At 31.3% G+C, this 52093-nt stretch overlaps 2 protein-coding genes and 1 long non-coding RNA gene across 3 annotated transcripts; 1 reads left to right on the top strand and 2 right to left on the bottom strand.

Annotated features, from left to right (window-relative positions):
• Nucleotides 1-207: 207 nt before the first annotated feature.
• LOC110691420 (polygalacturonase inhibitor 1-like) lies at nt 208-1401 on the top strand. The gene has a single exon (XM_021868343.1). It carries the CDS (start codon nt 270-272, stop codon nt 1212-1214), a length of 945 nt encoding a protein of 314 aa, XP_021724035.1. The 5' UTR covers nt 208-269; the 3' UTR covers nt 1215-1401.
• A 10044-nt stretch (nt 1402-11445) lies between these two features.
• On the bottom strand, nt 11446-14035 carry LOC110691419. Its single transcript, XM_021868342.1, has 2 exons — nt 13886-14035; nt 11446-12585 (listed from the first exon to the last, which is right to left on the bottom strand). Exon 2 carries the CDS (start codon nt 12577-12579, stop codon nt 11581-11583), a length of 999 nt encoding a protein of 332 aa, XP_021724034.1. The 5' UTR covers nt 12580-12585; nt 13886-14035; the 3' UTR covers nt 11446-11580.
• Nucleotides 14036-25303: 11268 nt separating this feature from the next.
• LOC110691418 lies at nt 25304-26961 on the bottom strand. Its single transcript, XR_002505294.1, has 4 exons — nt 26803-26961; nt 26079-26293; nt 25927-25997; nt 25304-25818 (listed from the first exon to the last, which is right to left on the bottom strand). It is a non-coding gene; the product is annotated as an uncharacterized LOC110691418 (long non-coding RNA).
• Nucleotides 26962-52093: the final 25132 nt, after the last annotated feature.

Raw genomic sequence — 52093 nt, 5'->3', positions numbered from 1 at the left:
GACATTGAGCCCACTTTGAATGAGACATTATGACTCACTCGCCCGCCTTTGGTCCACTTGATCATGCTTCATTTATCCACTTGCAATGCTTTAATTATAGTTAAACACTATATGCTACCTAATCCTACGTCATTATATAGATTAAAGTTTAATTTAATGTTGTTTCAAATCTTTATGTTGTCTATCTATATATAGAAACTCTCTTTCATTTATGTTTCTCATCATAAACACAAACTTTCTTTTTTAATCCTATAACCAATTAAAACACCATGCAAGCTCCTACACTAAAATGTTCTCTCTTCTTCTTTTGTTACACTTTCTTGCTTTTCCTCTCATCCCTAAACCTAGCTTCCTCGGCCATTGTATGTAACCCAAGTGACAAAAAAGCTCTCCTTGATATCAAATACCATTTCCACAATGTCTCTGCTTTCAAAACTTGGGATCCTAAAACAGATTGTTGTAACGAATGGTCAGGTGTCTTAGGCTGTGATAAACATGGCCATGTTACAACACTCGATTTCACTTCTTACAACCTTACCGGCCCAATCCCCTCATCGCTTGGTCAATTACGTAAGCTTAAGACCGCTATTCTCCATACAAACAATCTCTCCGGTCATATTCCATCCTTTTTGGGATTTATGAGAAACTTAGAGTTCCTTTACCTCTATGATAATAAACTTACCGGTCCAATCCCGTCTTCACTCTCTCAACTCCCCAAAATCTCTGCAATTAGTCTAGGCTTAAACCAACTCACAGGCTCCATCCCTGAGTCCTTTGGCTCATTCAAAAGCCCTTTAATAACCTCCTTATCCCTCTATTCCAACAAATTATCTGGATCGATCCCAAGATCAGTTGGAAAGGCTAACATTCAATTGTTAGATCTCAACGACAACAAGTTTACGGGTGATGCATCATTTCTATTTTCAAAAGACAACACATCTTTGTTCAATATAGATATAAGTAACAATCTCTTTCACTTTGATTTTTCAAATGTTGACCTTCCTCAAAGTTTGGAGTATCTAAACATAAGCCATAACAAAATCTATGGTTCATTGCCTAAACGATTAGGGCAGTTGCCTTTGAAAAAGATTGACGTGAGTTTCAACCAGCTTTGTGGGAAGATACCAACTGGTAGGAGATTAAAGCAATTTAGCCCCGTATTCTTTTCCCATAACAAGTGCTTGTGCGGTCCACCATTAGCACCTTGCCATTAGTAAACTTTATATGTATATTGCACTAGCTTATTTACATTCAGTAATTTAAATAAGGAGACCGAGGAGGTGTACGTGAATTGAGAGTTGTACACTTGTACGTAACATGTTGTTGCATCTACTTCCTCGGTCACAAATGTATAAGTATTTTTTTTTTAAAAGTTGTCTGTAGTCGATTACAATGCTAGAATTTTTATTGTGCTTTTTTTTTTATCTATTTATTTTTATTTATAACATTGGTATTTTTATTTTATTTTTGCTAAGATAAAAATTCTAGTGTAGTCGTCGACTACGGACGACTACAATAAGAGATTAAATCTAAACCGTTGATATTTATTTATCTAATCTTAACCATCCAATCTAACACCTATGCTACACAGTCATCAAGGTTTTGTTTGGTTATTAGATAATTCTTTTTACATGATCGAAATTCTTTTTTACAATAATCGAAATAAATAGAAATTTTTAAATATATCATCTTCAACCATAAATCATCATTCACATTAAAATTAAACTTGATGTTCAACCTATGGCATCTACATCCTTGTACATTCTCATCTTCAACCATGTTGACTCGAATGAACAATACAAGAGGGGGGTGAATTGTATTGTGGAGGAACTAGGGTAATTTTCGCAGAATTCTTAAAGAAACTTAAACAAAAACTTTAAAGTGCAAGAGAGATTTTACGTGGAAAACTTCTTGGCCCTAATCAAGAAGAAAAACCACGACCACAAGGGATTTTAAACTCAACTCTTAATAATAATAGGGCAAACAGCCTATTACAAATTAAGACTCTAAACTCAAGTTCCTCAACGAACTTAAGTTCCCCCTCAACTGATCCCTCAATTAGTTGAGCTCTCGAATCTCTCTCTTTCTCCTTGCTTCACTCAAAGCAATTAAACACTCTAGAGTTTACCCAAACTCTACCCCAATACAACTCAAGATAAAACTTCTAAGATGCTAAGTACAAAGACACTCAAGGACTTAAGTGGATTTTTGACTCTTTTAGAAAAGCTAAGAATTGTAATGCTCGAGTGTATCTTTTCAACTGAAAAACCAAGGCTATTTATAGAAGAGTTTGGCAGTTAAAACATAGTCGCCTTGATCACCACTTAACCACGACTTCCTTAAACTAAGGAAGTGCAATTCGTGGATACTTGGGCAGCAAGCTGAGCATATTACAAGGAAGTGGTTTACTGTTCCAGTTTTTTCTCAACTTCCTTGACCAAGTAAAACAGTCGTTTTATAAAGAATATTTTTCAAATTAAATTTTCCAAAATAGTAGGATAGAATTAAAACAGAAAATCTTTTTAACTAACAAGATATTTTAACTGAAAAAGATATTTTTCAAAATAGAATAAGTTAAAATATGGAAGGATAAAATCTTTATTAAATAAAATTAAATCCACTTAAATTCTATCAATTTGCCATGTACTTAACATATATACAAGAAGCCTAAAATAAACATTAAAGATACATTAGACTCCTTGACACACTGTGAAGCTTCGACTCTGGAGCTTCAGTTCCTCACTCAAGGAACTTGGCTTCTGATTGTCTTCTATGCTCATCGTTGCATATAAAACCTATCCATACATCAAAGCTAATAGACAAAAGTTAAAGCTCCTATGGGTTTGCTTAGGTTCCTTGAGTCATCATCAAAACTTAAGATCAACAAACAAAAAATTTATTTCGATAAATTTGTGAATCTAACTGCAGTATAGAATCATTTGAATTGTTCAATTCAATTGTAGAAATAATTATTTTATTATTCAATTATATTAATGATATTAGAATCATGGGTATTATATTCACTCTTTTAACTTTATGCATATTCTTTTGACTAAGCATGTACGAAGAATAATGTTTTATGAATTTATTTTTATTTATTAACTTAGTTATATGTTTTATTTTCGCCATTATTATATGTTGAAACTCTCAAATGTAAACAATATGCCATTGTTGAAAGTTGAAGCTCTCAAAGGTAATAAAATTAAATTGTGATGGTGATGGCATGATTTTAGGTAAATATTAAAATAGATTTATTTGTTTAATTTAAAAAACTGAAATTAGATACGTGACAAATTTACCTAAAACTTATTTTAGGTAAAATATTAAAATAGATTTTTTTTACAATTTTAATTAAAATTAAATAAAAATGAATTTTTCTAAGACAAAAAAACTGAAATTAAAAAGAAGCGGTATATTTTTTTTTTTTTGAAGAATAAAAAAGAAGCAATTTCTCAAAATAGAAGAAATAAAAAAGAAGCTGTATTTATGGGAGGAAATATATAAAAATAATTAAATATCTTATCTTAACCTAAATTTAATTGGATTACTTTCAAAAAAATCTTTTACCGAAATTAAATTAGGTCAATAAATCTCCTCCATTTAGTCCATTATAGTGATAACATTTCCTTAAAAAAATTGATAACAATACTCTTATTATTTATCCAAATACAAAAAAATTTACTACTTTATCACGAATTATTAAATATTGTGTGAATAAGGGAAGATTAATTGTAATTGTATAAAGTATTAACTTTTTTTTTAATTAGGTATTAAGTATTAAATTTTTTTTTTCAAAAAAAGTATTAATTTTTTAAAAATTAAACAGAACAACGAACAAAAGAATTGAATAACTAAAAAAACTACCTTTTCTTCAAAAAAAAAAATCTACCTTTAGAGAAAAAAACATACCTTTACGGTTTACACTAATCAAATTAAAAAAAAATCTGACAAAAAAAAAGTCTAAATTTATCACAACACACTCCCCCTTATTTTAAGGAGAACCTACGTTCATCCCATTTTCTTTTTTTTTTTTATTTTTTTATTTTTATTTTATTTTTTTTTGTGTGTGTGTGTGAAAGATTCAATGTAATTTACTTTGACAATAAATAACTTGCATTTATTAAGAGGATGTTAATTACTCCGTATTAGAAAAATTCTAACAAGTTATAACTCAATATTTAAGAAACTCTAAAATACATGAGTGGTTCTACTTTTCCGTTTCTTCTATAAAAAAAATAAATAAATAAAAAGTATTTCTAAATTTCAAATATTAAGAAAAATTTTGACCCTTAATCTAGATAGATAATTATAATTAAAGAATCAAGTATATTTTCCCATTGATGAACAATCATAAGGTTTAAATTTAAAATGCTTGATTTAAGGGTATTATAATCCTTTACATATAATTGATATACTCCGTAATATTCATGTAAATGTATCCTTTAAATGTATCCTTTACATTTCTATTTGGGACATCCTAAACCACTTTTGAGAATAGCAAAAGTGGTACAGATTGAGAATTAGGGTATGTTCTGTTCACCTTATTTTCACTTATTTCAAGTGTAATAAGTTCAGATAAGTTCAGTTAAGTTCAGATAAGTTCTAATCAGGTTTAATCAGTTCTGATAAGGGTTACCCAAGTACAAATTACAACTAAAATAAGTTTTAATCAAATCTAATAAGTTCAGATTAGTTCAAATAAGTTAAAATAAGTTCAGATAAGTGAAATTAGGTGAATAGAACGCACCCTTAGTAAGGGCCTGATCATTTACTTAATTTCAGTTTAGTTCAGTTTAGCTTTAATCAGTTCAGTTCAGTTCAGTTCAGTTCCTAATATCCTTCTCTCATAAAATATTCATTTCAGCTCAGTTCAATTCAGGCTTAGCTCAGTTCAGTAAATGTGAACTGGCCCTAACTTAATATAGAGCACCCAATCATTGGTTGACAATAAATCAAGAATCCAGATTTATATAAAAAAAATCATATTTTTTTGGCATAATTATCATAATTTATTTATTTGGGATTATATATATATAGAGACGACCAAAGTTATTTTACGTATAGTTTTTTTTTAATCTTAAATTGTATAAAATTAGGAATTCATGACAAAAACACACGTAAATAAGTGTAATTAATTTTATATTTTTATGATTTCTTAAATTTATACGATTTTCTAGTGTATTTTTAATGCTTATATGTACTCCTAAGGGTTATGTATAGCATTTTTCATTTATCTTTTACTTGGTAGGAATATTGTTTTTCAGCACCCTTATTGGCTTAATGGAATAAAGAATACCATATCATATGCAATAGGTTGAAACACGTCGATTTAACTATTAACTTTTTTTATTTATTAAGTTTGAAATGAATATTCACCTTTATCTTAGTAAATGGCAAGTGTTTAAAAATTGAGTCTATTATCAATATTATTTTGTGTACCCTAACACATTGAGAATACCTAACCAGTAATTGGTACAAACATACATATTAAGTTCTACGATGATTTGATGAACAATTTAGTGTATTTGGTATTCAAAATGATCGAGAAATGTCACTTCAACATAAATTGTATGACAATTATTTGTATCAATAATTACTTCAAAAAAAAATTTAGGGAATTCCCAATTAAATATTAGGTAGTCCTAATTATAGGACATTCGTTCCCAACAATATACTTCTAAAAAAATTTAGTGAATTTCCAATTAAATATTAGGTAGACCTAAATAAAACGTTATGTGACTTATGTCAAACAAATTAAAGGTGATATACATTATATAAAATGAATTAAGGAATTCCCAATAAAATATTAGGTAGTCCTAAATAAATATATATAGTACTATAATTATGCCAACAATGTAAATAAAAAGAGAGAAGATGTTTAATTTATTGATATCATTTTATTTACTTATCCAAATATTTTTAATTTATTATCAAGAGATGGATTAATATTAGGAAAAGTTGAAGATAATGTTTCAATCTAGATAAGTTAAAATCATTAAGTATTACAGTACATGTAAGTAAATAATATAGTACTCTATATTCGTCTATTGCATATTCTCTCTTTAATCCTTACTCCATTAGGGGATTAATCTGATTTTTCACTTATCTGAACTTATCTTACTTAACTTATCTTAATTAAAATGGACTTAGGGCCTGTTCACATTTACTGAACTGGGCTGAATTGACCTGAACTGGTTGGAGCTGAACTGAACTAAACTAAATTGAACTGATTGGAGCTGAATTGAAATGAACTGAGCTAAAATGTAATTCTATGAGAGAAGGAAATTCGGAGCTGAACTGAACTGAACTGAACTGATTAGAGCTGAATTGAACTGAAGTAAATATGAACAGACCCTTATTTGAAAATATTAAAACTTATTTTAGCTGTAATATGAAGCTGGATAACCCTTTACAGAACTTATTTTTCCAAAATTGAACTTATGCAAACTAATTAGACCAAATAAGTGAAAATAAGGTGAACAAAACAGGCCATTATCTAAAAATATTAAGATATAAAATATATATACTCTTATTTATCTAAAAAAACACGAAACATATATAATTATTAACTATATGTTTAAAGGAATAACATAATGATTTATATATAGCATTGATGTGTTGTATATTGATTTTAATCAAACCCTAGTCACTAATGAATATTTTAATGGATATATAGAAAATGTATGTATAAAAAAATTTTAATTGAACAGTATTTCAAAATAACTCTTTATACATATATTTGTATAATTTTTTTTTTATAGGAAATTCTATATGGTATCCCTCAACTTTTAAAAATTCTATATATATATATATATATATATATATATATATATATATATATATATATTGTGCTCTTTAAAAATTCTATATGATGGTATGGCAAATTTTCATTCCTTAAAGTGACACCCTACTTTTTAATTTTATTACTAACCCGTCATTAAACACCCTAATTATTGACCCTAATATGCATGTGATTTTACCACCCAGCTTCGAAAATATATACATGCACATATATATACAATTAATGAATTCGAAAATATATACATGCACATATATAGATTAATCAACAAATTTGTTGTTGATGTGGTGATTGAGACTATACTTGTTAGGGAAGATTGCACATTCGATCCCCCGCAATAACAATTGGGAGGAGATTGGAACCTAACCACCCAGAACTAATCCCTAAATCCGGATTAGCCCAAAAAGGGTATGTGAATCGAGTGGAACACGAAAAAAAGAAAAATCAGCCCAACGAATTATTTCTCATTTTAAAATGAACAAATATGTACATTAGTACTTGATGTTTCACTTTTATTAATTTTATATAATTATTATTTAACATGCTCAAATAACACCAACAAATAATTATAGAAAGTACTAAGATATGAACAAATAATAACTATTGCATTGAAACACCAACAAATAATAGAAAGTAAAAGATATGAACAAATAATAAACTTGTAAAAAATATTCATTGCTTTTCTTCAAAAAAAAAATATACTTGTGTTAAATATTAAGAAGAAATAATGGGAGAGATCAGAGAAAATTTTTGTGTGTATTCTTATTCCATCTAATACGGGATATTTATACATATATATTATCTAGGGTTCCATCATCGGATAAGATCAAATACCCAACTCTAGAATATTCTAGATAATACATGGGATAATAGTCATCCACATTTAATATTTCATAACACTCCCCCTTGGATGACTATAAAACGATAACTAAAATTTACTAAAAAAACTCGTACAAATAATTTATAATGCACATAAGATGCTGCCTCGTTAAAAACCTTATCAGGAAAACCCAGTGGGAAAAACCATGATTAAGGAAAAAAGAGTGCAGCGCGCATTAACTCCCCCTCATGACTACATCACTTGAGATCTTTAAGACGACGCAATCCAATGCCGTAAGCTAACTTTTTGAATGTGGCGGTTGGGAGCGCCTTAGTAAACAAATCTGCCAAGTTTTCACTCGAGCGAATCTTAAGAACTTTTATATCACCATTCTTCTGTAGATCATGAGTGTAGAAGAATTTTGGTAAAATGTGCTTTGTTCGATCACCTTTGATATACCCTTCCTTAAGCTGGGCGATGCATGCTGTATTATCCTCATATAAAGTCGTTGGAACTTCTTTCTCGGAGTTTATGCCACAATCTGTCTGTATATGTTGAATTACAGATCTTAACCATACACATTCACGACTAGCCTCATGGATTGCCAAAATTTCTGCATGGTTAGAAGAAGTAGCTGCAATTGTTTGTTTCATAGAACGCCAAGAAATAGAAGTACCTCCACACATAAACACATATCCAGTTTGTGATCTAGCATTATGAGGATCAGACATATACCCTGCATCTGCAAAACCAATCAAACCTTCTTTGGATAGGTTAGAGAAAAACAAACCCATATCTTTCGTACCTTGAAGGTAACGAAGTACATGCTTAACCCCATTCCAATGCCTTCGGGTGGGGCATGAGCTAAATCTTGCTAACAAATTTACTGAAAATGATATGTCGGGCCGTGTATGACTAGCAAGATACATTAATGCCCCTATTGCACTTAAATATGGTACTTCAGGACCAAGAATTTCTTCATCATTCTCCCGAGGTCGGAAGGGATCTTTTTCTACATCAAGTGCTCTAACAACCATGGGGCTACTCAGTGGATGTGCTGTATCCATAGAAAATCTTCTAAGGACCTTTTCTATGTATGTTGACTGGTGCACAAGGATTTCATTCTTTAGGTGTTCAATTTGTAGCCCTAGGCAAAAATTAGTTTTTCCAAGATCTTTCATTTCAAATTCTTTCTTTAAGCACTCCATTGTTATTGAAATCTCTTCAGGAGTTCCAATAATATTTAAATCATCAACATATACTGCAATTATGACATATCCTGATACAAATCTCTTTATAAAAATGCATGGGCATATAGGGTCATTCTTATACCCTTCTTTCAACAAGTACTCACTTAGTCGATTATACCACATGCGCCCTGATTGTTTCAATCCATATAGAGATCTATTCAATTTTATTGAGTACTGTTCTCGAGAACTTCCATTTGCTGCTTCTGGAAGTTTAAATCCTTCTGGGAGTTTCATGTATATGTCATTATCTAGTGGGCCATATAGGTAAGCTGTGACTACATCCATCAAGCGTAAATCAAGTCCTTCTCTTATTGGCAGACTGATTAGAAATCTAAAAGTAGTTGCATCCACCACGGGAGAGTATGTCTCCTCATAATCAATACCGGGTCTTTGTGAGAATCCTTGTGCAACTAATCGGGCCTTGTATCTTACAATATCACCATTTTCATTTCTTTTTCGTACAAAGACCCATTTATATCCCACTGGTATTACACCTTCAGGTGTACGGACTACAGGTCCAAATACTACTCTTTTTTCAAGAGATTTCAATTCAGTTTCAATTGCTTCTTTCCATTTTTTCCAATCACTTCTTTGTCTACATTCATCAATGGACTTTGGCTCATGATCCTCTTCATCATTCATGACATCTAATGCTACATTGCATGCAAAAACATCATCGACGTCGATTTGGTTTCGGTTCCATATAACTCCAGACATGATTGAATTTGTTGAAATTTCTTCATTATCAGGTACCTGAATATCTTTTTTCATCATGTCTAGGGTCTCTTCTGGAGATCCTTCAAAATTAATAGCTTCCTCGGTTTGGCCATTGTCAATAGTTGCTCCTTTTTTCTTCCGAGGGTTTTTATCTTTGGAACCGATGGGTCTACCACGCTTCAGGCGTGCTTTAGAATTATTTGCAATTTGGGCTTGTCCTTCTGGGACATCAATTTTAATCGGAGCATTTTCAGCTGGTATATGTGACTTGGTCACTTTCTTTGGGTCAGCAAATGAGTCTGGCAATTGATTTGCTAAGTTTTGTAAATGAATTATCTTTTGGACTTCCAATTCACATTGTTTAGTACGAGGATCAAGGTGAGATAATGATAATTCATTCCAACTGATTTCCTTTTGCAGCTGTTTATTTTCTCCCCCTAATGTTGGAAAGACTGATTCATCAAAACGGCAATCTGCAAAACGAGCCGTAAATAAATCTCCTGTCGTTGGCTCTAGGTACTTAATTATCGATGGAGATTCATATCCAACATATATCCCTAGTCTTCTTTGAGGGCCCATTTTAGTGCGTTGTGGTGGAGCAATTGGAACATATACTGCACATCCAAATATTCTCAAATGGGATACATTTGGTTCCTGACCAAAAACCAATTGTGATGGGGAGAATTTATGATGACTTGTCGGCCTGATGCGAATTAGTGCTGCTGCATGTAATATAGCATGCCCCCAAGCAGAGGTTGGAAGCTTAGATTTCATAAGTAATGGTCTAGCAATCAATTGTAAACGTTTAATTAACGATTCCGCAAGACCATTTTGTGTGTGAACATGTGCTACAGGATGTTCAACACTAATCCCGATTGACATGCAATATTCATCAAAGGCCTGGGATGTGATTTCACCAGCGTTATCAAGACGAATAGCTTTAATAGGAAAGTCTGAAAAATGTGCTCGTAATCTGATCAACTGAGCAAGTAGTCTCGCAAATGCCAGGTTGCGAGTTGATAACAATGATAAGTGTGACCATCTAGTTGATGCATCTATTAAAACCATGAAATATCTAAATGGCCCACATGGGGGATGAATTGGTCCACATATATCCCCTTGTATACGTTCTAGAAAAGTAATTGATTCGGAATTTATTTTAGCTGGTGATGGCCGGAGTATTAACTTGCCTATTGAGCAAGCAGCACATGAAAAATTATTATGAAGAATCTGCTGGCTCTTCAATGAGTGTCCACATGAATTTTCGATTATTTTTCGCATCATTATTGAACCGGGATGGCCTAACCGGTCATGCCAAACTTTGAAGTCATCAGTAAACTTCTGGTTTACTATAGCATGTGATTCAATTGTATCGATTTTTGTATAGTACAAACCAGTGGAGAATGTAGGTAATTTCTCCATAATAAGTTTATTGCCTTGAGTTATACTTGTGATTTGAAGGAATTCATTATTTCCTTCACTAATTGTCTCAATATGATATCCATTTTTTCGAATATCTTTAAAACTTAGTAAATTTCTTTGAGACTTAGGGGAGTATAATGCATCAATAATTTCCAATTTTGTTCCCCCCGGCAATAATACATTTTCTCTTCCGGAGCCTTCTATAATTCTTGTACTACCTGATATAGTACTCACACTAATCTCTTTCATCACCAATTGTGAAAAATATTTCTTATCTTTAAGTATGGTGTGAGTGGTAGCACTATCAACTAGACATAAATCTTCACCATTGGTTGATGATTGAGCTCCAAAGGGATACATTTTCTAATAGAATTACAGAAACTAAAATAAGATTCACTAAATCAAATAACTTAAATTAAATAATGAAATATGCGAAACATAAAATGTCCAAAAACATAAAATTGTCCAAAAACAAATATTCCATAAAGCATAAAGTCATAGTACTACAATAAAATTCTATAATAAATGCAAGCTAATTAACAGAGTTTATTCGCCAATGGGACATAATTTATTCAATTATTTTCTTCAGGATTAGGAAAGAAATCAGCCGCTTCCAGGTGAGTTGTATCACCGTAATCAAAATCACCTTCGCCATCCTCATACACCAAATTTGTCTCCACTTTCTTTCCTTTCTGTTTGATTGATTGTTGATAAAGGTCTACTAGATGTTTTGGTGTGCGACACACACGAGACCAATGACCTTTTCCTCCACAACGGTAGCATATATTTTCATTTTTAACCTTCTCATTCTTATTTCCATTTTTATTGTCCCACTTCTGGTGAGAGTATGAGTTCCTAAAATGACCACCTCGACCACGATCATGTCCACGTCCGCGGCCGTGACCACGACCTCGACCACGACTGCTGGCGTGATCTCTAGCCTTTTGCTCTTTTCCAGTATGGGATGTCGCATTCGCTTCAAGAAATGGAGTAGAGCCAGTTGGGCGTGATCCATGATTTTTCATTAATAGTTCATTATTTTGCTCAGCCACAAGGAGACAAGATATCAATTCAGAATATTTTGTAAAACCCTTTTCACGGTATTGTGTCTGCAGGACAACATTGTTTGCATGAAAAGTAGAGTATGTTTTTTCTAACATTTCTGCATCCGTGATTTTCTCTCCACATAATTTCAATTGTGATGTAATTTTAAACATGGCTGAGTTATATTCACTCACAGACTTAAAGTCTTGTAATCTTAAATGTAACCAGTCATAACGAGCTTTTGGTAATAGCACAGTTTTCTGGTGGTCATACCTTTCCTTTAGATTACTCCAAAAGACTTGTGGATCTTTAACAGTCAAGTACTCAGTCTTAAGGTCTTCATGAAGGTGATGGCGAAGGAATATCATAGCTTTAGCCTTATCTTGGCTTGTTGCAGTATTGTTTTCTTTAATAGTATCACCAAGTCCCTTTGCATCTAAGTGTATTTCAGCATCTAACACCCAAGACAGATAGTTGTTTCCAGTAATATCAAGAGCAACAAATTCGAGTTTTGCAAGGTTTGACATGATTCACTGATATATAAAATAATATAATAAATTAGGAACTAAGATGATATAATAAATACTCACAATTCTACCATCAATTTTCATATATCACATTTTTCAATAAGTTTAACCATCCTTTCAGTTTTGAAACGCACAGTAAGATTATAAGCACTTTAGTAGGAAGGATAAGCAGCTTGCACTCATTTTTTTTTTTACTCGTTACATTCAGTATAATTGAATAAAAGCTAGTACCCCATATAATGATGTGCAATACACTAATACATAATTTTAATTGCTTTACTAAAGGCAATATGTTACATCACAGTAATTATGCAGAATGTAATGTTGCGGTGTGTACTTCCTGTGTGCGAGTATGTGTGTGTTGCGTGTATGTATCTTCCTAGTTTGAGGTGACAAATCACTTTTATTGTAAAAGAAAATAATTAACAGAGAAGTTTAAGATAATAGAGCATTGACATTAATGATCAATTATTGAACAACAACAGCTTTTATGCCACCAAATCTTAGTTCGCTCTAAACTATTAGATCCTGTTCAATGTATGTTAGAGTATATCTAAACAATCATAGTCCAATTTTTCACTTCTAAGGGTCAACATAAGACCTTGCACTGCTCATTCAAAACATATACAGAAAATAGAATTCCTTTCCAAAATGATATGAGAAATATATTTTTTGACAGAAATATATATTATTATTATTATTATTATTATTATTATTTATTTATTTATTTATTTATTTTTTTTTTTTTTTTTTTATACTTCGTACATCTCAATCTAATTAGTAGGGAATACTTGATGATAAATTATCATCTAAATTAAATGGCGGGTTGATTGAAAATGCAGAAGGTACTGAGGTTGATTATGCGTCTTCTAAGGTACTCACTCTTATTATGCTAAGTATGCTCGCGAAAATTTCGTCAAATACAGCTAGTATGCTTAAATTTAACAAATACCCATTTTTATCCTTTCAATCCAATCAAAGATAATCTTCTACTACATTACACCAAATTCTCAGAAAAAAAAACCACAAATTTAACAACACTTAAATTCACACCCAGATTAAATTCATCAATTTCAATTTCACAAATTATAGCAAAACTACTAATTTCAAGGATTTGGTCAAACACCCATAAATTAAGATCTTGATTTCTAGCTATCAAAGTATCTAATTCGACTTAAACAATCAATATGAACTCAATACATCATAATTTATTATCAAGAATTCAAGATATAAATCTATAAACTAATTAACGAAACAGATAGTATGTAAATATAAGAAATTAAGAGGTAAAAATTCAGTAATTCACCTATAAAGTCACGGAATATGGACGAGTGGATGACGGAGCAGTGGAGCACCGAGCACAGGAGGCCGGAGGCGACGACTGTGGGACAGCCAACAGCAAGAACAGGAGCCGGAGCGGTGAACGTCAATGGCAACAGCTTACGGGATGATATGAATGCAGTGATTTAATTATCACTATTACCTTTTCTTTTACTTTTTATAATATTCTGTAGCAATGGTGCTGATAACGTGTTAAATATTAAGAAGAAATAATGGGAGAGATTAGAGAAAATTTTTGTGTGTATTCTTATTCCATCTAATACGGGATATTTATACATATATATTACCTAGGGTTCCATCATCGGATAAGATATCTATATGCAATTCAACTAAGTGAGTAAGTGGTGATGAGTGTTTTACCACATATATGATGATTAATTATTTTTCCATCTCCGTTAATTTATATTACCTTATGTACCAGTACCAATTTTAATTTACCTTATGTGTCAGTACCAACTATAGATTTATTTGCAAAGCTGGTCGGATTAATAATTTTCATGGTTTTGATTGACTTTGAGACTAATCCTAGTTTTATCTTGAATAAGTTTGGTTACTTCATATTGTTTACTCCGTATTTAGTTTAATGTAAGGTATAGTAAATAAATTATGTCATTATAATAAATCTATATTATAATTGTTTGTTGATTTTATTTCGTTTGCTGATTTTAGAATTGTAACCGTATCTTATACCATGAAGGAAATTGATTTATATTGTGAGTGTTATATTGCTAATCAGAGAATATATGTACAAATTACAAGCTAGAAGTTAGGCTACAAAAATTAGCTAACTAAAAGATAATGTTGACAGCTATCATTAACTCACTAAAATAGCTAAACGTTTGCTAACACTAAAGAAAGGAAATATATACTAGCTAAATTAGATATATACAAATAATTATAGAATATATGATAAACATATTCTAACACTATCAAACTTGATTAGCATTATCCTTAGATTATCAATTAGTCATGATAATTTATTATAAATATATCTCTCTAAGTGATTTCCAAATTAAGTCCTCATTTATAGTATTTATTTCCCATGACAACTTTATATCTTATACCCCGTATGATAAATGGCATGCGTTTGGTATACTGGTATATTAAGTTCACTACTAAAGAGAATCACACTAGTTTTGATTTGTTATGGAGAATATATATTGGGTTATTAGTCTACCTAGTTGTTAAAAGAGCTTAACTTTGATTAAATTAAGTGACTTTAATGAGTATGGATTAAACTTTGTGGACTAAATTTTCATAAAATGCAACAAAGTCTTTAAAGATGATCAATATTGTTTGTACTTTATGAATGGGATTACTTGTATGTGGTAACGAAATAATCTCATTGACCATATGAATATTTGCTTAAAGATATTTGAAGTCATGATCAAGAACTAAAATTCATGAGTATGATTTGGCTCTTTGATAATATATAGCATTGTTTTTAACTACCTTTATGATTGAGATTGCTAATATTTGCATGATGTCATATACTTAATTGACTATATGGATATTTTCTAGTTGACCTCAAATTATGTTAATTATAATCCATCTTGTTTTTTTTATTCCTTTATTTTGTTAATTAGATGGAAAAAGAGTTGATTGATAAATTATAGTTAGTGATGATAATAATGACTATTACATGAGATCCGACATATAATTTCTATGAATTGAAATGGTCAACTTTCAAACTAATACTCATTCGCATCCCCATTTTTGGGACCTGAAGTTTCACATTTTGTTCTTTTAATACTGACATGCTTACAATGCTGAATATTGATTGATGTATAATTGAATTCAATTATATATGATCTCATATGTCTACAAAAAGTTGGTTTATAAGAATCATGAGTAAATTGAACATGAAATACTCAAAAATATGGACTTGAAGTTCCTTAAATTTATGAAGGGTTAAAACATCCAAAAGTTAATATTAAGATACATATATGACTTAGAAATTTCTATTATTTTCTAAGGTACGTTGCTAATATACAATTCATAATACTAATGTGATCCTATAAACACAATGTCATGAGAATGATTATATAAAAGATTTTGAATAGTATTCTAGATTTCGAACTTTGGGTGAGAATTGATGATTTAATTTATAGATTACTAGATTTACTCCATCCCAGAAGTGAATGAGAATTTATAGGATTAAAAAGATAACAAACTTGTTTGTATGATATGTTATTGATTATAATTCATTTAAAAAGTTCATAAGAATATCAATTTGAACAAGAAATAGTGTTATGATGAGTTCAAAAAAATTAATCATGACATTGTGAGCAACTTACTTAAGATTATTTATTATGCCCATACTTATACGAGATTAATATAATTGGGCAAGAGTTACGAGTAAAAGTTTATAAGAATGATTTTATTATGCTTGATACATGCATTGCTAAAAGAATTTATGCCTTAAAAGGTGGAAGAGATTTAAAGGTTGTTGGATTCATTTCATGCCCCATATGGAAGGATTAGGGGGAGATTGTATTTATTCCCTTATTTTATGTAATCCTTGGACATAAATAATAAAACATATTGATGGTTAGTTTGTTACATACATTAACTTAAATATCAATGATTTATTTAATAGAAGTGGCCACATGTTAATTAAATATTTTGAAACGATACCATCCTGTAGATGGATAAAAATAAATATCATTGATCATATATACTAGTTGTAAATGCTACAATCAAATTGATGTCCCAAAAGGACAACATTAATTGCTAATGAACCTATAGCACGCCTGAAGCGTGATAGATCAATAGGTTCTAAAGATAATTCAGTATCGTCGAAAAGGAAAGGAACCACTATTGACAATGACAAATTTGAGAAAGTGATAAATCCCATTACATTTCTAGAAGAAATCACTTTTAGTAAAATTCAAATGTTCCATGATTATATAAAAGACTCCATAAGAGTATGAAATGTCCAACAAGATTAACATGTATCAAGATAATAGTCAAAACTCTAGCAGAGTATGAGTAATTACTGGATAATATATTAATTGATTGTCTTGCCAATTGTATAAAGAAACACATGTTGGTGTTCTAATATCACATCACATTCATGGCCATGCATATAGTAAGTTTAATAAAGTGATCACTAGTGTTGAAAACTGACCAGAGTTCAAATTTAGAGAAGTGATTGGATGTGATAATTAAATTAGGCCATCCGGGTTTAATAATAATTACCCATAATGGAAACCTGAAGTTTCAATTGATAATGTGCTGACGCTTTCTCAATGTTAAATATATAAAATGAATTGAATGGCAAGACGTAACATTGAGATTGAGTTATATTTGAATTGTGAGTTATTATAATTTGTATTGATGAAAATTTCAAGATTTAATATATTTTGATTTTTTATAAAGGAGTAATGGCTGATAAAGGAGTTATGGCTGACCAGAAGTTCACCAAAATAACTTTTATATTATTGTCAAGTATTAGGTGACCAGAAGCTCACCACCTAGTAGAATAACAAACAAGTGATTTACGCTTGGGGCTATTATATGTCAGCACATCAGAAAGAGGAGAAGAAGGAAAAAACATAAAACTGCACAACACATGTCTCCCCATTGACATTGATCTCCAGAAGAGAACATATTATGGAAATTGTAATAATAAATACACATGCAATGTAAAGTTAATGAAGAAATGATTCTTCATTGAAATTCTTCTCCAGAAGAGATAAATGTTGTTTAATACAAATCTTCTGAGAGATAAATTTTGATTGTGATCCTCGCATGAAATGAATTTTAATGCAAATTTATATACTAAGTTGGTATAGAATTAGATGCCCCTCTAAATGAGATATTTTACCAATTTATGGGGAGAAGAATCAGCAAAAGTTGGAAAATCGAAAAGAATTTGATGATCCCTATAATGGTAGTTTGAAAAGTTGTATGCCAACTTTTGTCTATATATTATCAAGATATGTTGCAAATTTATGATTTTATTTGTATTCAGTTATGACTTATGTTGCATAGCATTGAAGATACATTTTGGTCATATTATGTGTATACATTGAGATAAAATCTTGCCAATTATACTTGAATCACTACACCTGAAGTGTGGGTTGTATGATCGGTTCCAAAATAAAGATATGATATGTGGCAAGATAGTGCAGTTAACACTTTTAATATTATAATAGTATATAAATACCATAGTGTATGAAATACCCCAAAAGTGGTATAGATATCTGAATTATTACAATAGATGGCCTATGATGTAAGAATATTTATGATGGTATCAATGAGAAATGTATTCAGATATCATTGTCAAAATAGCATGCAAATTAAAATTGTACCTTGAGGAATTATATGATGATACCGGTATATGATGGAACCGATAAATAATGCATATGCATGATAGAATGGACTAGTAAATAAGGGATCTTAAAAATATGTTCAATTTTGTCGACATGAAACTAAAATAATAAATCAAAAATTTATCATGGACTAGTAGTCCAATTAGAAAATGGATTTCTGAAATCCAAACTGTACAGTGTTTGTATTTTTGAGTCTTTCATTTATGTGCATGTTTGAGTTTTAAATTTATGAACTCATTGTATGTATAGGATGTAGTTTGATGCATTACTCATTATATATATATTTTGTTTAATGTTTTATCATGAATTCTACATCTCATATTGCATGCATTTGTTCTATACAATAATTGTGTTATATGTGAATGTTTATGGTATGACGAGTTTATAATTATGATGAAGGCTTACAAGAAGAAATTTATACTCTGATGGGCTTATAATTGTGATGATAGTTTATATGATGACGATCTAATAGCATGTTATGAATCATGCATGAAAAGTTCCCGCAGAACTTATATACAACGTATTCAAATATCTAGCCCTTCAAATTCTATATTCTGAAAAATGACAATGTTGATATTGTTATCAAACTCATGGAGAGTATTGGTGACTAAGTTATTGAAATATCAACCTGAAGTTTAACCAAGTGAGAGTTAATCGATTTTTATATTCATTGGAAAACTCCCGTATGCAAAATGTCTAAAGAAGAATAGTAATGAGCTATATTGCAGTAAGGATAATCTTCTTATGGTCCAGAAGAACCATGAGTAAAGTATATAATAATACTTATGTTATATTATTACTAAATCATATAAGCTTAGATAATGATATCAAGATATCACGGGTTGCCATAAATTATGATCAATATTTGATTATCAATAGCTACTTTTACGACCTCCAGAAGTAGGCATAATTTCGATGGTAAGGCAACTTGAAACAAAAATGTCATATAAGATAGCGGTAAACGCCACATAAGTATTGTTCTCACAAGTATGGATAAATGAAGATGCTTTACAGTGAAGATTCAAGTTTGATCAGGGAGGATCAACTATCAAGGAATGTTATTCAGCTACAAGTGTGAAGTTACTAAGGCATTGGATTCATTACATTGGAAGATCTCAAGTTATGTATTCATCAGGGGGAGAAAATACGCGCTGCACTCTTTTTCCCTTGACCATGGTTTTGTCCCAAATTGGGTTTTCCTGGTAAGGTTTTTAATGAGGCAGCATCTCGAGCGTATTACGAAGAATGATGTACTCTCTTTTCTTCACTAAGTTTTTATCCCACGGGGTTTTTCGTAGTAAGGTTTTAATGAGGCGCAATCTTCGATAATGGACATCCAAGGGGGAGTGTTTTGTAAAAAAAAAATACCATGATTTAAGGAAATAACTGTTTTGTTTGGTTGTTTTTTTTTTTGTTTTTTTTTGGGCACGTTTCAAATCTTTCAATTATTTTTTTTTTGTTTTATTTTTAGTTTTTTTTAGGGGGTAAATAATAGTATTTTGATTATCTTTTTTTGGCCAATTGATTTTTTTCTAACTTGAGATGATTTTTGACAAGTATATTGAGATAATTTTTTTGACACCTCGTACTATTTGAGTAATTAAGGATATATTTAAAAAAAAGATGATTAAGGATAAATATTGTTTAAAATATCACCATGATTTAAGGAAATTGCTAGAATAAACATAAAAAAATCATATGTTTTAATGTAATTAAGATATTTTTTAACACAATTATAATTCTGTTTTTTTAAAGCAAATCAATTTTTTTTTTTTTTACTTGAGATATTTAGAGCTCGTCAATTAACAACTAATTTGATTGTAATGACTTTAAATGCATGCATGTGTAATTGTTAAATAATCTCTTAAAATTTTAAATGTAGCTAGAAAAAATAATATCAAAACGTATATAGAATTCCAAATTAATTATAAAATTATTACTTATTATTAGTTTTATATGTTTGTAAAATTTGAGGGATCGATGTAAGTTCATGTTGATTTCAAGTAAAGTTGATAAAAAAAGGATTAAGTTAATATATATTTTTGTCATATATTTCTTCCCCAAATAATGATCTCTATATCAAACAAAAAGGCAAAATACATAATAATGAAATATGAGGGATTATTTTTATTCAAAAGCAAGAAAAAAAAAGAAAATAAAAGATGAGGGAATATTCAATATTTTCCTTCAATATTAAAAAACACCAAGTCAGCCTATATACAAGCTACGAGAATTTCATAAGGAGTAACAGTATACATACAATAAGGAAACAAATTATTATGATTTGCCTACAAGGCATACACAATAAAATCTATACAAAAAAAAAAAAAATTTATCACGTAAGTCTTTAAATTTTTATTTATTTATTATTTTTTTTTCAACATAAACTAACTCCCAAGTTCATCAATGGTATTGTAGCTTCAACATTCAATAATGGTGTATTACTCAAAAATCATATGGCTAATATAATAAATATTAAACACAAAATCATATGACTAATAACAGTTAAACACGAATTCATATGACTAATAAAAATTAAACAAGAGATCGTAAGATAAAACGTGATTTTTTTAAACCTAGTTATGTATACATATGATTAAATTGATTTCAGTTTCATTCTATCAAAAAAAAAATGATTTCAATCTCATTAACTAATTTAAGTTTACACATAAATATAATGATTATACATTAATAATATTGTTATATACTTTAGTTTAAGGATGCGATTTGAAAAAAAGCTAAAGGTCGAAGGTGGGGTGCGCCATTAGAGAAGGTTGAAACTATGAATATGAGTATGAAGCTATCAAAGTGATTTTGAAAGAAATCATACAAGAATGATTCAGTTAAAATTAAAATAAACATTGAATACAAGTATATATATATAAAAAAAAAGTACACTTAAAAAAATTAACCCTCTAAAAGTAAGAAAACAAACAAGACTTTGCTGACTGGTCGCTGAATGGTCGATGACTTGTCAGCATTTTAATGATGTGTAAATTAGATTTTTTAATTTTTTAAAAACATAATATTTAAAGGTTAAGATTCAGAAACAAAGAATATGAACGGTTCAGATTTAATCTCTTATTATAGTCGTTCGTAGTCATCCATAGTCGATGACTACACTAGAAGCTTCGTTCCTTAGAACTTCAACCATTAATAAATTTATTTGCCAATGAGTAAAAGGTTAATAGTTGGTTTCAAAAAAAAAACAAGTAAAAGGTTAATAGTTAAAATAAAAATTAAGATGAATGATAGTTTTCCACATTACTATATTTTTTTAACATAAAGCATAAAGATATTTGTTTGTATGCAATAGATCTAGAGTGATACATAAAGGTACAATTATACCCTTATTTCACCGGGAAAAAAAAAAAGTATATCAAAGACAGTCTATATCATATATAAAACCGGCCTATGAGGTATTGTTCTGTGGACAAATTGAGCCACTAGATGTGTAGCCAAGTTGACTTGTTATCTTTTGTTAAATTAAAAAGACCGGTTAGTAAAAAACCTAATATCTTTGATATTTTTTTAATATGTTTTCCGCTCTAAATCAATTACTTTTTCCAACAAAACCGGTCTCTTAAATACTTCTTTCTTAACACACAAATGTATTCAGCTACTTATTTATAGACCTTATGGTATTAAGGCTTTGATTGATTGCCGAAGGCTAGGTGAATATATCGTACACACAAAGACTAATACAATATTGAAATGATCATAATTAACTTAAATTTTAGTTGATGATGTTCCAAGGTGTTATGTATATGTGTTGGAATTGTAGATTTCTTTGAAATTGTTTGTAAGTGTCATATAATTAATGAAATCATTTTTTCTTTCTATAAAAAAAAAAAGTTAATATAGCAAGAAAATGGATTTGATGCCACACATCATGCTTATCATATAAGCCTTGATACTGTTCTTTCTTTTACACTGGCTTGCTTTGATGGAAAGTGGGTTGTTTTGGACCAAGTCACTTTTTGACACCTCTAGCTCTGTACTTGTGTAGTTATGAAAAAAATAGGAAGGGAATCATAGAAATCTACTTATCTTATCTAGCCAAAAAAAAAAAAAAAAAAAAAAATTATAACAATAATAATATCAAAGAGGATTAGTCAATTTAATGTAAGAAATTAATCTTATTAGATCCTTCTTCCAAAGACAATCTTATTTGATCTTGCATTAATCATATTAGATTTTTGCTGATGTGTAGGAGCAGAATTGGATGTAGGAAAAAAAAAAAAAAAAAAACCTCTGGAGTATTATATAAATAGGTCAAAAGATGATTGACAATAGAACACATAACATCTTTAAATAAAACAAAGTAATTGATAAGTATATATATATTAAAATTCTTTTTTCAAAAGCACTAAGTTCAATCAAATGGCTGGAAAGATATCATTTGTGTCTCTCATACTACTGATACTAGTTATCTTAAACTTTGGTAAGAGTTATAAATACGAAATATTATTATCTTTTACATTATCATTTTGGTTTGAAATCCACATTTTTAAAAATTGATACATTAAGTGAGTATTATTTATGTTTGAGAATAAACAGTTTATCTTTAATTAAAATAGTGATAATATAATTAAATTAGGAAAATAATTTTTACTATGTAACATTTAGATGTTACAAATTAGTTAGTTAATTATATAATTAAATCAATTTTATGGTGTACTATTTTTTTTTTAAAATTTTTAATTTATAAATACAGGTACTAGTGTTACGAGCTCAAGGTTAGATGAAGCGATGGTTCCAAATGCAGTTCCTAGTGGTGTGAGCTCAAGGTTGGATGAAGCAATGGTTCCAAATGAAGCGATGGTTCCAAATGCAGGTACTAGTGTTGTGAGACAAAGGTTAGATGAAGCGATGGTTCCAAATCCAATGGACATTGGAGTAGAAGGAGTAGGCCCCCGTTGCAATATTCACATAGTTGGTTGTACAACCGAATTATGTAAGGCACAATGTCCACCATTGGCCGAGAATTCTTATTGCATTTACAACATTTGTTGTTGTGCTGCATAAATTAACATATGTATGTTAAAATAATAATATAAAAACTTTGAATGAATTAAAGTTTAATAATGAATGTAATAAACTTTTGTTCTATTGTTATATATGGTATAAACATATGAATATATAATTATACTCTTCCAATTTATTAGATTTATTCATATTATTTTCATATTATGCGAGCAAATTTTGCAATCTTTGGCACAACAATTTTGCAATTTCATCACAAACTTCTCAATAATAATAAAATTTCTAATGATCTAGGGGCCACCATACCATCAAAGGCTAATATATTCATTTTGTTTAAATTGAATTGGTTTGATTATATAATTAAGATTTTAAAACACATTAAACTCGTCAAAAGTTGTTATTTATTTTACGATTTGGTTTTCTTTATTTCTCGTATGTTCTCTTGTACCATTATACGTCAACTAAAATAAAATAAAAAAAATACTTACACATACACTAATGTATAGCCCCTTAAATTACTTATCTTTTGATTTTATGTTTGGAATTGGAATGCAATGGTCTAGTATACCAAAATTATCAATGTAAAGATTCAAACTTTAACTCCAACCCTTATATCTATGTCTTAATTTAGATTTTATTTTGGACTTTTAATTTTTTTCTCTTCGCTTATTTAATTTGATATAAATTTATTACATTTTCATCTGTTTTAGCTTGGTCTTGGTTTGATCTAAATTTTTATAATTTGGTATAATTTCATATGAATCTTTATAATATGATCTAATCTGATTTGATTTGATTTTATCTAGTAAGATCTATTTGATATATTTTTTGATTTGGTCTAATTTGATCAAAAATTTCTAATATGATTTGAATTTTTCTAATTTGTTCAGTCTAGCTTATTGATTTAACATACATGGCTTTAACAACAATATAATAAGTAACAAGAATAAGATGATTTGAACAAATAAATCCTAATTGTAGACTTTATGATGGCTTGGCCTAAGAAGGGTTTAGCAATTGTTTAAGGATGATTTAGATCACACTAATCTATTAGCATTCATTTGATATATTATATCTTTATAATTAGCGTAAAAATAATGACAAAGTTGGGTTAAATAATAAAATTAGACAAAAATTAATCGGATTTAAAAAAAAAAACCCTTTTAATATTTTACCCTTCCTACCCACACTATATTATGCACTTTCTTTTACTTTTTTTTTTTATCAATATACTAGTATTGAGTTGATAAAAATGAGTTACATATATATAATAATATAACAATGTAAAATCAAACAAATGCATGTAAGTCAAATAATAACACAAACAAGTGCCATTTTTTGAGGTAGTAATTGACAAATTATTCTATAATATAAATGCATTGGTAGTTATCTTGTTGGGCCACTTGTTATTGTTCTTTGATCGGTCCACATGATTGGGATGTTTTTATCCTAATTAAACAGTTTTGTATTGAATTATATTGTTTCACGTTTTTTTTTTTCTTACAACACTTCATTGTCAATACATTATTTTAATCACTAGTATCTCTAATTATAGTATGTAAAAATTATAAAAATTTATATTATGAAATGATAAATCATGGCAAATCTAACAAAAATCTCACATGACTAACGCATAAGTAGTCAAAGTGTATGAATAATAATGCATAAGTCAATTCAAAGAGTTGTAAGTTAAAAGAGGAGTGGGTATTTTTATCTTTGTCATCTTCATTATTTGAGTTAAGCACACAATTAGGTACTCAATTCTTTAAAATTTCACCTTTTAGGTACTCAATTCTTTTTATTTTGCTTTTGGGTACTGAGTTAAGAATTCAAGCCAAAAAAATTAAATCAGCCAAAGAGTTGAGTACCTTGGGTTAAAGAATTTAGTACCCTTGGTTAAGTATGTGGGCCCCACTCGATTAAAAAATTAATATTTATATAAAAAAAAATGTATTAAATTAGACTAAGAAACTAACCGTTGGTTTCATCCAAAACAGCAAGAAATTAGGCATGAACCTCGCAGAAAATTCATCAAAAACAGCAAGAAAATTCATCAAAAATTTTTTTAGTGTAAACCTGCAGGCATTCGATTAAAAGAAACAGATGGGCAGTCCTCCATCCACAGCTGCTCCTCAATCAAATTGAGGGAAAGTTTTGCTTAGAATATCATTCACAGCTACCTTATTACAAGTTCTAGACTGAAAAGAAAAGCAACAAACATCAAACAAACTAGTCATGCTTAGAACATCAAACAGACAGCAGCAAGTTGATTAGATGAAGGCAATCCGAAGAGGCCTTCAATCTCCTAAGCCCAGCATCATACGCATATTTGAGGCCAAAAAACATGGCATGAGCTTCTGCATTACAAGCACCAATTGAACCAGAAAAAGACTTGCTCCCAGCCATAAGTTCATCAACAACAGCAGCTTAACCAGCAACAAAACAGGTTCATTGAGCATGTTATTTAGGCATAAATTTTGCAATGTTTTGCCAGATTTTGTAGAAAAAAAAAATAAAAATAAAAAAACCAGAAACAGAAGGGTTGCTGCTCTGCCTTGATGCTAGTACTTCAACTCTACCACAAAACCAGAGACAAATTTGTGAGAATTACAAGTGCATATCAAAGCCTTGTTATATTTTTTTCTAATTTTTGTTGTTACTAGCTTGAGTGTGTGGGGTGTACCTTCATAGTCTTGTAATGGTTTCAGTTGTAGTAGTTGCTTCAGAATTAGGCTTCCTTTTGTTTCCAGTTTGCTATAGCATTGAAAATGTAATGAGAAATTGAAATTGAATGAAAAAAAAATAGAAATTTAACTATAATTGAGCTTTACATACCCATGACTGTCTCTGAAATCCATTTGGGTAGGTGTATACACCAATACCTCTTTCATGCATAGGCACATAAGCTTGAGACTCTTGTGTTGGGACATGTTGCCTTGGTGTTGAGGAACTTCCTCCCTGACTTTGACTTTGAGACTCTTGTGTTGGGACATGCTACCTTGGTGCTCCAGTTTGTGTGCTCCAGTGATTAGAGTCTCTATGTCTCATATCTTGGACAAATAGGACAAATCACAAACAGAATTATGGCAAGAAGTCTCCAAAACACGACATTTTGTCACCATGACCAACATTTATTAGCATTTATCAAAGCACAAATCATCACAACATGACGAATCGTAAATTGTAAGAGCACAAATCATCACAACATGACGAATTATAAGAGTACAAATCATCACAACATTTCGAATAAATCAAATTGACAGGAAAAAAATCACATTACGACGATCAAAATATCAACCTCATTTTACGTATGTACTGGAATTACACCAGATCGAAGCAGTTAATTATACGATCAAACATAATTTCAGAGCATGCATTTCAACAATGGATATTACGAAACGTCAAAATCAAACAATCACAATAATTCCTCGATCATCAATTTGTTAAAAAAAAACCCCAAAATTCGAAAACCCTAGGTCGCGAATTACATCATCAAATGGGCAAAAAATCCAAAATTTATATCAAATTCACAACATAAATGATGATAAATTGAGCTTACCTAAAAAAAATGGCGGTTTTGGTGCCGTTTTCACCAGATTCGAGCACAAAGAAAGCTTATGGTGTCGTTGTTCTTCGAGAATGAAGTGCGCAGCAAAGTTCCAGAAAAGGGAAAAAAATAACTCGCAAAAAGGGGAATAAAGAAATAGAAAGGGAAAAACATGGGTTGACCCGCGAATTTTTAAATCAGGTGGGGCCCACATACTTAACCAAGGGTACTAAATTCTTTAACCCAAGGTACTCAATTCTTTGGTTGATTTAATTTTTTTGACTTAAATTCTTAACTCAGTACCCAAAAGCAAAGTAAAACGAATTGAGTACCTAAAAGGTGAAATTTTAAAGAATTGAATACCTAATTGTGTGCTTAACTCTCATTATTTAAGATTTGAGAAAGTGTGACCATCACGATTTAATAATTTAAATTAAACTAGTATAGAGAGAAAAATTTTGAGTAATGTTCTGAGTAATGTTTTATAAACTTTGTATAGAGAGAAAAATTTTGACGCAATGATCTTATAAGTAATGGATTGTTTAATGTTTTAAACAAACACCATAAAAAAAATATGGGAACAAATGGAAAAGTAGCTTATATTAAAATAATTTTTATAATAACCTAGGATATGAGTGTTTATAATATTTGTTTATTATTAATACAAAGGAAAAATTACTTTAAATAAACTAACCTTTGCTCTATTCTCCTAAAATAAACCAACCTTTAGATTATTTCACAATAATTAAACCTTTATACCCTACTTCCCAAATGAACCAAACAACCCCAACCCCCGAAACAAACCCTGATCTTCACAAAATCATCCCTCTCCCTACCCAATACGCAACACCACACCATCGAAATAACCCCTCATCCATAAAAAATCAGCCCCCCACCCAAAACCTTTAGCGACCTACGCACTTGGCCTGTTAAAATGGAGAAAATTCCTCCAACAAAATCAACAACTCCGGAGAAATCGATTACTTTTTCTTCTTCAAATCTTCTAAAATAATAATTAAAAAAAAATCTTTCCTTTCCTTTGACTTTCGTTTCCTCTTCTTCTTCTCTCCCTAAGTCTTCACTTGCTTTCTCTTGGTTTTTTTGTGTGTGTTTTGTCCTCTTTTCCTATTCTCTATTTCTCTCTCTCGCTCTCCTGTCCTTATGGATATGTTTGTGGTGGTGACGTGTGTGTATTGGTGGTGGTGGCGTGTGTGCATTGGTGGTGGTGGCTCGAGGTTTGTGGTGCCCGTCAAAAAGAGGTTTGTGATGGCTAGAGTTGTTGTTGTTGGGTACGTTAAAGGGAGGTGAAGAGGTAATGGAGGAAGGCCATGGAAGCTAGGAAAGGAGAGAGAAATAAGGATGGTGGTGGCTATGGGGTGGTGAATCTGGAGATGGGGGAAGAGAGAGAAAGAAGAAAGAAGCTAAGGGTGGTTTTTTTTTTTTTTTTATATAGTAATTTTAATTTTTTTTTAAGTAGGAAATGTTTACTTTTACTACAAAAAAGAATAAAAAATAATTTTTAACCATCAAAACTTCTGAAACTTTTACTTTACCACCAAAAAAAAATAAAAATCTAAAACTTGTTTTTACCTACCTAACGTCAAGAAAACCGTTAAATCTAACGGTTTAAAAAAAATTTCTCCGAATTTTGTGCAAAAAAAAGTTCATCATAGGTTTAAATTAAGGGGGGCATTTTTGCTCTATGAGTCCAATTTGAGGTTCCAGAATTGACAAAAAATGATCGAAATGCCTCGTTTTGCATAGGCCCAAAATCCCCCCAAAACCCCTAAAGACCATGTGTTTGACACGAAAATCAAAGAAAAATTTCATTATGTTTTTTACGACAGATTGTAATAAACATTTTTTTAAAGGGAAATTCTCAATGGTAGCTATATACAATTGCGGATTCTCAATGGTAGCCGAATTTTTTCAATAATCTCCTAAATAGCATTAATATTCTAATTAGTCTCTAATATAGCTATATGTAAGTAAATCTGACCAAATTAAACTAAAATCATTAACCATAGTTAAATAAAGTTGTAATTTACTAAGTTACCCCCTTTTAATCGAGTAAATGCAAACCCAATTACCCTCACTAATCATTTAGTGAAGATGTTCGAAACTCTTCTACATTGAATTGCAAGGGACCTCAACTGATTGAAAATTAAAACCATTAATTAAAATCTACCAAAGGTGCATGCTAAATTGTAACATTGGCAAAGTGATTCATCCCTACTTTACCCTGATTTTTCAGTTTTTTTCCCCAAATTTAATGGATTAAAAGCTTTCTTTCCCTGTTTTTTATTCAATTAATATCATGATTTATTGTGCAAAATTTTCTCTTTAGAATGTAAATCAAAATGAAATAGGATGTAATCTTAATTTCAACATTGGCTTATATGATATGTCCTGTTCTTCAATTTTTAACTTATGAATTGAGTGTCCGTGTATCCTTAATTATAGCTATCAACGGAGGTTTATAATTTCACTTTAAATAATAGGTGTATATGGAGCTCCGGAAACTTTGTAATCATTCATTGCTTAGCTACCCATTTTTTTAATGACTTTTCAAAAGATTTTCTTGTGAAGTTATGTGGGAAATTATAGATCTTGGACAGAATTTTCAATAAACTTCACATAGCCCAATATATTAGGAGGAAAATTGTGTTTACAGTTTAGGAGGGAAATTTAGCTAACTATGGTTATTGATTTTAGGTTAATTTGGTCAGATTTAGGTAAATATAGCTATAATAGAGAAAAATATGAATACTAAGGCTATTTAGGAGATTATTGAAAAAATTTGGCTACCATTGAGAATCCACAATTGTATATGGCTACCATTGAGAATTTCCCAATTTTTTATTTGGTGGTAAAATAAAAGTTTTAGAAGTTTTGGTAGTAAAAAACAATCTCTTGATGTTTTTTTTTTTTTTTTTTTTTTTTTTTTTTTTTTTTTTGTGGTAAAAGTCAAAAACACCTAAAAAGTAAATTAAAAAACACTACTACATTTTTTTACCTATTGCAACCCCCAAATTCGTTGCATTAGGCATCAAAATCCGTGGCATTAGGCCTAACGCAACGGCCATGTACCGTGGCATCTGCTGGCGTTGCAATAGGTCTAATGCAACGACATATGACACCTAATGCCACGGCATCAATGATCCGTTGCGTTAGATCAATACCTGATACAACGGTTACATTATTGCCGTGGAATTAGGTATTAGCTAATGCCACGGTTTCCTATACCTAATGCCACGGTAACCTATACCTAATGCCACAGTTTCCTATACATAATGCCACGTTGCATATTCCCTAATGCCACGGTTCCTAATACCTAATGCCCCACAATGCATATACCTAATGCCAATAATAATAATGATAATAAAAAAAAATAATAAGCAAAATTTTCAATAAAAAAAATTAGAATTTTATTAATATAAATTAAAATTACATTGTTATCTATAAGGAAAATTACAAAATTAAATTATCACTAGTTAAACTAATTAAGAAAAAAAATTAAAAGTTAAAATTAAATCATTTTGTCCCCCAAACAATATTTTCAGCAATTCTTTGAACCACATTATCATTTCTTGTCCTGCTTCTCAAATTTCTCAAGTAAAGAAATTCTGGAAGCATCTTCCACCTGTAGCACTGTTTACACCATATCCAATGGATCTAAATCCCCTGATAAACAAAATACACAAACTTCATCACATTATATCTCAGACCAAATTACAGCAGATACATATATATATAGCAAAAACTACTCACATTATTCCTCCTTTGTTGATATTACTCAGATTTCCCAAAATTTGTTTCATTAGTTTTAGGATTTTGCAGAGTTTAGCAAATTACTCACAAGACAAGAATGGCATATACAAGCATAACATAAATTAATTATCAGGTTCAGAACAAAATAAAATGCAAAACTCTGCTTACATAAATAAAATTATTTGGACAAATGAACGTGAAAACTGTTATACTCTGAAAACGGCTAATCTGCAAGCATTTTAATCCTAGAAAGCAAAAACAGAAAATCATTTGTTGTAATTTACAGTTATATATATCATCCATTAAAGTTGTAATTCACAAGAAAAATACCTCAATCATAGGCATGTATGTCAGGTGTGAGCTTGTTTAATGTCAAAGTTAAGCAACTCTAGCTTAAAAAATACCTAAGATTGTCAGGCTACAGAAAATGGTCTCACTAAGGCTACTAGAACACTAATCATTTAGCTTAACTTAAAGCAAGTTTTAAATGGATATTATTTCAAAGAAACCCAATTTAAAAAACTTTCCGTATTATCAACAAGATGAAGTAATAGTGGAACAACAGACGTAGTTAGAGGAAGGTATACCAATCAATATTTTCTGAGAGGACTCATATATATCTGACTTTCAACAACCTCAAACATCAAACTTTCACAATCAGCTACATGAACACTTACTAAATTGGGACACTAAAGAAGTAACCTCTCTGAACCTTAAAATTGTTAACATTAACAACTTTTATTAAAACCATCCATTGTAAATATAATATTTCAAATTAATAACCTGGATGCAAATTTTATACAAGAGGTAAGATTCAGGTCATTAAGCTCTAGACAAATAGACAAATAAGTATAGGGCTGAAATTTTAATTATTCACTAAATCAGAAAAGAATCTAGGTGTGAAAAGTAAGAGAAATTAGTCAATGTAAAGTAGAGGTACTCACATCTAAGCCAGAACAACCCCACAAGCAAAGTTTCTTCTGCTTGATAATAAGCTTCAGGATATATTTGATGCAGCTTAGCTTGCTACTTTTCTGTGGACACTTATCACTGCTTTTATCTACAGAAGCATCATCCATGTCAGGATCATAAATAAACATACCACAGTCCATTAACTCCAGAAGAGGTAACTGAGATTGAATACCATTTGTTCATATGCAGAAAGATGCATACATTCAGAATCAAATAAAGGAAATGTAATTGAAAGCAACGAAAAAATATCAAGGCAGCACGATTAAATCTAGGCAAGGAATATAAATTTACTTGAAGTAATATTTGGACAAGTAATGAGTTCATATTAATCAACATTAGCTGATCCTCCTGACATTCACTCCACGGATGAGCCCCCAGATAATGCCCCTCAAAAAGAACATGCCAACAAATAAGACATAGCAATAAAAAAATAAACAACTTTGCAATAAATCTATAAACATACGAGAATTAAAGCTCACTCTTTTTGCTTCAAAGTGTGGTCTAGGACTTCATTGGGACGCCTACGTAATCAACTATAATATCAAATCCATGATACATAAGTCATCCCCTGAGCAGAAGAATAATAGTATATGAGGGAATTAAAGATATTTGAAACATAAGAGGATAATTGTTATATCTTGACATATCAGCTATGCAATATCAAAATGAGCCAAACTGGCAACCATCTAAGCACTTACAAACATCGAGAAACCTTGTATGAGCCTTTTACAAATATTAGTGTAATTATTGGTAAGAAATTTTGTCAATATTGTAGAATAATATAATTGGGTAATGAATTGAACAAGAAAATCTAAACTGGGTTAGCTATAAAAGATTATGGCTGAGGTATTTTGGATACTATTGTATACTTCATATGTTATTGGGGCTGATTGTTTAATTTCAATAATAAGATTAATAACCAGTGCCTTTTAATAAAATAAATGATTATCTAAAATAGTAAAAAAAAAAAATATTGCATAACTCACAAATACTGCTTAATCTCTAAAAATCTAGAATTTGTTGTTTATTATTTAAGAACAGTTTCATTCGGCAGTACAATTTTATTTCAAGATAACCATATAATGAGTTATGAAATATGGAGGGCTGCCAGTTTATCTCTTTGATTGACAAAGTTTGTCAATCTATTTTGCCATCTCAGCAACTGAGCTTACACAGCAACTGAGTCAGATTACTAAGTAGACATGTAGGCAAGCGAAATTGCACACCTAGGCAAGTGACATTTTAACATCGGCATCACGGAAGGTAAACGTTGTTAATGTCTCCGTTTGTGCAAGTTGATATATTTTGAATCTTTGAACTTTACAACAGCGAATTTAATTTGGCAGCAGGTGGTCTAAGTTATTAATGTATAGTCCATGCTCATAATTTCGTTAGCAGCAAGGTTGAAGGTACAAGGCTTCAATTCCGAATGTAATTCTAGAGGTGTAGAGAAGATTTTGTGTCACCATTCTCATCAAATAACGAGTTGTGTATCAGGTTAGTGATTCCTGGAAATTAGACGTTGTTTATAATACCCATGTTCATTTATGCAAATTGTAGTTATTTTGCTTATTTGTATCTTAATTTGATATTATTTTAATTTATACGTTGCTTATAATACCTATGTTAAATTATACAAATTTTGTAAAAGCGTGTATCTTAATTTATGCCAATTTGTACTTATTTTTTAAAAGCGTAGGATTAAGTTAGTTTTATGAAGTTAAATATTGTTTTAGTTGTAATAATCGTTAATAAAATTTTGTTGGGTTGATATTATATTTAGTCGTTGTAGTACATGCATACTTATTTTAGATTATTGGATCAATTATTTGAGTAATATAATGTGTTTCAATCTTATATTTGAAGTAAAAGTAGTTGTAAATATTGTTTAATTCATTTATTTTATATTTTAAATGGATGTTTATCGAATTATTAACCTGATTTTATTTACGAGTAGGTGTTATTTTTAGGAATTAAAAATTTTTGTTTGATGTGAAGTATAATCTTGGTGCACTGTTGGTAGAAAATAGCTTAACTTAATCGTGTATTATTTGATTTGGAAATGTTTAGCCGTGCTTGTGCTATTTACTGGTCAATGTTGTATGATAGCAAAATAAGAATTGATTGTGTTTATAGTAAATGGTAATAGAGCGCATGTAATGACACAAATGGTTAAATTAATTTTACTCATCTGATGCAGGTGTTATTTTTAGTACAAATAATTGTTCGAAAATTAAGGACGGTTGTTATGGATGAAGAATTTGAAGGTGATTATGGTACCGATGATGATACTGAGGTTTCTAGAATATTAATCGATGATGATAATGAGCTTTCTGGAATATTAATCGAGGACAAAGACTCAGATGTTGAGTGTTTGAACACACCCAAGGGGTCTGATAACCAACACCATGGTTCACAATACCTAACTCCAAACAAAACAATCGAGACAACAGAAACAATGGTTGATAGTAATCGCGTGAGTGTAATATCTTATGTCGAACCTCCTAAGGTTGGGATGGTTTTTAAAAGTTGGCAAGATGTTGAGGCTTATTACAAAGCATATGCATTCCAATAGGGTTTTGTAGTCACAAGGGTACAAGGTGTGTATTCTAAAGGTGAGGTTAGGGATCGGATTGCCACTACTTGGCGTTGTGAGTGTTGGGGAAGACCAGACATGAGGGCTAGGAGGGAAGCAAGGAAGAGGGCTAAGGCTATGGGTATTTCTGGTTGTGGAGGGATAGTTGACGGTGTTGTGTGTGTAGATGAGCTGAGCCAACGCAAGCGGAAGTCAAAAAAATGTGAGTGTAAGGCCAGGATATATGGTGGTTTGAATCGTGATGGGGAGTGGGAGTTAAGGAAAGTGGATTTGGAACATACAAATCATAATCCAACACCTGGGGAGGCAAAGCTAGTTAAAGAATATCGAATTAAGAAATTTACATCAAATGCTCGAAGGAAGTTGCTGAAATATTTTGATAATGGTGTACCTGTGTCCCAAATACATGGGTGCTTAGCGAGTGAAGTTGAAGGGGAAGGTGAGTTGGACTATACCGTGAAGGACTTACAGCATGAGGTTTACAACGCTAGAAGGTCAAAAATGAAAGGGGGGGGGGGATGCAGCAGCCATGATGACGTATTTTAAGAAACTGCAAGCTGGAAACCATAATTTTTTTCATTCCGAACGACTAGACCCACTTGGTAGGTTGAAAGATGTTATTTGGATTGATGGGCGAAGTCGTGCTGCTTATGAAGAATTTGGTGATGTTGTGTGTTTCGATGCCACGTATCTCACAAATGAGTATGAATTGCCATTTGTTAATTTCGTGGGCGTTAACCATCATGGTCAAACTATTTTGTTAGGATGTGCATTGATATCTCGTGAGGATTGTGATACATATGCAGGATACTTCAGGAGTGGTTGTCTTGTATAAACAACCGAGCTTCGGCTGCAATTCTTATAGACCAAGCTGCGGCGATGAGGAAGCCCCTGCAGAAAATCATGCCATCCACACGCCATCGATGGTGCATTTGGCACATAATGAGGAAAATACCCAAGAAACTTGGGAAATGTGAAAGGTACTATGTGGATACTTTTTATTATATATTAAAAACATAAATTCCTTGTAATGCGAATAACATAAGAACTTATGATTTAATCTACAACTACCATGAATTCAAGGGAGAGTTGAAGGCTGTGGTTTATGAAAGTTTGACTGAAGACGAGTTTGAGAGAAGGTGGAATGCGCTGATAGATGATTATAGTTTGGGAACTAATGATTGGTTGAAAGTTTTGTTTAAGGAAAGGCATATGTGGGTCCCAGCGTACATGAGACAATATTTTTGGGCAGGTATGAAAACAACGCAACGAGTGGAGAGCATTAATAGTTTTTTTTATGGTTTTGTGAATTGTCACACCAAGCTTTATGAATTTCCTATGAAGTACGCTGAGGCAATGAAGAAACGTGTAAGGGATGAGACTGCGGCTGATGCAAACTGTGCAAAGTATTTAAGAAGACTAGTTACTGGGTTCCCTGTGGAAAAAGTCTTTCAACGAATGTACACCGACACCAAGTTCCAAGAGGTGCAAACAGAATGCACGCGAATGATGTATTGTTATTGCAATGAGGATAAAATGTTGGACGAGAATACTATTCAGTACTCGGTTGAAGACCGTGTATGGGTTGTGCCTGAAGGGAAAAGTGAGGAGGTCTTCATAGGTCGAAGAAGGTATTACTCTGCAACATTTAACAGGGAGACAAATGAGGTGTCTTGTAATTGTATGAAATTCGTTACCCATGGTATTATGTGTAACCATATGATGAGCATACTTGATCAGAATTTTGTGGTAGAGATACCAGAAAAATATATTGTTAGTAGATGGCGCAAGGATATACTAAGAAAATACACACGAGTGCCGGTTTCGTACCATGACCCGAGTAAGGATATTGCTGTGAGAAGATTTAATAAGTTGATTCTTGAATTTGAAAATCTGTGTGATGAAGCTGCTATGGTTAATGATGAAGCCGTTGAATTGGTTTTAAGGGGTATCAAAAGTTTGAGGGCCGAGGTGGAAAATTGCAAGATGAGTAAGGCCGAAGAAATTACTATCCTTTCATTTCCAGATGAAGCCACTGTGTGTGAAGACAACAACACTTTAGATACGGTTCAACAACCAAACAAAGGGGATCATCAAGTTGATGAAGATTTGGTTATTACAGATGACTCTCTTCCTGAAAGTGATAGAATTGTTAAAGACCCTTTGATCAAGAAAAAACCCAGGGGCAGGCCGAAGGTTTCAAGACACAAGACCTTAGCTGAGATGGGTTTTAAAAAACCGGCGGAAAGAAAACGGAATAGAACCAAGGTCAACAACAACATTGGCACGGACAACAGTACCAACCCATTGAACAAGGGCAAGGCGTCCAGCAAAGCCAGCAAGACATGTAACAAGGGTAAGGCGTCCAACAAAGGCTCCAAGTCATTGAGAAAGGATGTGGTTGTACGAGATGACACCATACAAACCAATAATGGCAAAAGGAAGGACAAGCAAGTCACAGTTGGGTCAAGCAAGATGAAAAACGTCTCAAAGGGTAGAAAGGGAAATGATGTCAATTCTGTCACCAAAAGGCAAAACTTTGCCATTTCCCATAAGACAAAGGAAAACACAATGAAGGTATTGTCATATAATTTTTAATTATTATAGCAGTTACTCATCAATGACATTCCGTTCTTATAAAATCTAACCAGTTGTGTACTAAAATTGATATCCCAGGTGAAGAAGACTAAAATGCTGTTTGAATTGCTGGTTCCTGAAGAAAGTGGAACTGCAAAAACAAATGTAACTTCAATTTACTTATGTCATTCAAGCTTGCCTGAAGTGTTTTGTGTACCTAATATCTTACTCTAACTTGCATTATATTGTGTTTTTACAGAGTAAACGTAAGAGGAAGGGAACTTTACAAGGTCAACGACCATCGAAGACAATAAGGGTTGCAACAAAACTACACTTCTTCTAACAGGCTCAGGGGATTCCCCAACTTCTTATGTTTTGTGTGGTTATTGACCTTTCAATTCCAATTTCACGTTTGACATGTATTAGACTTTTGTAGTTGCTTTTCTCTTCTCCTCTGCTATCAACAATTTTTACTTGTGATTTAAAGTTTGAACAATTTTAATCAAATCTACTCTCCAATAATCAACCCCTAAATCTACATTCCAGATAGTAATTCCCACAAACCTAATTGTGTCAATAAACCTTGAATTGCCTAATTCCCTTAATTCGAAGCACGAAAGCATTGTTAATTGCAATAGATAGCTCAATTGTTGATGAATCTAGTGTTAAGACATCTTTGGTTTTTCGAACCCGACTAGTGTTTCATTCAAAAAGATCTACATTTGGTTTACTAACCTTTGTCGATGAAGCGGAAATGCTAACGGTGGCCGAGTCACCGTCGTCGGTGACCTATGATACAGCCCCCATTAATTGTGCAATATTTTTAATAGGGTAATTAATGTTATAGAATATACAAATAACAAGTTAACAAAAATTAAAAATGTAATTGATATGGGTTTACGCTGACGAATTAAATTATATGGGCTGGGCCCAAGTACGAAATTCTGTATGGCCTGTCAATTGGGTGTACTAATGTGGACCATTACTAATAATATACTACATTGGATTAATAAAGGCGTGAATCCGACCCGTTTAGTTGGTCTCCATTTAATAGGGATGGCAACCTAGTTCGGATGCAGTCCCTATTCCACCCCGATTAAAGGTATAATATCCGCGCCGTAGTCGGACGTCCTATCTGATTGTAGTCGCATATAGCTTAATCCGCTCCGAGACCCCACCCGTTGTCATCCCCTATAGTTTAATTACCCTTGTAAGTGTAAATCATTTACATTAAATTTTTTAAAATAAAACCCCACCTTGTAATTGAAGGCCGTACCAATTTGATATTTGGTTAACTAGTATATCTATGATTATATATATAAATAAAAAGTATTTGGATAACAAACACATTTAATATATATTTAAGACATCTCAATATGACCCACTCTGAACCTCGTTTCTATGAAACGTTGTTAATACTGTACCCTTTAGTTGTAATAGCAACATATCACCAACACACCTTCTCACCTCTTGTTCTATTTGGGTTAATTGAAATTTTAATCGATAATCGGCAATTTCAACTTTGTATAGAATGGTAATTAGTGTTTTACTTTGGTGTGAAAAAAAAACGTATTTGGACCTAGGTATGTTCGTATCAAAATGCTTATTTGTTGTAGTGTTTTAAATTAAACACCATTATATAAGTATAGAGTACATTGGGATTGTTTTCTTAAAAGTATTCTGTATTTTGGATTTACTTTTACATTTGAACACGTCTTTTGTCCCTACTACATAATAACCCCACAGTTTTAATCGTTATTTATTATTGTCTTTCTAAGGACTCGGGTTTACCACCATTCGTAATTGTAGTAAATTTATTATAGTTTAAATTGAACACAGTTTACTACATAATCAGGTTTGTGGTATATCCGCTTGTAGTTGTGTGTTTTGATTTCATTATGCTCGTAATTGTTAGAAGACAACATTTGTTTCGCACACCATTTCACAAATGAAATTAAATTATAAAACTTGTGAAATCCAGGCAGAAAATACATTTTGTCTTCTACTGAACTAATAATTGAACAACATACAAGAAATGCCAAATTTACTAATCATCGATTTATTTGGAACAGCTTACAGCAACACTTAAACTTTGTCCAGAACATGTTAGACCATAGGAGATCCTTGTTCCTTCCTCCCATCTACCTCTTCCTGTTCTCTAGTTTCCACATTCTCCTGTGTAACCCACTCAGAAGCCATAACTTCCCACGACCTTTTTTGTGGACAAATTAGTTGAAGAGTATTCAATCCTCTACGACTAATAAGAGTACCACTCAACACATTGGTGTTTCTGTTGTTGTTGATTCCTCCCTCCGCTTCCCCAATCTTTTCCCAAAACTTTCCTTCTAGTTTAACACACCTAGCTGTCCTTAGTTTCCTCTTTCTCCTACGTCTTCCGTGTTCACCAATGACAGGAGAATCCTCTAACCTACTGCTAGAATCACTGCTATTGGGACAAGATTTTTTCCTCCTTATCACTCTCTCGGGTCTCCATCTCTTGTAATTGACTAGATTAATACATGAATTTTTATATATATTAGACCTCTTAAGCCCAATGATTTTCTCCGAGAACATGGTGGTGTGATTATCTTCGTACCTTACATTATCTTGGCTTTTTGCCACCAATCCCATTCTTCTACCAAGAAAATTTTGCATATCACTTACATAGACCCTACATCCATCTTCCTTATGGTCAATCCTTCCACATACTTTGCAAAAAACATATGCGTGCTCGTATCGAAGGTAAACCCACACAAATTCCCCTTCAATAGCTTCAAAATAAAATCCAGGAATTAGTGAAATGTGTAATGGTACTCTCACTTTAATCCTTAGGAATTCCTTAATCCCAGGTTCCATCGATTCTTGATCAAAATACATCACTTTGCCAATTTCATTCAATATGGGTTTAACAAACTCTGGAGTTGCAGCGGTAAGTGGAAGGCCCTCCACACGTACCCACAAACACGCTTCCTTGAATTGGAATGATTGAACGGAGGCGTGAGGGAACCAGGGTGTCATCACGAATAAGGTACCATTCAATGACCCAGTTTCTTGGTCAACTAAGTTATCCCTATCTCTTATGTTCGAACATTGGAGCATGAACACTGACCCAACTTTCTCTACATCAATAACCCCATTAGTTCGCCATCTACACGTAATCCAATCCTTTACTCTACGGGCTGAGAAGCTTCTGTCATCGATAAACTTACCTACCACAATCATTGGTAACTTGAGGTCACAAGATCTAGGTGGTTGATCCTTAAGCCTCACTATGGGGCCGTGCCTCGTCAAACCCCGGGGAGAAATTAGGATGTTTCTGTAATTTGACATGGGTGGTGAAGTGATTAGGTTTATAAGTGGGTCAATTACACAGAAGTTTGAACAATTGCTAGGAATTTGAAAATGTTTCTAGCTACTGACTGCCTTAATTGCATTCACCTTTGTTTATTGTGTTTGATAAAAATTGTGAGGTTATGGATAATTTTATAGATGTGTAAGCCAAGAACCTGTTGGGCTTCTTGTATTCAACTTACGGCCCAACATTATAATCCAATGTATAAGACAATATGACCCCATTGTATATAATGACCTGATTGATTCATATTATCATACAAGTTGCATGTATTTATTAAATCTTTATTATACTGGCCCTTTAAAAACCAACAATAATAACCAACAGGACAACATCTTAAAAAAATTAATTACATTAAACATAAATACATTGCAATAACACATTTCTCAACAAATAGGACCATGTACTCAGAGTCAAAACATTTCTACATACTTTAGTTAATTAGATTTACAGTCGTTGTAGTCAAAGGCAAAGAATTAAAAGGATCTAATAAATTACATAGATTAAGTTGGAGAGATGAGCAATAACAATATTCCAGTCCTATTTTTTTGCAATATTAAACGGAAAAAAAAATACCAAAAATTTTATTTTTAGGTGTTGTTCTTCTCAAAATTTGGCTGGGCTGGGCTGGGCTGGAGCCAAGAACATTCAACGTTAATTTAAACCATAAACTGTACGAGATCAAAGTGGGTTAGTCATTATGACCCGACTTGTATATTCTTTACCCGATTATGAAAATGGGCGAAGTTTGTACAAAAATTTTGTGGGTATTTTTCCGGGTACAATATTTATAGTGTAATTTATTGGGTCGAAAAATTTCATACACAAAGCGAAGAATACATGGGTTTCAATGTTATAAGTAATCCTAGTAATTAACAGAAAAAAATTTAAACCACACTTTACACTACAAACTAAATAGGAGTGCATAATATTACCTACATCTCTTCATCTTACGGCTGAATAATTCACCTCCTTCGGGTTGACTTCACATCTGAAATCAATAATTAATCAAGTATCAAGTCAATATTGCAGCAGGACGAGAGAAATTAACTGCATTCACTAATCTAGAAAATAACATTCGGCTAAGCCTATCTTTGATTTACTTTAATTCAGCTAAGCCATACCTTTGAAGATACTTCTAATAACGAGACCAATACCCAATTGCAATAGTCAATAGCCGAGAAAATTTTGAGAGTATTTGAACGACTGAGATTATTTATTTCAATTGGTGCAACAATATAGGTTGCGTACTTGTGTACACCTTGTTAGTATTAGTTTATGAATTTAATATTCACACGTGCGATGTGGGCCTTCGACGACTAAAAAAATCATGATAATCCTGGGATATTTATATGTTTGTTTACATATGCCAATGATAGGGCTCGAACCGAGTTTCTAGTGGTTTCTTAAAAGTCTTCAACTACGTGGGGGTATTAATGAGACCACATCACTTGGATATTAAAATTCTATCCTTTTCGAAGACATGATATAATTTGTTAGGGTTTACAGTTATATAATTTGCATATGAACTAGTACACTCCGTAATCCGATCTGACATATACCCCCTTATTTTAGGGCTATTTCCTTATACTCCCTCTGTTGTAAATACTTGATTTTCACATTTCAATGACATGCATGTCAATGTTAATCTTTGTTATATTATATATTTAATTATTAATAAGTATACATTTTAAGAATTGAAAATTGATAATCTATTCATTGAGATGATTCCAACAAGTTCCCTGAAGACTAAATTTTTTTTTATTTTTTATTTCAAGGGTGACATGTAATGATTTTTGCAAACCATTTAGCAACTATGAAACTAATTTTATCAGAAATTAGAATCATAGATAAAGTAAGAGTGAAATTTTTTTAAATTTCCACACATAGTAACGATAATAATTGACGGTGAACAACAAATTAACTTCTGGCATATAAAAAAGGAAGGGCATCCAATTTTTATAAAGTACATATTATAAACTACTCGAGTAGACTCGAATTTCAAACTAATACAAACATTTACGTGCATGAGTCGAACAGGTTATATATATTTACCTCTATATTTTAGCGAGGAAAATAGTTGAGCTAGAGCACGACGTATAGTGTCCATTTTGATGATCAACAATTATTGTATATGCATGTAATTAATGTATAAGTATGTAATTAAAGACCCATTTTATAGGGTTTATCTCCCCTACTTCTTGTCAACACTCATGTATATAATGTCCATTTTGATGATAAGCAATTATTGTATATGCATGTATTTAATGTATAGGTATGTAATTAAAGACCCATTTTATATCTAATTGTATTAATTCATTGACAATAATTTACACTACAAATTTACACTTTCATCATCTTTAACGATTACACATTGAACTTCTATAACATACGAAGTATATTCTTTTCTTAATCTTGCAAAGTTCCATAAAAGATTATACAAACCCTATTTTCATTTTTATATAGTTCATGACACCCATTTTAACTTGGACTTATGTAGTTTATCCAAGTCATAAATTATGTATCCATTTGGTTATTGTACTACATTTTTTATTTGGCAAAAGGCCAGATTATTATAAACTATAAAGACATACAATAAGAAACCTCATATTGTGTACAATATTACTTTGACATCAGTATTATACAAATTCAATGTATTGTTGCGTTTACTTATTATGTCCCAAAACTTTAATTTTTTTTTTTTTTTTTTTTTTTTTTTTTTTTTTTTTTTGTGTTACTATTATGACCCATACCTTTTGCATCCACATCTTCTTTTATTGTTTAGTTTTACTATTGCATTTTCCTATACTTTATTTAAAACATTGACTTTATACCTCAATTTATACCACAACCCATTACATGCAACATACATAAAATCGATAGTCAAAGTGAAGTAACGGGAAAAAAAACATAGCATCTTATACATGGAATAATTCAAAGGCTATTACAATCCGTTTAGCTGATTCTTAATAATTCCCACACTTGTAGGACAAAAAATTAATACATTTTTTGATCTTCTGTTTATATATATTTTTTTTCTTAATTCTTATATTTGATTAAAACATTAACAAACTACTTCTAAATAATAGTACTAATAAGACTGTAATGCACCCACATAGCCAAACATTACCAACCGCCCACCATTGGTCAACAAGAACCCTTAGGAAACACACAGCACTAGAAAAATAACCCGATCATCCACCAAAATCCATCCTTACGTCCCTCTACCTTTTCTTTGTTAGAGACATCCAAATACAGTAGCTCCCCTAGAGTGTACACCTCTGCATCACATTCTTCAACCAACACGATCTCATCCTCCCCAGCCATCATCATCTCAGGTTCAAACACCTCCTCAATTTCGGATCCAGCCCTTGTGTGTGTTGGAGTCTTGTGTTCCTCGACCAACCCTAGAGATGTGAACAAGTTAGTAGATAGGATTGGGAAAGAGAAGCTATCTTCTCTTTCCAAACCCTTATAATCTTCATCCTTCCTATTTACGAACCTTGGTAAAGAGACGGAGTTACCTTTGTCTTCGTCGGCGATCGCTTGCACTAATATTTTGTCAAAGTCCTTAGGGTTTGGGCCCCACATAGGCCCACACCTGCACTTTTTCAGCACTGGGTCGAACAACCCCATCAATGGCACCTTCAATCGATCTCCCTCGTCGATCGAGGAATAAATGATAAAAAAATACATTGTATTAAGGGACGAAGGGAATATTATATAAATTAAGTGTTTACATTTTTATTGGTATATAAACAATCTAAGATCATCTAATGTTTGCCATGATTCATTTACGTTTATTTCAATAACCTCATAATTTTTAAATCTTCTAATTTGTATTGTACCCCTACATAGTGTAAGCACTTATAAACATTATGCAAGACAATACTGTTTAATAAGAAGAGTTAACTAGGATCTGTTTAAGGTTATATTTCTAATGTTATTCACTTAAATGCTGTGACTGCATGTAGATTTAGGAACCATAAAATTTTTTACGAAATAAAGATATATACTGTTACTGTTACTTTACTTTTCGAAAAAATTAAAAATTGCATTAAAATAAATAAATTAAAACCCTTAAAAATCTGACAACCACCTAGTCTGGACATTAATATTTCCAACTCAATTGAATGAAATTATAATTACAAATTTATTTGACCCTATTTCATTAAATTATACAAACCCGTAACATAATTATCACATTCCCTTTATACTCACTCCGTTTTTAAATACTTGCTCCACTTTCCCTATTTCGGACGTCTTTAAATACTTGTTCCATTTCCTTTTTTGGAAATCATTTAAAATATTTAATTCAATACTCACACTTAGTGGACCCAACATAATACTCTTTATCCTCCTATTCTTCAACTAGTTTTGTATTATACAATTTTTTATTTCTCAACTTTCTCACTACCTTCATTTCTCAACTATCCCACTATCCTCCTATTCTTCAACTATTTTTGTATTATACAATACACTTAGTTCCGTATTTAAGCAAAGTACCCAATGAAATCATGAACAATTGGTTATATTGATGGTACCAATTATTTTAATACTACCTCCGTCGGCGAATGATCGACGTGTTTGGGTTGATTACGCGGGTATAAGTTAAAGAACGTTAAATAAAAATAAGTGAAAGTGTATTGAAATTATAAATTTATATGGGAATTGGTAAAAAATAGATGGATAAAGTAATAACATGTCAAGAAAAATCATATTTTTTTACGGCAAAAGCTAATTTTACACCGATATTGTTGCAAATTGATGGATGTTTTAATGCAAATGAGTCATTACCTTTGGGACTTAACATTAAACCAAATTGGTCGTTTTTTTGGAGACGGAGGGAGTAGTATTGTATGCATTGCCTTCATTTGCATAAAGACCTTGGAGCTCTGATGTAGTAATAATTCCTGAAGTGATAGCTTCAACACAAACTTGTACAACACTGCTACATTTAACATGCAACATAAATTCATGAATACATTCTACCAATCGTTAATTGCCACGTAAAGAATGGAAATCGATGTATACATATAATATGGCTTAAAAAATGGCAAACATTAATACATTTTAATAAATATAAATGCAAAAGGCTTACGGAAACAACTTCTAGTAAACTTGTAGAACAAGGGTATTAAATGGAATGTCACACCCGTACTTGGTGAAAGAACAGTGTTACACAATGAACATGGAAATTTCCCCTTACTTTCGACATCATCATTGCAAATCTAAGTAGATAACAAATTTATGACGATTTCTTTTCCAAGACCTGTACATATAAGGCTTGTTTATGACCACTGTCAATGTCTTTGTTACAAACCATACCAAATTTTATGTCTCATTTTGGTAATTGTAGAACTTATTCCTTCATTCTTACTTAAATATTTATATTTTTATTTCCTATATAAGATACTACTCTTTGTTGTCATTAGTTAGGAGCAGTTCATTTTTTTTACGTTTTAACCTCAATAAGGGTTATTGGTTATAGTTATAGGATAAAGACATATATGTTTGGACTAATTTGGTGCCTTGACTTTGAATAAATAAGCGTCCAAGTATCACATGGAGATGAAGATATTAAAGTTGTGGTAGAAAGAAATTACAGAGGGAGTAATGTCACTGCCAAATTACCAAATAAATACTCTGCTGAAGTTAGGTTTGAGTTTATTATTGGAAAAAAAATAATATATATTCGGCAGTTTACTGTTTATACTTTTGATCAAGCTGTGCATGACATCACCATCACTGTGTTGATCTTTTATTCTTTTAATACTTGTTCATCTACGTATTTTTAGATAACAGCGTTTTGCTTTGCTCCTAATATCTCACTAATTGTATTAGATAAAATTGATACATACTCTATAACTCCCTCCGTTTTTAAATACTTAGTTCATTTCTCTTTTTTGCATTATTTATTTGTCATATTTTAACTGATGATTGTGATTTATGCATAAGAAAAAATAAAGTATTTTGCGTGGTTGTTGGAATCATCTCAACGAATTGATTTTTAATTTTTATTTTTAATACTGATAATTTCAGATGGTTATGTTCAAAGATTACATTGTAGAAGAGAAATGGAGCAAGTAATTTAAAAAGAACGGGGTATCATGTAACTCGGTTGGGGGTTTCTAATTTTTGGATACATGGTGCGGTAGGGATTTAATTGTATGTTGTTGAAACTGGTTTTGTTATGGTAACCTGTAGATGTTACTTGTATGAGTGTTAATGATTTTGGTCCAGGTTTACTTGTATGAGTGTTGTTGGTTGTGGTCTGGGGTTAATTGTGGGGTGTCAATAACTTGCTCGGTTGTAATTTTTAAGGGTTAGGTCTGTTCACATTCACTGAACTAAACTGAACTGCACTGAAATGAGCTGAAATGATCTGAATTGAATTGAATTGGAATGGAATGACTAATTTATATGAGAAGGAAATTAGGAGTTGAACTGAACTAAAATGAACTTCAATGTATGAGAACAGGCCCTTAATCATAAAACAAGTAGCACCTATAAATAACTAATACATGTAACCCCGTAATATTCTATCTAATCAAACTAAGAGCAAATAAATTATTACAAATATTTTTTTAAGCAAAATTGTTACACTGATATATCAATATTTAACCAAAATTAATAGTTTGTAAATATTTTGGCAATCTTTAGAAGAAATTAGTTAATAATAAAATTATTTCATATGTAATGATTCCATAATGGTACATAAATGAATGTGTGTATCATTACATTCTTGTTGATTACCATTGTAGAGTACAAAACATGTGTCCTCCTTGATAATTTACATTCCTCTCACCATTTCATTTTCCACTAGACACAGCAACACAGGAGAAGCAAGTAGAAATTGACGGAATAACTTAGATATGCATATAGGGACTTTTCCACAATGTAGCTTTTGACATTGGATGCATGTAGCCAATAGGTCTATTTTTATGTATTAATTTCATAAGTAGGACCATCACTTTTGGGATGTAAAATACCGATAGCAGAAGCTGAGTAATTCACTTCTACTAGTATGACCATGACTATCCAATTGCAATGCGCCACGTACGCTTTTATTTGGGGACAGCAACAATCGTTTATTTTAGCAAAGGACTAACATTAAAGTTACTACTTGTAGTAGTGACAAAATGGTATTCTCGAGGCCCACAAAATTCAACATAAATTTATGATTATAAACCCTAAAAATATTTTTTCCCCTTTCGGATGTGACGTACATTTTTTTTTAATAATATCGGAATAAAAAGTATATGGAATTTTCTTTTCCAAGAAACCTGCGACATATTGAATAGGTTTGAATATGACTACTTTCGATCTAAGAAAACCTTCCCAGGTGGCAGCTATAAATACGGTGGTTGGTGATACTATTCCTTACTCATTTCACTAATTCTATTTGCTAAATTTGAAGTTTGAAAATACTTCCTGAATAAACCAAAACACATCTTTTTAACCTAATTCATTCTTCCTAAAGCATTTAGGTATTAGTATATGAAAACCAATGGGACGATCCAATAATTACAATAATAATTTAGTCATCCACATAATAAACTACCAATGCTTAGTTTTGATGTATCATATTATCATATATTTACGTGTATTACTACATGTTTAATCACAACCAAAATTTTAAATGGACCAATAACATTACAGAAAGTATGATTGTTTTAAACAATAAAAAATGGGGTTACTATGATTTTTTAAAAAATCACTATGTTGAAATAAGTCATTTTGGTAATATATAGGCCTTAGTGGTTAATTTTTTTAATCACATATTTTATAAACGGATCAATAAGAATGATTAAGGTCCCTATGTTAAAATTAGGGTAATAGTATCGTATTTTAAGTTCACAATATATAATTAAACGTTTTAGTAGTTTTAATATAGGTTATTATGTTAAAAACAAAAGGTTACTATGTTAAAAAGAATGGTCACTATCTTTAAAATAATCTTAGTTTTGTGTGTATAGACCAAGTCCACGCAAGTCTTTAATCACAAAGTAGCCAAAAATTTTAACAATAAATTGTTACACTTTGATTAGTTCTATATTAATTTATAGCATGAGGATTAAATATAACTAGGACAACTATCACAATTAAAATTATTAAGGGCCAGTTATAATGCGTTTATTTTCAGTTACGTTCGTTTAACTGTAATTCATTTTACTTTTGTGTAGTTATAAAATATTAATTTCATTTCAGTACAGCTCAAGTAAATTCAGTTAATTTCAGTTCAATTCAATGCAGTTCACTTCATGAGACGAAATTATAAATTATCCAACATGAACATGTTTTTCCTTACAAATTATTCACAAAAGACGATAAAAGGAGGAGTGGTGAATAGTATAACAGTCATAGCAGGCCAAGTAATAGATAACGGATGGACTATGTCATACGTATAGCGCGTTATACCATGTATAATAGACCTGTCAGACAAGCTGTTTCGTATTGGGTTCTTGTTAATGTTAAACGGGTCGATAAAAATTTTACCATTTAATAAAATAACACGCTGGATACAAAACTAACCCCCTTGACCCATTGTGGTTGCAAAACCCTGCATACAAACCTAACCAAAGTTTGTGCCTGTGAAACAAAAAGTTATGACTCATAGAATGTACTTCAATTCCTTTGACGTTTAATACATTGCATCTTTCATAGTATTATGTTAGGAATCAGCCATTATATTAAGGGAAGGAGGGAATATTTTATAACATATTTTTGAAACCAAATTTTCAAATAATGTATTTTTTAAGCTTTTGCAATATAGGCATAAGAAGATTAGGTTTTATTTGTTACTAGTGAAGTACACAAGTTTAGTAATTTTTTTATTAGTGTTGTAAGTTAGGTGTGAGCAAACCGGTTATCGGGTCAAAATTTTAGGGCCTGGACTTGGGATTGTTTGGAACCGGGTCCTAAACATCGGATCAGTAATTGGAATTGGTTCAACCGGGTCCTAAAAATCAGATCAGTAATTGGAATTGGTCAAAAGTTATAATATAATACTTATAATTTTATATGCATTAAGCTATCTGTATTTATGTTAGGTATTAATATTACTATTTATGGATTCAATATATATTTATTATGTTAAATCAATTTAGACGTTTTAAGAATTTTTAAAACTATTTTAAATTTCAGTAAACATTATTCAATTTAATTGCGGTGCATAACATAAACACTAACAGACTTAGGAGATTGCAGTGGGATTACATTGTTACGATTTTGTAGATGTATCATATTATTTTTTCGTGAATAATCTATCTATATATTTTTTCAACTAAGGACAAAAGTTAAATTATATTTCGATCAGCATAGACATAATAAACACAACTTTTAGAGATCCAACGCACTGATTAGTTCATTTTACGTTGATGTAAAATAGAATGGATCCTGAAAAACACAAGTTCATTATATATTTATAATTTTAAGCAACACAATACTAGCAACATTCTCACCCATACATGCGACATACAAAATACAATTACACACCCCATAGATCTAATTAGAGTACATTGTATATAAGGCATACTTATTCGACTATAGACTTTTGCAAACTAACAACAGACCTTACAAACACTCATAAAGGAAATCAAGAACAAATAATCCATACATTACACACGACATTTTAGAATAATAATAAATTAACAACAACATTTCAAAACTCCATCGAATTTAAACGTAACGGGCAAGTATAAGGGTGTGCCCTTGTGTAATCCCAATCGGTGGTCACTTCCAAACGTTTGTGATGACAAACACTTCATCCTCATTTTTAATTTCAACTTCAGATAAGGGACGGGATTATATTACCATAACGTCCTCGTGGCTAAGAACAAGTCCGTCCGAGTCCAAATTATTGTAATCAGCCCAAAGATCATGTAATCCCTTAAGAGGTGCATTCAAATCACCAGTTACTTTCAAACGAAGTGGATGAGTCTTATGATTCCTGATGTAGAAGTGCTTTACTTTTGAGTTTAGATTGTACTCCAGCGTCTACAAATTGCACAATAATAAGACGTATTAGTATAAGTAGATTAAGGTTTGAAAAAAAAATTAGGATATATTAAATAGTTACATATTAAAAATTAAATTAAAACTTTTATTTTTTTTATGAGGAAACGCCATAAAACAATAAATTAACTTACTTCACTAATAACTATCAGCTCATCTCCACAACATATTCCAACACCTATAGGGGTATCCGTGATGTCGATGTGCGAACCATGTTTCATTATCATAATTTCATCAACGAATCGATCAACTTTGGCAGCATAATCGTAGTACGCCCGAGTAAAAGTCTCATTAGACCTTATGAAGTACACAACCCCGTGGTCAAGTTCACTAGTGCTCTTAACCGTAATTTTTAACAAAGGCATTGGATTTCCGTGAACCTCTAAATCATTAGTAAGAGGCATAGGATTTGGAACAATTGGTGCAGGTGTAATCCTACTTTTTGGGACAAAGGGGTTCACTTCAATAATAGAATAGCCTTTAGGACCAGGTGGAATATTTTGAGGCAATTTTTGAGCACGTGTTGCAAAGCTTGCCCCTAAGAGTACATTTTTTTTATGGTCCAAGTCATTGGACATGGGTGAATTAAGTGTAACCCTAGCAGGCAAGTCAAAATTGATGGCCTTAGCACGTGACTTTCTAAGGCGGGCTAAAGTTTTTCCTAGGACACTACCAGTCTTAGTGTTCCTAAAACGTTCAATATAAGAACGGCGGGAACAAATTGCCTTTTGCCGTTTACCAGGAGGAGATGAGGACGAGCCCGAAGCAATAGGGCTACTTATTGAAGGTAGGGAGGATGATGAGGATAATAAGACGAGAGATTTTTGAGACATTGTGAAAAGTAGATGAAAACATAAATTTTGGTAGGGTTACTAAAACAAGAATCGACACCCATATATATATAGAATTTCAGATGATAGGATTGGCAATACCTTGCATTGATTTCCTCTACGAAAATACTGTACACATTTACGATATACATAATTACAATTGCATACTCTGCAAAAACGGAGATGTATAATAATTTAAATGAGGTATGACAAGGTAGATCATTTATAATTTCTTGGTGGATTGATTTGGAAATTGTAAACAATGCTATTATTTTTTATAATGTTATTAACTAAACAAATTATATTCAAATCAAGTCGTTAATAAGTATTGAAATTCTATCAATTCAACAGTGTATTAAGGGTGTTGTACACATACTATGCCTATGCAATATACACAAATCACACTAATGTATTTTATTGTTTTGAGGGGAATCATACTAATGTATTTATGTGAATATAATGCATATCATTAAATATATATACTATGGAGTATTGTATTTACTTTTGTTTCTGTTTTTACCTATATCAAATATTATAACTAAAATTTGAGTTTCATAGTATAATATAGTGAATATCGAGTTATCGGGTACTACCGTAGTTGAATCTGTGTGTGTGTGTGGGACTATATAAAAAGGTAGCCACATCTAGTAAGGGTCTATATATATAGGTATTTCATACATGTAATTTGTATGGAAATCACTTTGGAGAGTTTAAGGTCAATTTCTATGTACTTGAAGTGAAATAAAATAAACTGAACATGGATTAGTTATACGACAATGGCTGGATATTGATGCAGGATCAACACACCAATATGGGTGATATTGAAAATTAACATTTATTAATAATTAAAATTGGGTGATAATCATCATTAAAATGATCATGACAATAATCATAACAATCATGTTAAATCATAATAGTAGCGATATCTTAGGCGTGACACTAACAAGATTAATAATAAAACCTAACATGTCACTAAACATATAAAAATCATAGCTTAGCCCTAAAATGATACTAACATGAATATATATTAGGAAACAAAATAGGAAGCATCACAGGAATCACAATTGTCATATTTGATATTTAAACCTTTTCCCTAAACATAATAGTAGGAATCATTATTGACATTAAACCATCAAACATCCTAACATGATACTAGGAATCATAATATGTAATACCCTAGACATGATG

Source organism: Chenopodium quinoa, unplaced genomic scaffold (genome assembly GCF_001683475.1).
Source record: "Chenopodium quinoa cultivar QQ74 unplaced genomic scaffold, ASM168347v1, whole genome shotgun sequence".
NCBI classification, from domain to species: Eukaryota; Viridiplantae; Streptophyta; class Magnoliopsida; order Caryophyllales; family Amaranthaceae; genus Chenopodium; species Chenopodium quinoa.
Note: the sequence above shows the minus strand (reverse complement) of the source record. Positions and strands in the feature narration are given on the sequence as shown.

Excerpts from the sequence above, each read along its gene's own strand:
- LOC110691420 (XM_021868343.1), top strand. The coding sequence starts at position 270 with ATGCAAGCTCCTACACTAAAATGTTCTCTCTTCTTCTTTTGTTACACT.
- LOC110691419 (XM_021868342.1), bottom strand. The coding sequence starts at position 12,579 with ATGTCAAACCTTGCAAAACTCGAATTTGTTGCTCTTGATATTACTGGA.